Source organism: Chenopodium quinoa, unplaced genomic scaffold, assembly GCF_001683475.1.
Source record: "Chenopodium quinoa cultivar QQ74 unplaced genomic scaffold, ASM168347v1, whole genome shotgun sequence".
NCBI lineage: Eukaryota > Viridiplantae > Streptophyta > Magnoliopsida > Caryophyllales > Amaranthaceae > Chenopodium > Chenopodium quinoa.
This window is the reverse complement of record NW_018742577.1, coordinates 2182212-2252819: the sequence shown is the minus strand read 5'-3', so window position 1 is coordinate 2252819 and position 70608 is coordinate 2182212. Positions and strand designations below refer to the sequence as shown.

Below are 70608 nucleotides of genomic sequence, written 5' to 3'. Positions count from 1 at the left end.
CAATAAGAACCGAGACATCGCAGCCGAGGTCAAAAAATTATTGGAGGCAGGATTCATCGAACCTTGCCAATATCCAGAATGGCTAGCAAATGTGGTGATGGTTCAGAAGCCCAATGGTACCTGGAGGATGTGCGTTGACTTCACGGACCTAAATAAGGCTTGTCCAAAGGATTTCTATCCCTTGCCGAGGATCGATCAGCTAGTCAATTCGACAAGTGGCCATGCCTTGCTTAGTTTCATGGACGCATTCTCGGGGTATCATCAGATCTTTATGCACCCCGACGATCGAGCAAAGACAGCATTCATCACGAACGCTGGGGTGTACAATTACAAAATGATGCCCTTCGGATTGAAAAATGCGGGGGCAACCTATCAAAGGCTGGTGGATCAAGTTTTCGCCGATCAAAAGGGCCGAAACATGGAAGTCTATGTTGACGATTCGATCGTCAAAAGCAAAAAACTAGAGGACCATGTAAAGGACCTGGCTGAAACTTTCGCCACCTTGAGAAAACATCAAATGAAGCTGAATCCGAAGAAGTGTGTCTTCGGCGTGAAGTCAGGGAAATTCCTTGGGTTCATGGTCAGCAAAAGGGGGATTGATGCCAATCCCTCTAAAGTCAAAGCGGCACTCGACCTTCCTGAGCCGAAAACGAAGCGGGATGTTCAGCGGCTCACCGGAAGAATGGCAGCCCTCTCGAGGTTCATTTCCAGAGCTTCGGATAAGGGGTTACCTTTCTTCAAAGCCCTGAAACTCCCGAAAACAAAAGAGCTCGTTTGGGAGGAAGAGTAAAAAGACGCCTTTAAACAGCTTCGGGAGCATCTGGATGAACTCCCAACGCTGGCTAGCCCAGCTGAAGGAGAAACTTTATACCTATATGTGGCCGTTAGCCCTGCCACTATCAGCGCAGTATTGCTGAAGGAAGAGAGTAAAAGTCAGCAACCGATCTACTTCGTCAGTCATACACTGACGGATGCTGAGACTCGCTATCCACTACTCGAGAAAGTTGCTTTCGCAGTAGTAGTAGCTGCTCGGAAGTTGATGCCCTATTTTGATTGCCATCAGATGGTGGTCTTAACTGATCAGCCGTTGGAAAAAGTTCTCGGCAAGGTTGAAAAATCTGGTAGGCTAGCCAAGTGGGCTTTTGAGCTCACCGAATTCAGCATCAGCTACCGTCCGAGGGCTGCCATTAAGGCTCAAGCTCTAGCGGATTTCCTGGCCGAATGCTCATACCAAGAAGCGCTAGACAGTGAAAAGAAAGTTTGGACCGTGTTTACGGATGGATCTTCCACCGAAAACGGTTCAGGGGCAGGAGTAGTGATAACTTCTCCCGAAGGCAAATCCTTTGAGTATGCACTAAAGTTTTCATTTAAGGCCTCGAACAATGAAGCCGAGTATGAGGCAGCAATCGCCGGCCTAGAATTGTGCATCTCCCTGGAAGCCGATCATGTCTGCTTAAAAACAGACTCTCAGCTAGTTGCATATCAGATCAGTGGCAGCTATGAGGCCAAAGAGCCCTCCATGATAGCTTATCTTGCCAAGATCAAATCAGTCATTGCAGAGCTGAAAACTTTTGAGGTTCAACTGATCCCAAGGGGTCAGAATACTCAAGCCGATGCACTCTCCAAACTTGCTAGTTCATCTTTTACCGAGCTGAACAGATCTGTATATGTAGAAGTGCGTCGAGAGAGAAGTGTCGACGAAGCACCTGAAGTGTGCTGCGCTGACCCAGAGCCTAGTTGGATGGACCCCATCCTAGCTTTCAAGCTTCGGGGAGAAACTCCTGAAGATAAATCTTTGGCCTCCAAGATGAAGAGAACCAGCTCTAGGTTCATTGTCTTCAGGGGGGAACTTCTGAAAAAGTCCTTCTCAGCCCCATTGCTGAAATGCGTGGGACCAACAGATGCAGATTATATCCTACGGGAGATTCACCTCGGCATCTGTGGGAACCACATTGGGGGAAGAACCTTAGCCCACAAGGCATTGAGGGCTGGATATTACTGGCCCACCATGATCGCAGATGCTAAGGAGCTGGTTCGGAAATGCGAAAAATGTCAAAAATACGCTCCAGTTATCCATCAGCCAGCAAGGGATTTTCAGCCGATCCTTAATCCACTCCCGTTTGCCCAATGGGGACTGGATATACTGGGACCATTTCCAGAGGCTGTGTACCAGAAAAAATGGTTGATAGTTGGTGTCGACTACTTCAGTAAATGGATCGAGGCCGAAGCAGCCTCGAACATTACAGAGCAAACTGTCAGAAAATTTATCTGGCAGAATATCATCACTCGATTTGGCATCCCGAGAGTATTTGTCTTCGATCATGGGAGGCAATTCGATAACTTGCCGCTGAAGCGGTATACAGATCAGTTCGGCATCAAACTGGCATATTCAGCGGTATGCCACCCGCAAAGTAACGGACAAGCCGAAGCTGCAAATAAACAGATCCTAAATGCCCTCAAGAAGAGGGTGGAAGATCAAAAGTCCAAGTGGCTGGAGGAGCTCCCTGGAACCCTTTGGTCCCTTCGGACAACTGAAAAAGAGGCAACGGGCCACTCACCTTTTGAACTGGTGTATGGTGCCGAAGCAGTCCTTCCAGTGGAAATTGGCTCTGAGAGCCTTCGAGTGCACCACTTCTCGGCTGAGAATGAGCGACTGATGAGGGAATCTCTCGATTTCCTCGACGAAGTAAGAGACTCAGCCCGAGACAGAATGGCCGCCTATAGGCAGAGAATCAGCAAGTTTTATAACCGAAGGGTCCATGCAAGGCCTCTCAAAATTGGAGACCTTGTCCTTCGGAATGCTGCTGCAGTTCAGAAAGGCCGAATCCATGGGAAACTCTCAGCTGCATGGGAAGGACCTTATGAAATTTATGATGAGCTTCAGCCAGGGACATACCGACTTCGGCAGTTGGATGGAACTGAGTTGAAAAATCACTGGAACGCTGATGTACTGAAAAAATACCATGTGTAAACCCTTCGGGGCAGAACAATCTTTGTAAGTACATTTTGAATTAATGAAAGGCCTTGGAGCCGCCATTTATATAAATGCTTACAACTTTTTATCCTTTCAAAATTTTCTTTGTTCTATCTACTCTTTAAGGGTTTTTTATTCAGCCTCGTCTGAAACCTTCGCCTTCGGGTAACTGGGTTTCAGATTGCTGACAAAACTCGTCTTTTTAAAGAACACTGGTCTTTCAGCTGAAGTCAAACTTCAGTAAGACTTGTTCTCCAAAGACATGAGTCCATGGACAATTCTGGGATATTGCCTTAACTGAGCCTTGTATCCCAGAGAGCCATTATCCGAAACATTGCCTTAAGTTGGCCCTGTGTTTCGGGTATCCATTTTTCAAAGATAGACAGAAAATCAAGGATAACAGCAACAGTTGAAAATTTTTAAATCAGCCTCGTCTGAAACCTTCGCCTTCGGGTAACTGGGTTTCAGATGGCTGACAAAACTCGTCTTTTTAAAGAACACTGGTCTTTCAGCTGAAGTCAAACTTCAGTAAGACTTGTTCTCCAAAGACATGAGTTCATGGACAATTCTGGGATATTGCCTTAACTGAGCCTTGTATCCCAGAAAGCTAATATCCGAAGCATTGCCTTCAGTTGGCCCTGTGTTTCGGATATCCAACTTTCAGATGAAGTCAATCTTCAGTAAGACTTGTATCCCAGAAGCATTGCCTTCAGTTGGCCCTGTGTTTCGGATACCCATTTTGAAGAAGTGAAGAAATTGCTTATTCAGCTGAAGTCATACTTCAATTCTGGGGGGGGCAAGAAGCACTCTCAGTGCAAGTATGTTCGGCAGAATTGAAGTATGTTCGGCAGAATTGAAGAAACAGAAACAGTAAAGCATTCAAAAACAAAGCAACTGAAGAAAAGAGCATCAGATTAATAATTCATGCTCAGAAATTGAGCTACAAGTTCAATTAAACTGTATCGGCAGCCGCCCACAAGCGGAAAATAACAGCTGCCGAAATACGTACATAAGCAAAAAAATAAACTGTTGTACGACAAGGCAAGCTGAAGCAAAAAACAAGGCAAAAAATTCAGAAAGCGGCAAGTCTAAAGTTAAGCGCATGATGAACCGCAAGATTCTGAAGACGACTGCCCGAGTTCCTATGCTTCAGCCTGAGGATCAGATTGATCAGCGTTGAGCCCCATGGTGGCCTCAGCCCCAGCAGCAGAAGAAGCGGGCTTTGCACTCTGCCGAGCCTCCCTTTCCCTCTGTTCAGCTTCCAACTCCATTCTCTCAGCTTCCTCTTCGGCTTCCTCAGCCTTAAGAATTTCAGCTTCGACTGGAGTTGCATACTTCATATGAGGGTCTTCGGGATTCTGGACCCATTCAGCACATTTAGACCAGTCCAGCTTTGGTTCAGCATGAAGGCAGACTCTTCGGCATACTCTGAACCTGTTTCTGAAACCCATCTCATATTCCTCTTGGGTATAGACACGAACTTTGAGTAGAGCCTCAGCATCAGCCAGCTTCTTCTGGGTCTCCTCCAAGTCTTCCTTGGATTTCTTCAGCTCATCAGCGAGCTTGGAGGAGGAACCTTTCAGCTCATTCAGCTCCTGCTGAACTTGGGAAGCCTTTGTCTGAGCCTAGGCCACTTCAACTTTTTTGGTCATCAGTTGATCCTCAGCCTCATGGAGTTTCGCTCTCTGAGCTTCGGCAGCAGCAGCAGCCTCTGAGAGTTGGACATCTTTGGCCTGGAGCAGCTCTTCAGCAGCCATTCGGCTGGCTTCAAGAGCTTCTAGACGTTGCTGCACTTCAGCTTGTGCAGCAGCTCCTTCCTGAATACGGCTCTCAACAGCAGCCTTGAATTTGGAGACGTCCACTCCCATATGCTCCTGGAGGAATTTTTCCCCTTCCATCAGTGGAGGAAAAACTTCCTTCTCCATAGCGTCGCAGAAGGTTTTGAGGGCTTCAGCAGCTCTTTTCTCGTACTCCTCACCCTTCTGCTGCTTCTCTTCAGCTGCTGCTTGCTTCAGCTTAGCAAGCTTTAATTCCTCTTCAGCTACCTTCTTGTCGTGCACAGCAGCGTCTACCCTATCTTGTAGGGTATCTATCAGCTCTACAGTGAGAGTCTGATTGTGCACGAACTGAAAACAGGAAGACAAAAAAAAAAAAAATAATAAATAAAAAAAATATATATTTATAATAATAAAAATAGAGCTGAATTTCAGAGGAAATGAAGACAAGGAAAATTACCTGCATCATCAGCAGTTGGTTAGACCTGGCTGGGTCAGGAACTGATCTGCTGGATTCGCCCATCCCAGCAGTGGCCTTCAGCGACCAGATCCTTGCCCTATCTACTTCGGACATGCCAGCAAAATCGCCGAAGTAGGCTGCAGCTCCTTCTCGGTTCTGACCCCATATGAGGTCCCAGATGTGGTCTGGGATTGGAATTCGGGGGGCCGAGAAACCCATTTCTCCAGATTGCAGAGTCTGGAAGGAAGGGAAGGATGACGATGGAGCTTGATTAGCTTTGGATGGCTCAGCATCATCCTTCTCAGAGGAGTCAATTACTATGACCTCCTCTTCTTCAGGGGTGAGGACGAAAGCCTCAACCTCTCTTGCGATGTTTGCCGTGAAGCCCTCAGCACTGGACATCACGGCATCCTTGTTTTCGTGCTCAGCAGCACTCTCCTTAATTTCTTCTTGGACCGCTCCCTTAGATTCGGGAGTTCTCTGATCCACCTCCATCTCAGGAGGTGGCGGAGGGGTCTTTTGAGGTGATTGGGGTGGTGGCCGGGGAACCCTCGGCGATCCATTGCCTTCCTCGGGTTCCCTTATTGCAACGCCGATGGTCATCGACCTCCGCTGAAAGTCATGAGGGCCGATGATGGCCATCCTTCGGCGCCTTTTCTGAAGGGGCTGCTCGTCCATATCTGAGTCTGAAGACTCTCCTTGTATTTGGTCTTCGGGACGAACAGGAGCTTTCCCTTCTCTATGTCTGTTACTCTCTTCAGACTGTAACAGACAGGGGGGAGGAAGAATGTGAGTAAAAAAAAAAAAAAAAGAAAAAAGAAAAAAGAAAGACAAAGTTAAGTCTGAAAGCTCACCGAGGTCTTCAGCAAAGCCTCGTCTTCTTCAGCTGCTCTAGCTGCAGCTTCTGCTTCAGCAGCTCTGGAGGACCCTTCTCCTCCTTCGCAAGCTTTGAGAACCCGTGCAACCTCTTCGGCTGTAGGGGCAGCTTCAGCTTCTTCGTCCAGCAGCTGAAACCAGGGGTCTCTCTTCTTCCACCAAGGCTTCTGCCTCTGATACAGAGCAACAGCCTTAATTTGGAAGTGGGAAGAGTCTAGATGAACTTCCCTATGCCTCGGCTCAGTGATAGACGGGGCCCGTTCAGTTACAACTCGTTCTCGGTTGACACCAAGACGAGCGTAGTTAATGCCAACGTTGGTCTCGTCCCGCTCTGAAAAAGGAAAGGGGAAAGGTTAGTTCAGATAGGTTGGCACAGCATAAAAAAGCGAAGCGAGAGAAGAAAAAGAGATAGTTTAAAAGCCTCGGCCCCAGCCGAAGAAGCTTACCATCCTTAAACTTTCGGCTGAGGCCAACAGCTGCTAGCATGTTCTCTTGGAAAACGTAATGCGTATCGGGGAGCCAAGTCTCCGGGATATGCTGCATTCGGCCACTGCCCCCCCGGTTCGGCAGCTTGCCGAAGATATGTTGCTGATCAAGGTTCGGATCCGCCCCGTTATCTGCGGGGGGACCTAGACTTCCCATTTCGGGATCAGGCTCAGCGAGGTACCGGGGAGCGCTGAAGACGCAAGGGTGGCCCGGATCTGTGGGTGCCCTAACCCAAATCCATTGACCTCTCCAGTCCTTGTCTGAAGAGTCGTTTGGCCACATGGTTAGGTATTGGGGCCGGGACTCAATCCGGTACCACCCAGAACCATGGCTTCCGTGCCCACTTTGAATATTTGGCACTAGCCGATGGAGCTTTTTGAAGCAGTGCAGGTTCAGCACATACTTGAAGAACTTGCAGACCCATAAGTATGTCATCACCCTTCGGATGCTGGTGGGAGTTAACTGACATAGAGAGATGTTGTAATGGATCAGCAAGTCTCGGACGAATACGTCCAAAGGGAACCTCAGCCCGTACTGAAGCTGTCTTGTGTACACCCCCACATACCCCGGGGGTGGACGATGGATTCTATCGGATGCCGAGGGCATTCGGCACCAATACCCATCAGCTTCAAAAATGCCGTAATGCAACTCAATTTGCTCGGCAAATCGATATTGATCGGCATTCTCCACCCACCATGGGTAGGGGCGGTTCTTTATCATGGCCGAAGCAACTTCGGCATTCTCCCATTCTGAAAACCCGGGGAGGATATCCCAAAGGACAGCGGGAACTTCATCATCCCGTCCAGAAGCGCTCGGCTCCTCCGTTCTCTGAGGAGGAGCCGAGGAAAGGGGAGTCGCCCTAATCCCTTCAGCAGGGTCAGACTCTGGCCTTTGTCCATTCCAGGTCCCAATCCTGTTCCTAGGATCGGGAATCGGCCTTGCTCTTCTTGGAGCATGGGCTCTACCTCTAACTCCTCTTGCCATTGATTATTTCGAAGAAAAAAGTCGAAAGAAAAGGGGAAGGAGTTCGAATTCGAAGAAAAATAAACTGAAATCAAAGGAATTTACCTTAATCTGAAGCGAAAGTTGCCGATTTACGAGTTCGTAGTGGCAAGTCTCAGTTTCTAAGCTTAATGCTCGGGGAATTTGCGAAGTTTTGATGCGGGTTCTTGGTTTCTCTCTCAAGAATTCTGGGTTTGTGTTGGTGAATAAGTGAGGAGAGATGACGCGCCTCTGTTTATATCTCCAGGAATGGGATACGAGGAGTCTGCGTTTTAATTTCTCTTAAATACTCCACTAAGTAACCGTTAAACACATGATCTTGTGATTAAACTGCCCATTATCCGTCCAACTTCCACAATCATCCGCCTTAACCGTTGTTATCTCATTAATTACGGTTTAAATTCAAATTTTTGGATTAATTAAATCATTTACTTCCCTCCTTTTCTGAATTAAATCAAACCCGACCCGTCATCCTTCCAAATCGGGTCTGGGGGGCAAGTTGTTTGGGTCCAATTTAGTCCAATTGGGCCTAGATATTAAATGATCCAATTAAAAGCCCAAGGTCAAGGTTCAACTCTCCAATTGTGCTAAAGTCAAAGGTCAGCCCACAAAGCAAGCCAATTGGGCTAAGGCCCAACCTCTCCATGTATGATGAGGTATAAAAGCCATCATATATTGATACATTTATAGGTTGATTCATATGTTCATTCATATGTTCATTCATATATTCTGATATATTCATTAAAGCCTCAAGCAACAAACTCTCTTGCATAGTGTCCCCTTCTTACATATTGTACTGACTTTAGCATCGGAGGGGCCTTCCTCGGCAACACCCCCGAGGCTAGTTTACGTGTGTTTACTGTGCAGGAAACCTTCGGCTCAACATAACTTGGACCGAATCCAGCCTTCTCCGTTTCAGCGGACCTTCGGCAAGGTCCCATTATTTTCACCCGAAACATATGTAAACTCGAATTTCTACCATAAAACTGACGCATTTGAGACTTTATTAATGGTCAAATTTTACCACATTTGCCGAATATGAGACAATATATTGCCATGCATGTGATGAAACTCTATAGTCGTGGTTAATCATGGGAAGAAGGCTACTTTACTTTAGCATAATCATAATATAATTATTAAAAAGTGAAATATTTGTATTTATGCATGTACCACTAACCATAAACGTGTTTTTTTTTTTAAAAAAAACAAACAAGGATGGATTTAAGCACTAGCAAAGAGCAGAGAGGTAGGGATAGATGTGAGTGAAGAAACTTGCTGTGCAACGTCAAGTTGAAAACTTGTACGTTGACTAGGAAGTAAAAAACAATCGATCTTTGCCAAAGAATTCTTAGTCCTATCTTTGCAACTATTCAACAAGGACTGCAATTACGCGCCTTAATTAGGCACTTTGACCTCATCTATCTTGTTGGAGATAGTCGACATTATTATTAATACTTTGTAGTCCCTAAATATCCTAAAGATTGCACCAATTTCTTTTTTGATTCGTGTTTTCAAGTTTCATCATTTCTCTTTAGTAACACTAATATGTTCCCAAAAGACCTTCACGATCTCCCTCTACTTTATTTCCTACCCCACTTTCTAGAAAAGGACAAAACTACCCACATGTTCGATACAACTCTTAATAAAGGGTAATTTAAATTAAATAAGGCAATCTTAGTAGGGGAGGAATAGAGCTAGTGCTCCATATTATAATCTCACTAATGGTACTATATTTTTTTATGTTATTTTCGACAAATTTTGTACAAGGAATGTGAGGAAGAAATTTGTGCAACTATAAGTTAAGCTTAAGCATTATTCAATTTGCTAACAGAGTATACTCTGTAGCTAAAAGAGGATTACTTTTCAAATTGGAGCATATTTTTGTCTGATTTTTGCGTCAACATTAATTAAGTTGAACATAATTTTGTTCAATTCAGCAACCTTGTAGCTTCTTCGCTTCTCTTTTTTTAGGCCAATCTCTGCAAAATTTCATTGACTGCATTTAATAAAAAGGAAAAAAAAACGCATGGTAGGGGAAATGTATTTGTTTGAATTTTCGCATTATGTATTTATGAATATTTAGATACATTCATTATGGACAATATATGTTGCGGTGGAAAATTAATGGAAGAAGTATATGTTTGTCGGAGTCATAATCTATGTATTATTGATATAATTGCATTAGTCATATGTTAATTTGTGTAGCTTAACATAATTCTACATCAATAAAATTTTACCTAAAACAGAACATCAGATTAAGAGGGTTGATTATTGATATACTTGTCTAACAATCACTAAAAAAAACTAGTACTAGTACATATATATGATAACATCTTTTCTATGGAAGATAAGTAACTCTAAGTGCAACTTTCACTCAAACAAAAGAAATGTAGATGTCTGCATTTGACAAAGAAATACAATTTTGAGTCTTGTACGTATCCATTAGCTATCACAGCAAATTAGGAGTACGTTCAGACAAACATAGGAAGGAAACTTTGGCCTTAATTTTGCCAATTATACCTAGCAACATGGATATGGCCTATTACAGTTTTACAAATGAATATGAAATTTTCATTCACTGTAATTTGACGAGTTGGTTATTTATCACTCAACAATGCATGTATGGTAAGCTGTAGAATCCTCCGGGATTTCTGTAACATGTTGCAGAAATCTTGGAATTGGAGGATTAGCCACTTGTGTGACTCCTTCCAAAATTCGTACGACATTTACCATGGACAGCCTATCTTCCTCATTTTCTTGGATACACCAGCCTGCAACTCTGCAAGTCCTGATTAATTCTTCTGAATTGACAGTTTCTCCTAGTTTACTGTCTATCAAGCTTATAACATCTTCAACACTCATCAATTTCTGCATCACCTGGATTGGAAAGTAATCGTTTTCCCCATTGGTTCTTATGGACCAGTTTCTCCTGCCAGATATAATCTCAAAAAGCATCATTCCGTAGCTGTATACATCAGCCTTTGATGTAATTGGTGCACCTGAAATCCACTCGGGTGCAAGATAGCCTCTTGTTCCTCTCATAGTTGTCAGCACTCGACTGAAGTCTCTGCATAGAAGTTTTGCAAGGCCAAAATCAGCAATCTTGGGATTATATTCGTCATCTAGCAGTATATTCTCTGGCTTTATGTCCCAGTGTATGATGCATTCCCTGCACCCGCTGTGTAGATAGGCCAACCCTTTTGCAATCCCTAGTCCAATTTTGTATCTTGTTGTCCAATCTAAATTTCCGGGGTTATCACAAAATATATGCCCGTCAAGCGACCCATTAGGCATATGCTCATAGACTAGAAACCTCTTTGAGCCTTCAACACAAAAACCCCAAAGATGCACAAGATTGGAATGATAAATTGTTCCTAAGGTGCTTATCTCTGCTCTGAATTGTTTCTCTCCCTGGCCTTGGATCTTGAGATGCTTCACAGCTATATCACACGATGAATTTGGCAAGGTTCCTTTGTAGACAAAACCAAACCCTCCTTCACCCAATTTACATGAAAAATTCATTGTTGCACGACGGAGAGCACTGTATTTCATGAAATTTAAAGAACCCTCCTCTGCTTGCAATGCATTTACATAATTTTTTCTTCTGCTTTTCCAAACGAAAACAACTACGACTATGACTATTATACATAATCCACAAAGAGCTACTCCTACAACTGAAGAATTACTTCTCGGCTTAGCCTTTCTTACCTTGATCCCATTAGTTGTAGCAAGTCTGACATATATATCTGATCCTGGAGAATAATATAGGTCTAGGTCTAACAGGCTATACCACATGTGGCACGCGTTAATGTGATCATCATATCTTCCATATGCTTCACAGTTGCAATCGTGCATACAAAATCTACTGCAATCATCTTGGCCTCCAATAGGAAGACCATTGTCCGAAGGAAATGTTGAATTCTGAAGCAGTAGAAAACCATCTTTTGTCCCATCATAACATTGGAAAGGACTTGTACGTGGACATTTAGCTGTAGAAGAGCATGTGCAATCTTGCGAGTCAATCCCTTGGTGGTTGTTGTAGACTGCAAATTGATCACAAAATGTGTCAGCTAACCTCCAGTTAGATGGCATCCAGACTTGGGAATCATCCCACATATATTGAATTAACAACCCAGTGGCTTTGTTGAGCATAAATCGTGTTAAAATGGAGGTGTTTGTCAGTGAATAAGTAAAATATGTCTCGTTCACATTTGACACGAGGGAGACGGAGGTGTGGTCAAACAGAACCATGTCTGCTTGACCATTATACCAGCCTAATTCCAACATACAAAAGATAGATTTTTCTTTAACCCTACAGGAGCCATTATTAAGACTAATAGAGTTGAATGTATTGTTATCCATCTGAAAAGAGAATATACCGGATTCGTAGACTTGTTGTGTGTTAGTAAGCTTATTGAATCCGACCTTGGCACCAGGTAACCACGTATCGGTAGGATGATCAAAACTCTGCCAGAGGATGATGTTGGGATCTGAAATACACTTAAGTACCAGATTACCAGATCTGCTTGACCAACTCACCATGAAATATACCTCGCCATCGTTGAATGTTAAGTTACCTTGATGAGACAGATTAAGTTGGGGCAGTTTGCTCTCAAGGTAATATTCCTCGTCCGCTGTCCACACAATACTAGTCTGATCAGGAAGTTTGTTGTACCATATGCTAGCAGTCTCATAGTCATAATAATAGCCAAATGCAAAAACGCCATTTCTAGAGGTTATTGCTCTGTCGTCTATGGTGATAGATTCGCCTGGATATATGTCTTGTCCTAAAGCAAAAACGACCAAGAAGTGCAAAATGTATACTTTGAAGGTTCAATGGGCACTCAAGAGGGGGGGGGGGGGGGGGGTGAATTGAGTGTTAAGTAATCGTTGGCTAATTTTGCTTCTTTTCGAATTATGGTTAAGGGACCAGTTGTGCTGGTTCCCTTATGCAGCGGAATATAAATAAGCAATAAAGAAGACAACAAATTTAACGAGGTTCAGCCAACTCAGGCCTACGTCCTCCTATCCTAAGTTCTTTATTAATCTACTCCGAAAAACAAAGACAAAGAACACTCTGCTGTTTCCCTACTCCGGGAACCAGCAAACCCCACACTATACTCCGAGTATGCTCTCAACTTACACTCGTAAGTTCTAAACGTGTTTGAACTCACAAACACTCACCCAGCCTTTAGCCTCTTTGCCAAAGACTCAATTACAAGATCAAAACTCTCTAATGATCTAACTCTCAAAAGTTAATGTAGAGAAAATATTAAACACTAGATGCTCTTGTATATGATTCAATAATGGATTTAGTGCTTTTGCTCTCAATAATGAAAAACTCCTTTTTATGCGTGTGAGAGATCTATTCAGATTATTAGCGAATAGATTGTATTTATAGTCTTAGAAAACCGAAACCCTAGTTACCATAAATCATGCCAATAAGATAAACATGATTTAGGTAAGTATTTATCTTTAATTGATTCTATTATAAGATAAAATCAACTCAAGATAATTACTCCTAGTTTTTAGGTATTTAAAGATTATATCACATCTATTTACAGCTGCCAAGATATATTTTCAAAACTGAATTTTCAATAAAAAATCTTTTTATAAAATCTTTTTAAAATCGCAGCTCTAATAACCTGATCAGTTAACCTGGTCCCCAGACCTGGTTCCCTGACTTGAACATGTTATGAAATTTGTTCCAATCCTTGTACCAAATTTCACAACGATGCTCGATATATTTAAAGCACTTTATATATCCATTAATAAACCATACTACGGAGCATTTACATGAAGATCCTAAAAAGCTCTTTCTTGATGTGGATCTTCCTTCATGTAAACTTCAAGTCTTGAAAACCTTCTTTAGATAACCTCAATTGTAACCAATGGAACTTTCTTCAATCTCTTCGAAAGTCCTATCTGCTTCAAGACTTGGAATCAACTTATATTCTGCACAATCAATAAGGTTAATGCACAATATAAAGTAAGTGACTGCTGTACCACGTAGCAACCATGGAAACAGTACATACTGGTTCCCTACCAGTACATAACACTTTTATCATATAACTGTTCCCTGTATAAAGACAAGTTAGTTCAATAAGAAAACTCATGTAAGTAATAACTTGTCTGGGGATACAGTGTTCTATGTTAGCTGGTTCCCCCAACTGTATCGAACACTTTCAAGGACCTGTTTCCCTTAGCTGTTTGTCATCATTCAAAACTATCAATCAAAACCTAAGGGACTCAACAAATTCCCCCTTTTTGATGATGACAAACTCTTGAAGTTCTTGAACCTGTGGACATGCTCAAAAAGAAAACCGTCAAAAACTTCAAGGACTCAAAACTCTTTGGAACAAGTCAGTTAGGCTAACTGGTCCCCTAAACAGAAAATAGAAAATACGAAATAAAAAGACTCAAACTGACTCAATCTAAACTAGCTAAACCTCAAACTGACTCAATCTAAACTAGCTAAACCTTAGGCTTCAACTTCAAACTACTTCCCCCTTTTGGCATCATTAAAAAGTATCCACAAGTAAAAGCAATGTGCACAAGTTAATGTGCTTATCCATACAATGGCATCAACCACCATTCAAGCATTATGCTGCAAAAAGAGATTAGTCAAACAGTTCATACCATAGCAGAGTTAGTAGTTCATACAAGCCAACAAAGTTCAACCAAAGAAGCCCAAATCCATCCAAAAAGAAAGTTCATGGAATGGAAAGAAGTAGACAGACCAACAAAATCAGTTATTTTAGAATAAACATGAGGGTGAGGAAACAAGAACAGAAACAGCATCACTCCTCATCATCATTCTCGTTCCCTTCCTCCTCCTCGAACTTTGCAACATCTTCTGCATCATCATCTGGTTCCTCTTCATCCCACTCAACCTTGTCATCATGCTCTACTTGAACCAATCTCATTATCTTACTAAGCATATTCTCATGGTTCTCCAATCTGTTTCAGAACCACTTCCTGACCTGCTGGTTCCTCTATTTTTTTTTTTTTTTTTTTGTTTTTTTTTTTTTTTTTTTTTTTTTTTAAGAAATCATGAGAGATATGTACTGATTCAGAATGTTCTCCTTGTTGCATAACGAGTGCAAAACTAGCATCACATCAATCAAGCAAGGAGGTTCTTGCTGGTACCCTTTTTCTCTTGGTTCCTGGAACAGCGTCAATGGACTGTTCCTCCTGCACCTTCTCAGTGAACTTCTTTAATTGAGTTACTCTACTTCGTACCATGGTCTTAGCAATGGGTGTCTCCTCATAATAACCAACAATCTCTATTTCATCCTCTTCACTCTGAATTTTCTGAATTTCCTCCAACTTCGGGCTTAAGGACACTTATGCTTCCATCTGATGTTCCCCCTGAGACTGAGCTGGTTCCTTGAGTGAACAGTAACCGAATGAACAATGATGAATTTAAAGCATATGAGAGAGAGAGAGAATTTCGAGTGATGATGATTGATGATCTGCACAAAGGGTTAGTGTATATTTTTAACAATGAAGCACAAAGAGAGAAGAGGAAAGAAAAGAGTTAGTTGAGCCAATAAAAAGCAACTGTAAAGGATATTTTTTTTATTTTTTTTTTAAATTGAAATCAAAAATTTGGTAATTATCTTTTACCATAATTATCTCAACCAACTATAAATAAGGCATATGATATGTTTGCCTTTTATATGGGATTAAATAACTGAAATAAGATAAATTCCTTCCAAAAGGAAATATCTTATAGTAATCTTCCGAAAATAAAAGATATTATTGGATGACATATCAGAGCTGGTCTGCTGTTTCCCTTTGCTGGTACCTGTATAAAACCATGTCACGCTGTTTCTGGCAATTCAGCCTGATTTCACCTGTTTCTTACAACAATTATTCTCAATCCTTTTGAGATTTTGAACCATCTACACAACACTTGAAAGATATCAACATAAGTATGTACACACACTATACAAGAGAATACCATTCTAACCAATCATTGAAGGAAGTAATTGAAGCCAATACCTAAAATCTAACTAGACCTAAAAGGACTCTTAACCTACAAAAAGACTCTCTACACAAAGGCTTTGTGAAGATATCAGCAATTTGATCTTCACTTTTACAAAACAACATCTCCACCAATCCTTTTTCCACATTGTCTCTTAAAAAATGGTGTCTTATTTCAATGTGTTTTGTCTTGGAGTGTTGCACAGGATTCTTTGAAATATTGATTGCACTAGTGTTATCACAAAAAATAGGAACACTTTTATAAATAACACCAAAATCTTTCAGCTGGTTCCTTATCCACAGTAGCTGGGAACAGCATGAAGCTGCAGCTATATATTCAGACTCTGCTGTGGATAGGGCCACTGAATTTTGCTTTTTAGAACCCCATGAAATTAGACAAGAGCCAAGAAAGTGTGCCATACCTGATGTGCTCTTTCTATCAACTAAGAAACCAGCATAATCTGCATCTGTGTATCCAATAAGATCAATGGTACTGCCTTTGGGGTACCACAATCCCAGATTTGATGTTCCTACAAGATACCTAAGTATCCTTCTAACAGCCTTCAAGTGAGATTCCTTTGGATTGCTTTGAAACCTAGCACACAAACCAACAGAAAACACAATGTCAGGTCTACTAGCTGTTAGGTAAAGTAGAGAACCTATCATTCCTCTATAAAGGGAAGCTTCAACATCTTTTCCCTTAAGATCAGCATCTAATTTTGTAGATGGGGGAACAGGTGTATCATAAGCTTTGCTGTTCTCCATGCCGAATTTTTTCAGCAACTCTTTTGAGTACTTTTGTTGATGGATCATTATTCCATCATCCATTTGCTTAATCTGCAACCCTAGGAAGAATCCTAGTTCTCCCATCATGCTCATTTCAAATTCACTCTGCATAAGATTAGCAAATTCATCACATAAAACCTGATTAGTAGCACCAAATAAAATATCATCAACATAAATTTGTACTACAATCAAGTGTTTCCCCCTGGTTCTTATGAACAAGGTCTTGTCTACTGTTCCCCTCTTGTAATCATTTGCCATCAAGAAATTGGACAATCTTTCATACCAAGCCCTCGGAGCTTGTTTCAACCCATATAATGCTTTGTCCAACTTGTACACATGTTGGGGGAACAGTGCATCTTCAAAACCAGGTGGCTGCTCCACATATACTTCTTCCTTTAAATATCCATTGAGGAAGGTAGTCTTTACATCCATCTGAAACAGCTTAAAATTCATGTGAGCAGCATAAGCAATTAAAATCCTAATAGCCTCTAGCCTAGCTACTGGTGCAAACGTCTCATCATAGTCAATTCCTTCTTGTTGATTGTACCCTTGCACCACTAGCCTTGCTTTGTTTCTGACTATAGTACCAAGGTCATCTAACTTGTTTCTAAAGACCCATCTAGTGCCAATGACTGATCTTTCCTTGGGACGGGGAACCAGGTGCCAAACCTGGTTCCTCTGAAACTGATTTAACTCATCTTGCATAGCTAGTACCCAATCAGGATCAGTCAATGCCATTTTATAGTCAGTAGGCTCTACATTAGACAGGAAAGAATAGAAAGCACAAAAGTTTTGAAAAACATTTGTTCTCGTTTGAATCCCCTTATTTATATCACTAATTATTTGATCAGTGGGATGAGAAGATTGATATCTATAACTTTTAAAATTAAGACTGTTTTGTGCTTTCTCATTAAGTTGGGAACCAGCATGTTCATGGATCTCTCCTTCTTCTGAGGAGCCAGGAGGATTCACATTCATGCTGTTTCCTCTATCATTACTTACCTCAGGTTCAGGGGTGGTACCTTCTTCTGTTCCCCCTGAACTCATTACCTGTCCATTATTTGAGGAACCATCAGGACTTGGTTCCCCTTCAGAGTCCTCATTATCTTCATTTTCTTCTCTAGGCACTTCATCATTATCATCTGGTGGAGTATTTGGTAGGCCTAGATCTGCTTGCACTTCATCCGTGGGACCAGTATACTGGTTCCCCGTGAAATCCATCAATCCAATCACTTCATCAGGTTGTACCTGCGCAATCTCAGAAGACATGTTAAATTCATCAAAAATGACATGGACACTCTCCTCAACACGAAGAGTCCTTTTATTAAAGACTCTATATGCTTTGCTGTGAGAAGAGTATCCAAGGAAGATTCCCTCATCACTTCTAGGATCAAATTTATCAAGCTGGTCCTTCCCATTATTATGCACATAACATTTACATCCAAAAATGCGAAAATATGTAATGTTGGGCTTTCGACCTTTAAGCAGTTCATAGGGAGTCTTATTTAACTTTGGTCTAATGAGACCTCTATTCAATATATAGCAAGCAGTGTCAACAGCTTCTCCCCAAAAACTCTTTGGGAGACCACTCTCAATGAGCATCGTCCTCGCCATCTCCTCAAGAGTTCTATTCTTCCTTTCTACAACACCATTTTGTTGAGGTGTTCTAGGGGCTGAGAAGTTGTGATTAACTCCATGTTCCCTACAATAATCAATAAAGTTAGCATTATCAAATTCAGTACCATGGTCTGATCTTACCGAGACCAGCTTGTGGGTGAGCTGGTTCTCCACTTGTTTCACCAATGTTACCCATTCTTCAAACGTTTCATCCTTTGTGTGTAACATCATTACCCAAGTGTACCTAGAATAATCATCAACCATAACACAGACATATCTATGACCTCTTCGACTTTGTACTCTCATGGGACCACACAAATCAATGTGTACAAGTTCGAAGGGTCTGCTGGTACTCAAAACAGTTTTAGACTTAAAAGAAATTTTGACCTGTTTCCCCCTTACACATTCAGAACAAACTTTATCAGCTTCATACTTAATGTTAGGAAGGCCTACAACTAAGTCACGTGTTTTAAGTTTGTTTAGAAGTGTTAGGCTAGCATGTCCAAACCTCTTATGCCAAATCCATTGATTATTGTCAGAAACAGCTCTCAAACAGATGGACTTGTCTTGAGGGATTTTATCTAAGAAGGTGATGTAAACATCATGCTTCCTGGTTCCCTCACATACAAGTTCTCCTGTTTGTGAGTTAACTATGTGACATAGGTTGGCTTGAAACTCAACTATATTACCTTTGTCACATAATTGAGAAATACTCAAGAGATTATGTTGCAAGCCTTCAACATAATAAACATCATCTATTGCGTTAGAAAGTGTCTTACCAACCTTACCTAAACCAGTGATGGTTCCCTTGCTGTTATCCCCAAAGGTGACACTTCCTCCATCAAAGGCCACTAGTGAAAGGAATTGATCTTTATCCCCGGACATGTGTCTTGAGCAACCACTGTCCAAATACCAATAGGTGTCTCCCTTCACTCTAGCCTGCAAGAGCAAATCAAACATTAGTTTTAGGAACCCAAACATACTTGGGTCCCTTTTCAACAACATTAACATCTTGTTGATCCTTTCTTCTCCACACATATTTTACACCCTTGCTGTTCTTATTAGCACTAATTTTCTTAGCTGGACATTCATGTATCTTATGTCCATTTTTACCACAATGAAAACACACATGCATCTCTTTAGTCATGACATACTTGCCTCGTTGATATTCTTTGATCCAGGTGGTTTCTCTGGGAGACCAGTTAGTCCTGGTTCTCTGTCTAGTATAACCAAGACCAACTTTTCCTCTGTTTCCTCTTGATGAAGTCAGGTAATTTAAGGATTCTTGAGCATTCAATAATTTGTCCACATGTCTATGACTATCATTAAGTTCTTTTTCTCTGGTTTCAAGTGTTTTAGTTAACAATTCGTTTTTCTCTTTAAGAAAATCAAAGTTACTTTTTAAAGCTTCGAATTGTAGATTAAGCTTTGAAACCATAGAGTCAATAGACATGTCAACAACCACTGGTTGCTTGTCCTTTTTCAGTTGATTGATTTCCGCATGCAAATCACAAATATTACTTTCATACTTATCAATCGTATTACTGACATCTACACTGGTACCTGTAGGTGAAACAATGAACTGTGCAGCTTTAAGTGAAGCAATTTCCTTGTGAGAGTTTTCCAGGTTGTAAGCCAATGTTTCAAAGGCCTTCAACAAGGAAGTTCTAGTACACGAATTTGCTTTACTTATAGCTACTGAAAAATCAAGAGTATCACTAGTGGTTGATAAGTCTCTAGGGAACCAGGAGGTCAGATCCTCTTCACCATCAATTGGTTCAAACGATCTTTCCTTTTCTAGTTCCACTTTACACTTGTCCAATTCAACCTCTAGTTCTGCTACTTGATTTTTTAGTTCATAACAGACTCCTTCTAGATGATCACAACTAGCAATAGCAATATTACATTCACCACGTTTTTCTTTTAATTCTCTTTTGCAAGTTATGTATGTTTCACTTAGTTTATAGCATTCATCTAGTAAGGAATCAATACAAGCAAGCATATTTTCTCTATCATATTCATGCATATCTTCTCTAATTTGCTCTAAGCTTACCTTGCGTTCATGTAGTACATCCTTCTTTGCCATAAAGCATTTGTTGAATGTACTGGTTCCCCCTCTGGTTCCTGGACCAGTGCTGTTTTCCTTGATGTTTGTAAAGGCAGTTAGGCAAACATCTGAGTTGGGTGATCCTTCTTCTTCATCTGACCCTGAGTCAGAGTCTCCCCACATGGAAGCTATCATGGCATTCTTGTATGCTTGTTTATCTCCGGATTTAGACTGTTTGTCATTCCACTTAGGACAATCTCGAATAAGATGTCCTTTTTCTCCACACTTGAAACATCCTGTAGAAGAAGAATTAGAGTTAGATTTTTTATAGTTTTTAAAATGCTTACCTTTGAAATTCTTTCTTTGATCTCGAAGAGATCTCTCAAATCTTTTTGCAATCATGCTAATTTCATCTTCATCATCTTCTACTGTTCCCTTAAGCGCCATGCCTCTTGCTGGTTCCTTCTCAGACTTAGAGTCAATCAGCATCTCATGAGTCATAAGGGAACCAATCAGCTGTTCCAGAGACAAGGTAGACAGATCCTTTGCTTCGTATACTGCTGTTACCTTAGCTGTCCATGCATCTGTTAAACTACGCAATAATTTTCTCACAAGATCCTCGTCAGATAAATTTTTACCAAGAGATCTAAGATCATTTACAATAGTCATAAACCTACGAAAGCAATCATTGATTTTTTCATTTTTATTCATGGCAAACAATTCATATTTAGACATGATTAAATCAATTTTAGACCGTTTTACCTCACTGGTTCCCTCAAACGCAAGTTCAAGGGTGTCCCATATCTCCTTAGCACTACTGCAGCCAGATATACGATTTGTTTCGGTCTCACCTATTGCTTGTTGTAGTATTGACATTGCCTTAGCATTCTTCTCCAGCAACTTGTAATCAGCAGTGACCAATTCGCTATCTTTCTTGGGAACCTGGTTCCCCTCAACATCTGTCTTGAGAATGATATTAGGACCATTTTTAACTACGAGCCAGCATTCATAGTCAATACCCATGATAACATTCTGGATCCTGTTCTTCCACCAAGCATAATTATTTCCATTAAACTTGGGTGACTTGTTGTCATAACCGATTGCACTTAATTCTTGAGTACTCATTCTTAACTCCTCTAGATGTTACTCTTTCGAGAAGCTTAGGCTCTGATACCAATTGAAGGTTCAATGGGCACTCAAGAGGGGGGGGGGTGAATTGAGTGTTAAGTAATCGTTGGCTAATTTTGCTTCTTTTCGAATTATGGTTAAGGGACCAGTTGTGCTGGTTCCCTTATGCAGCGGAATATAAATAAGCAATAAAGAAGACAACAAATTTAACGAGGTTCAGCCAACTCAGGCCTACGTCCTCCTATCCTAAGTTCTTTATTAATCTACTCCGAAAAACAAAGACAAAGAACACTCTGCTGTTTCCCTACTCCGGGAACCAGCAAACCCCACACTATACTCCGAGTATGCTCTCAACTTACACTCGTAAGTTCTAAACGTGTTTGAACTCACAAACACTCACCCAGCCTTTAGCCTCTTTGCCAAAGACTCAATTACAAGATCAAAACTCTCTAATGATCTAACTCTCAAAAGTTAATGTAGAGAAAATATTAAACACTAGATGCTCTTGTATATGATTCAATAATGGATTTAGTGCTTTTGCTCTCAATAATGAAAAACTCCTTTTTATGCGTGTGAGAGATCTATTCAGATTATTAGCGAATAGATTGTATTTATAGTCTTAGAAAACCGAAACCCTAGTTACCATAAATCATGCCAATAAGATAAACATGATTTAGGTAAGTATTTATCTTTAATTGATTCTATTATAAGATAAAATCAACTCAAGATAATTACTCCTAGTTTTTAGGTATTTAAAGATTATATCACATCTATTTACAGCTGCCAAGATATATTTTCAAAACTGAATTTTCAATAAAAAATCTTTTTATAAAATCTTTTTAAAATCGCAGCTCTAATAACCTGATCAGTTAACCTGGTCCCCAGACCTGGTTCCCTGACTTGAACATGTTATGAAATTTGTTCCAATCCTTGTACCAAATTTCACAACGATGCTCGATATATTTAAAGCACTTTATATATCCATTAATAAACCATACTACGGAGCATTTACATGAAGATCCTAAAAAGCTCTTTCTTGATGTGGATCTTCCTTCATGTAAACTTCAAGTCTTGAAAACCTTCTTTAGATAACCTCAATTGTAACCAATGGAACTTTCTTCAATCTCTTCGAAAGTCCTATCTGCTTCAAGACTTGGAATCAACTTATATTCTGCACAATCAATAAGGTTAATGCACAATATAAAGTAAGTGACTGCTGTACCACGTAGCAACCATGGAAACAGTACATACTGGTTCCCTACCAGTACATAACACTTTTATCATATAACTGTTCCCTGTATAAAGACAAGTTAGTTCAATAAGAAAACTCATGTAAGTAATAACTTGTCTGGGGATACAGTGTTCTATGTTAGCTGGTTCCCCCAACTGTATCGAACACTTTCAAGGACCTGTTTCCCTTAGCTGTTTGTCATCATTCAAAACTATCAATCAAAACCTAAGGGACTCAACATACTTGCAACAAACTCTTTCTATCGATGATTGGGCCCATCTTCTGTTTCGTGTTTTTTTCTTTCCTATTTTTTGAAAAGGGAAGAGTGGATTAAACTTCAGAAAATAAACCAGGAAACTTGAGCAGCTAGCATTGTAGAGGACAAACTACAAAGACTTGGGGAGACACTTATTTTTTCTCAAGTCAACAAACAAAGATCGAGTTTATTTGCGTTGAATTTTCAAGGCAGTTGAGGCGTTTTTGTACTGGATGGACATCCAAGTGGTAATGAAAAGTTGCGGACTATTTTGAGATGACTATAAATACAAAAAGAAATCTACTCCCTTGATTATCATTATGTAACTTAGGACCGTTGATTTAAGTTGACTATAAAATATCCAAAAAATTACGTTGAACTGTTTTTATTTCCTTAATCATCTACCGGATGCCGAGGTCAGGGTAGAACGTAGGTGGTCGCCGCAAGGAATTGTGGGTCGCAGCAAGGTGGTTGCCTCCAAATCTCCAAGCAATCGAAAACATTTTTCTTTTCCATCCATATTAAAATAATTGCAACATTTTTTTATTTGAAAAAGTCCTACATTTATTTTCCCACCAACTCCACTTACACTATTTATTTATTATTTCTCTACTATTAACAATTAAATTTATCCCCACTAACTATACTTTATAGTCCCCACTCTCCACTCTGATCTATCAAATTCCTTAAACTTTATGTTCACTATACTATTGAATAAGGACGACGCGATGGAGTTTTGAGGTGGTGGAGGAAGGGGGGTGGGGTTTCACGGGTTAGGGGTTTGGCTAGGGTGGGTAGCGCGACGGGGGAAGGGGTGGGGGTTTGTCGGCCTCCGGCGCTCCTTCCAGTGCTGACTTCGACGGCAAGGGATGGTTGGGTTGGTGGCTGCTCGGGTTTGGTTTTTTTTTTTTTTTTTTTTTATTTTTTTTTTAAAATATTTTTGGTTTTTTTTATAATTTTTTTTAATTTTTGTTTAATAATTATTTTTTTAAAAACGGACCAATCTGAAGATGACACGTGACAAGTGGTGGGGTCAATTAATGGTCAACTAACGGCCGTCAGTCATTAATGACACTCGGTGAATTTTTTTAAAACTCGGTGACATTTAAATAATTTTGAAAAGGTTAATGGTATTTGATAAATTTTGAGATTGTTTAGGGACACTTGGTGAAATAGTCAATTATTATTTCTATGCGAGTAATACATACTCCGTTTCTTCAAGTGTAAAGCGGCAGAGATCAAAGTGGAATAAGAATGTCAGAATTAGAGATCAAACTCTCTCGATCAAATCGCATCTATCGTCCTGATGTCAGTTTCTTCTTCAAGTTCTCCATTTTTAATTCTTGTTACTTTCTCTCTTCTTACTTCACATTTTACAGGAACCACTTCAAGGTAAAATCATCACTAAGTTTTCATCTTCTGTCTCCCATTATGGCGTTCGCCTATCTGTCAATGGATCAGTCAATCTCCAGGTTTAACCCTTTTTTGTTTCCGAATTCATGATTTGTTTGAATAAATTCAGAAATCCCACCAATTTCATGACTTTTTTCATTACTTTTAGGGGGTTTAATTGGGTTTAATTGTGTTTATTATTGAAGGTTCGTGGAGGCTCAGCTGGGGTTATTGAATCTGTTGTTGGAGTTCTTAAACCCATTACCATTGTGTAAGTTTATATTTTCTCATAAATTTGTTAGTTTTGACCTTGAAATTTTCTAATTTTTTTGTTTACTTATTGATCAATGTGTTATTCTAGAATGTATCCTTCTGGGTATGAAAGATGATGAAGAATTATTTTGGAATTCGTAACAATTTAGACTCTCGCAAATTTGATATCAATAGTCAATAATACTCATTCCGTCCCAAACTAATTGCCACATTCGCCTTTTTCAGTCTTCAAGACACAATTTTGTTCATAAAGTTATTTGGTGAATTTTATCAATCTAACAAGGTCTCACGTGACTATGTTTTTACTTGTTATTCGAGAGAATTATTGGTGGAAATTTAAGCAATACATGGGATGCTCTTTGTTAATTTATTTGAATTTACAAAAAAAAGTATGCAAAAGTCTACTTTGTATGTGCAGCATATATTATGCTCTAATTTGATGTATCTTCTTATGGAAATAGGAAAAGGAGTGTTGAAATTAGACCTTCTGGGAAGATAAGCTCAGGCACTACGGAGGTATTGTCTTTATGATTTACTACATACTTCGTATTTAAACTGTTAGATGTTGAGCAAATTAGGTAGGTAATTACTGTAGTTTTCTTCATGTACAGTTGAAGAGATTTTGTGTATGTATATTATGGGTGGATGTAAAGTGGCATCAAGGAGTTTTATAGCAATGAAACCCTGAAACCATGCTAGCTATTATAATATGTGTAATGTTTTGTTTACTTCCTCTAAAATGCCATGGGTGCATCATCTGTGTTTTTGTCAGATGGAATTGGAAAACAATTCTAATTCATTCCCTTTTTAAAGTGTCTGTGTTTTTCCTTGGTTTTGCAAATGAATGATTGTATTGGCCGGACTTTGAGCTTCACTTCTCTACCAGGGAGATTTGGCCCTGTATAACCGATTGAAAATGACTGAAGTCTCTGTTCCAAAATGGTAACAATATAAGCAATTGGTTATGGTTTTGTAGTTTCTTTTTAGGCTAAAGTCGATTACTTGTCTGTTTGTGCCCCTGGACTCCTGAAAAATGAAGTCTGCGCAACTTCTTGTTTACTGATCATGTTTCACTTGTTCTGTGAGGGAACACGTCTCTTGTCAGGAGTCAAAGCGGATCTAAAGGCTGCTACTTGGGGAGCTGAGATTTGGGGGTGGGGAGGGGGGGGGGCTGAGGTGGATTAGGTTTTATCACTTGCTTGATTGCTACACTGTTACTTTGTCATGAATGTCTCAAAGCCTCAATACAGATGAAGCGACAAAAGCTTTGATCTTTTCTCCTCCAATTGAGTGTGTTATACCTTTTGTAGATCTGGTTTGTTGAATCATGTCATGAACTAATTCTTGGGTTATTTTCTCATAAAAATTAAATAGTCTTTTCCTTAACGTCACAATCGATATGTTACTTGTGCTAGCAAAGAGTGAGTGAAACGGAGCTGCCTATCAAGGATGGTGGCCCTGGTGGATTAATGAATAGACTTGAAAATAAGATGAGATAATGTGCTTTGTTTGTTTCATGATAAAAAGTTGCCTATAATATTTTTTACTTTCTAATATTATTTTTGCACATTGAACAAGATACTCGTTTTAAGGAAATTTTGAGGTTCTCAGTAAAATTTTGTGGTTCTCAGGAAATTTTGTGGTTCTCAGTAAAGTTTTTGTGTTTACTACTTTTCCTCCTGTACCGCTCATGTTACTTTTTGCACTTGACTGACCTGATAACTATCCTTCATATGACAGATTCCTTTTTCTTTGATTTTGAAACAACCAGGAGAGAGAAAATCGGGAAAATTTTACGAAACATTTCATGGGGAAGATATAAGCATCCAGGTCTGTCACTGCTGATTTTCTTGTATAGCATTTCTTGGTGTGCCAATTATCTTTGGTTTTGTCATTTGTTACTCTGATGTGATAAAGAGTGTTCTAACTAATTTGAATACTCTCTCAGTATCTGCTAACTGTAGAAGTAGCACGCGGTTACCTGCACAAGTCATTGTCAGCAACATTAGAGTTCATCATTGAAAGTGAAAAAGGTATCAGTACCCAACCTCTTGAGCTGCTGCTTTTGTTTGCTTGTTGGGGGGGGGGGTCTACACATTAGCTATACACTTAACCTGTATGTGTTCCTTATTCAGCGGAACATCTTGAGCTGCCTATTTCGCCTGAACTCGTGTTCTTCTATATCACACAGGATACCCAAAAGCACCCATTGCTTTCTGAACTAAAATCAGGTCTGATCACTCCCATGAATTTCTGTTTAAAGTTGATATCTTGAGTATTTCATTTGATTTTTAGAGAGGCGTTCTTGTTACATGACACTAGGATTCCAGTGTGCTATAGACTAGGAAATCTGATTATGGACTTGCAATAATAATAACAGATAAATAGAGGAAAGCTTGAAGGATTTTTGATTAATAAGAAGATAACGGCTACAATGAGGAAATAGCAGATCTACTACTCTTGAGGATTACTACAACTACTACTACACTACTACTAACTTCTCCGACAACATGAAACTACTGTTGCATTGCTAATCCTTTATATATCAAGCTTTCTCTCACAAAGTACTCTAAGATTAATATTTTGTCATGTACTGCCAGTGCAGCCTTCACACAGAAATACTCCTTGCCACACTCTTTAGTGGATCATTAAAACTCTTTGTCTTTTCCTCATTACACTTTATTGCTGCTGTTGATCTTGTCCTTGCTCTTTTGTTTGTGCCTCCTCTCGTATACCCAAATAGGTGGTTGCTGGTGTACTTTGACCCGTTCCATAGCACAGTGCAGTAGATTATGATGTAATGGTTTTATCTAGATACAGGGAAAGGAGTGAGAAAAGGGAATTGTATACCATAACAATAAAAGTGAATTTGTAGGATCTGCAATCTGTAGGTTTTTCTTTGAGAATCGATTGCAGCTCTAGTACGATGTTGATACTATTGTTGCTTTTCTGTAACAAACTCTTTGTTATTGCATGGTTAAGATCCATAAGACTGCATACATTTGAGCACTTCTCAGCCAACTGAGAATGGGAGCTTTGTTAGAAGCATTGAGAATGGGGATAATGTAATGTAATTTTGGGAGCTTTTGGTTTTTCTATGTTCAACTATTGCTTCCCTATAAAAAGCTAATATATTGCTTCACAGGTGGTTTTCGTGTAAGTGGTAGAATTCCAACTCAGTGCTCATTGTCATGTGCCCTCAGGGGAGAACTGACTGTAGAAGCATCTGCATTGCCAATCCAGTCCATTGATATCCACTTGCTACGTGTGGAATCCATTCTTGTCGGAGATAGGATTGCATCAGAAACATCTTTGATTCAAACTACTCAGGTTGGTCTTTTGAACTGGCCTTGTGACTAAAGTAGTTCTCTTGAATTGAATCTACTTGTTCTTCTCCTTCTAGTAGATAGCAGATGGAGATATCTCTCGAGGCCTGACTCTACCCATTTACGTCTTACTTCCAAGGCTTTTAACATGTCCCAGTGTCTTAGCTGGGTATGTTTCTTTCATTTGTATATGTTTGACAAGGTTTCTTTTTTTTTTTTGGCTGTCATGTCACTTGTAGCATGCTGCTACTGTTGAATATTCTGCATTTATTCTTTTGAATAGTGCTAGTGGTGATCACATACATGAAGTGCTTGACAGATGAAAAGATATGCACACCCTTTTCATAGGCTAAATATAGGTAAACTAATTATGAAATCTGCTGTTGAATATTCTTGAATTGATCATTAAAATGGATAGGTAACTGGAGCAATTTTAGGAGTGGCATCTTGTCTTAATTCTTTAAGTGAATTCTCAATAAGCATTAGAGCTTAGTTTCAGTAATTCAGTTAGTTGCTACTCCATATTATGTTTTGCTAGTTCTAATAGATTACTTGGACAGCCTTCAGGATTACCTGTTACCAAAAAATTTAGGTAAAATATTTTTAAACTAACAGTAAGCCCTCTTTTGATGAACTAATTTATTTTATAAAGTTGAGCACAATTTTAATTAACTAGCTTGGATTCATGAAGACTGGGAGCTTGATTAAGTTACTTTAGGTTCACTTCCTCAGCAAAGATCCTAGTAAAGTCTTTAAATATGTGTATGTATAAATTGTATATAATCTAGGATAAATGGACACGAGGATCAGCCACTTTTAGGATGTCTCCCATTCTTTTCATAGCTCAGCCCCCTAATTTCTGCATTATCGTATATGATAATATAGCTGACACTATCATTCTTGCTCTCAAAACTGCATATATGTTATGCTCTTTGCAGATGGGTTGACTGTTGTTTGAGGTCTGCCACCACTGGTGTTTGTTGTTTAAGAGGTTTAAAATGACACTCTAAGCTGATATTGTTAGAACTGTGATGAACAGCAGTTTGCTTAATTTTAACGAGTGCCTGGTGATCATGGGTTGACTCTTTCAAGTTGCCTCCTCAAGAAATAGGAATGGTTTTTGTGTGCTTATTGGGAAAGTCTTGCACTGGCTAGCTGGTAGCTGGCCCTTTTTAGGCTGTTAACATAAGGTGGGAAAAGCTTTACAAATAATTGTCTGCCTTTCTTTAATACGCATGACCAAACTCGAACTCCTTTTCTGTTTCTAATCGGACCATGGAGCTGAGTTCGGATGTGCAGAAACTATTGTTCTAGGCTTTTTTTGGTTGTGCAAACTCGCTCAATTTTCGATTCCCACATGGTTTTCTCCCTCTGCACATCTTGAATTTTGAGCTGTATGCATGGCTATGACTTCACTTTAAAATACCTATCTTATTAGCACCTTGTTATCAATTTGAGTGGTGATACTTAATTAAGCTAAGAGCCTTTTGATGCACATGAGTTTCTCTGCTATGCTGTAATGTGTAAATAATAAACAGAGCTCTTTGTTGTTGATCTCTAGTTTCTTCTTGTTCATTCCTCAATATTTTCACTTTTGCCTCCTTTATGTATCCCCATTATCAAAATCATGTCGTAGACCAAGGAAGAACTATGTACTCACCTTCATGTTAGCATGTTGTTAGACTCCTCATTTAGCTGTCGAAATAGAGAATAATTCTTGTATCTGACGACTTTGCAGTCCATTCTCAATTGAGTTCAAGGTCTCCATTGTCATCAACTTTCAGTCAGAGCTTAGCAAACTGCACCCCAAATCTGATCCCAGAACGCCAAGACTATGGGTAACTTTGTACATTACAGCTATCCCCATGATATACAACCCTTTACCTGCATATCACTACGACACTACTACTGTTTTTCCTAATGTACTCAAATGTGCAGCTTGCAATGGAAACATTGCCACTTGAACTAGTTCGGACCAGGTGAAATTCATGAGGTCATGATTGATTGGCAACTCACCTTTTCTCACTCTGCACTTCTAGGAATGCCGTGAAAGATGGTCGGTAAATCAGGAAAATTATTGTGTTAATTAATCAGTAGTATCCATGTTCAGAATTATGCTGTATCTACTTCATTTGGCAGTCACTGGCCAGATAGATCATAGATGGAAATTGAAAGAAATTCTATTTGTAGGATTTTTCTGTATTGAATTTGAGAGCTCAAAAATGTTGGCGTTGTGTATATTGACCAGGAACATGCTGTTGGATTCTTTGTATTATTTGATACACTACCCAAGGAACATGATGAATTGATGAGTAGTGAAGTGCTCATATGCTTATTTCGATTATTGATTGATTATTATACATTTATATCAATGCACAACGATTTTTCATAAAGTTTATGGCGCCATAATTTCATGAAAAATAGTAACTCCTAAGCGATTTAGTTTCTGAAGATATTCCTAAAGCACTCAGACTATTTTCTTCTTGTAATCTAGATTGAAGCTTTTTTCGGGTGACATTCTTTAAAAAAAATGAAATGAACAAAGCTTAATTAGTACACCGTACTTCCTCCGTTCTAGTAATATTGTAACAACTAGACTTTTGTACTATTCGTAATGTAGGGTCTTGTTATATTTGTCTCGTAAAATATACAACGTCAAATTTTTTTTTAATAATTTTTACTCTTATATAATTATAAATATTTAACATATAAAATGTGCTTTGGGATGCGTATTTTCATCCATTTTGCAATATTTGTGAAATAGAGAAAGTATAATAGAACAGAGGAAGTATAACACAATATATTACCAACGCGACCGCCATATTATTAGAGTTCCTAATGGACTCTTAACATTAGTGGCCTAGACAACTTTTATAATGAATTGTACTCCTTAATTTGATTGTTAGTGAAGGTTGATGAAAATTTACAATGAGTTTTTTTTTTTTTTTTTGACAAATAATTGTTTTTGGTTAATATACGATTTCAGTTTTTAAATAGTTCAATGTAATAGTTCAATATAGAATTTCAATTTGCAACCACCATTAACATTAACCAAAAACATGTTTCCTAAAATACGTCAACTAAGTTTAAATGAAAAACTAAAATCGTATTACATTAAACTATTAAAATAGCATGTTTCCTAGCTAAAATAAAAATACTCGTAGATATTTTGGATTATTTTTAAAACGAACTACAAGACCTAATAACAAGACTACGTATCCTACAAGTAACACAATTCCTATCTTATCTAGACATAGACTTTACTTTCCTAAGATAAGTAAATAATCAAGATAATTTTTTTATGAAAAAATAGCTATATATATCAGAATTACCATGCGTTTTCTTCCAATTTTCAATTCTTCCTCATACACTACCTCAAAATATTCTAACGTTGAATATTGCCGTGCCTCTCAAAACCTTCACGAGTACCCTAATTCTCTTGAATCTTAATCTCTCATGGCTTCTTCGACCGAACGTTACAACATCATCTACCTCGCTAAGCTAGCCAGCCAAGCCGAACGCTATGATGGTACATATGTTCTAACTCGTCACTTTCAATTCTTTCACATAGGAGTTTCAGCAATACTCCGTATTACACTACTTACGTTTTTTGACTAGTTTTTATGATTTTAAAGTGTATGTTAAGAAAAATAATATTATTTATTTATTATGGTTAATCTTGTTAATATACATCAATTAAAACTTTATATGAATTATATCACTCTACGTACTAAACAATACTTATTGTTCTAGGATATTTAATTATTTATGATACAGTGATATACAACTACTGTTAAATATTAAATATTATTATTATTATTATTATTATTATTATTATTATTAAATATTATTTGCAGATATGATCGATGCAATAAAGAAGTTGGTAAAATTTAACTTCGAATTAACAGCCGAAGAGCGTAATCTCCTTTCAACAGCATACAAGAAGGTTATCGAGCCAAAGAGAGAATCATGGAAACTTCTCTCAACAACTGAGCAGAAGGAGGATACAATATACAAAAACGAGTTGTACATGAAGTGTATTCAAGATTATCGTAATATAGTCCAGTCGGATCTTGTTAACATTTGCTACGACGTTATAACTCTAATTGATGACCACCTCCTTCCTTTCGTGTCTGGCACTGAATCCTCCGTCTTTTACTTAAAGATGTGAGTATATTTTTGAAGTAATTTGCATATTATTATTAGTGATACTTAATTAAGTCTTTTAGCAACGTAATTGATTTATTGGTTATTATTATTTTTTATTCTTTAAGTAAAGAGTTGGTTGGTTTAATTAACAACGAGCTACGTGACGCAGGAAAGCGGATTATTACCGATATATGGCCGAAATCAAAACTGGTGATGCAAAATCATTAGTCGCTGAAGAGTCGTTGAGAACATATAAGGTATATATTAGCATCGTAAAATATATAGTTTAATTATTATTATTATTTTATAGTTTCTCAAAAAATAATTATTTTATGTTGTTAAACTTTTCAAAAATTATATTTGCATCGTAGATATTAGAAGACTAATTATGTCCATTTAATAATGTGAAAAGCTAAAACCGATCATATTTTTTATCATTAAAATAATATGATAGTCATATTTCAAACGACTATTATAGAATTATCCTTGGTTAATATTTTTTTTTTTTTTTTTATATCATTCGATTTTCTTTTTCGTTTTACAAGTGAATAATTTCAATTAAATTTTGTTGTAGGAAGCAATGACCATAGCAGTGGCTCAATTTTCACCTATTCATTCAACACGCTTAGGCTTGGCATTAAATTTTGCAGTATTTTACTATGAGGTTTCAAATTCTTATCAAAGGTACTTACATAATAAATTCATAATCTTACAATTTCTCTATGAGCATGTTTGTTATAAAATCTTATAATTGCATTGTTACTTATACATATTTTTTTTTTTATTTTAGGGCATATCGCTTGGCGAAGGAAGCTTTTGTAAACGCTATGTTAGAGTTGGATAATTTAGGCAGAAGGGCTCTCTCGAAAGATAGCAAGGTTATCCTGAATCTTTTGAGGGATAACCTTTTACTATGGGAGGGCGAGAATGATAAAAGAAACCTTTGAAGCATTCATGAACATTTGAATTTTTTTTTGTTCTTTTTTTTTTGAGAACTGAAACATTTATTTTGTATTAAAATAGCTTGAGAATATTATTTGAAATATTTCTAATTTTATTTTATGTATTTACATAAAGAAAAGTGTCATTATCAATTGATATATTAAAAGTTAAGAATGGATTGTTTTTCCTTCAAAAGAGAATGGATTGTTTTAATGACTAGGTATTTATTAAAAAGATTAATCTAGAAAAATCTAGGAAGTAATTATATGTTTTTTTCAAAATAAATAAATAAATTAAATTTTAGGATTTCTAATGTATGGGCGTGTTTGGCAAAAATGTAGCGGTTAGTTGTTAGACTAGTTGTTAGCTGTATGTGTAGCTATTAGCTGTCAACTAGCTGTTAGTTGTGAAAAAAAAAAAAAATTAAGCATGAGTGTTTGGAAATTAGTTGTTGACTAGCTACTACTCCGTAGCCGTGAAATTCTAAAGTATAGAAGAAAAATTTCAACAATTACCTAGCTTTTCACAAAAGCTAATTATATTAACTTTTTACAAAAGCTACTCCAACCACTAAACTCTACTCCCATCACTACATTGCCAAACACCAATATTTTTTTACTAATTAATGGTTTGAATAAGTCAAACCACTAAAAGTCACTCAAAAGCTAATGTCGAACATGCCCATAAATTTATGTACAAAAATATAAATATCTTAAAATGGTCTATTACTAAAGTTGGAAGAATGACTACTATTTGGTAGTGATTTCATACTTAGTCATTTACTCATTTGTTGATTAATAAAGTATTGTTTTGTTATACTTGAATTCAATATTAAGCCCTTCTAAGACTCAAACTGTCATTTTACTTAACGTTTTCAATATCTCTCTCTCTATGTGTGTGAAACGATCAATTTCGGAGTGCTACTCCATAGTCCATAGTTCCATACCATACTCGGGATATTTGACTTTTGACTAGTTTGAGTTCAGAAATAAGGGTTCGTTTGGGTGCAGAACTGCTTACACAACACATTCTTTTCGTCATTTCAAAATTCACACCCAAGTCAAAATTCATTCAACGCCTAAACATGGAAAAATTGAAGAGAATAGTGAGTGAAATTGCTTATTCCCATGATTTTTCCAAACTCCCTCTACTTCATCGCTCCTTTATCCCTCTCCTTTCCATGCTTTCTTCTCTCTATAATCTCTCTGTTACTACCCGCCATCATCTTTATTTTCTGGGTATCTTCCGCAAGAAACGGTAAAATTTTCTATCTTTTGGGTAAATTTTCAATTTATTTTCTGTAATTTCAACTTTAATATCAATAATATCAAATGGGTATATTGAGTATTTGATTAATTGATTATGTCTGTTGTTTAATTTTGATTTTGAATGTAAATTTGAAGGTTGCCAGTGCCAGTAATCAGTGTTGGGAATTTGACATGGGGTGGAAATGGGAAGACTCCAATGGTTGAGTTTCTCTGTCATTGGTTTTCTAATTCTGGGATTTCTCCTCTCATTCTTTCCAGGGTAATATCTTACTTTAATCTATTTTTTTTTTCTTTGAATCCTATTTTCCTATTGAATTGAATATTGCATTACTGTTATGAGCTATGTTACTTGGACTCTGGGTGCTCGTTTGAGGCATGGGTACGTGTTCAAGTGTCTAATTCAGTTATTTAGCGAAGTTTTCCTTGATTTTAGTCCAAACTGGTATGTCAAGTGTTTAGACCCATGCGAGAGAGTGTCATTGTGTCAAGGATTCGACATAGGTACTTAGGTGAATTGAAGAGCCTAAGTGACATTAGGCTGTGGGACTGGTGGAAAATCATAGGACCTTATAAATTATTATTCTTGGACCTTATAGATTGATTGGAAAATTAATTTAAGAGAGAACTTTACCATGTATTATCTGTATGTATTTGATTAGTTGCAAAATTTTGATGATAACTAATTTGGGGATTGTATATTAGAATGTATAATTGAGAATAAATCAAAAACCGTAGAAAGATATTCTGTTCTTCTCAGCTGACATGCTTCAGCTTCGAGAAGAAAGTGAAACAGTTTTGTTTTGAAATACAATGATGAGTAGGATTAGATTAAGATGCTACATCATCACCCTATATATTAATCACCATAATGGCTGTAATAAAACTCTGAACAAACTTGCTGAATTGTAGCTTTCTCTAGCAAAATCTGGCTGCATTATGAATGTTGTGCACACAATACAAAGTTCACTTTGGACCCTATCTTGAATATAAATATTGTGCACAGTATATAAAGTTGGCTTGCCATATTTTGATATACCTACTTGTATGAGAATGGTATACGAGTACATTGATCTTCCTGAAGGCGCTTAGCCATATGAGCTAACTATTTGAGTCAGTTATGCATGCTTGGTAGTAATATATTGAAACGAGATTCTGTTTTAACTTTACCAGGAATCCTTACCCTTGCATAAATTTTTGGAAACAGGGCTATGCTGGAGGGGATGAAGTTAAAATGCTTGAAAGGCATCTTTTGGGGACATCTGCAAAGGTTGGCGTTGGTGCAAATAGAGCTTTGTCTGCTACTTTGTTTCTTGAAAAATATGGCTACACAGATTCTCGTGTTAATGGTTTCTTTGACAATTTACTCTTGGTGAACAAAGTTGGTACTGATGTCCCTTCAGACAAAATTGGTGTTACTATTCTTGATGATGGAATGCAGGTTCTTGTTGTTCTAATTATGCTAATTTTTTTCTGCATATGCCTGTGTACCTTCACTTTTGCTTTACACAATCTTCCAATATTTTTTGAATAATGGTTTTTATGCAATGGAACTTCATATTTCTTCTTTTATTTACCTTGTAATTTAATTTGACTATGCATGGCAGACAGCATGTGTGCTTAGTACGTGACTTGGATATTGTAATGGTAAATGGAATGATGCCATGGGGGAATAATGAATTGATTCCCCTTGGACCTTTGCGGGAACCATTGTCTTCCCTGGCTAGAGCAGATATTGTTGTGATCCATCATGCTGATCTGGTATGTCAGATCAACCTTCCAATTCTATACATTCATCAGTGTTTTCACTCCATCTAATTGTCATTTAATATGCCAATTGTCTGCACATTGAAGAAGTATGCCATAATATGCAGGTTTCAGAGCAAAAGCTTATTCATCTGAAACTTGGGATTCAAGAGATTAAAAAATCTCTACCTGTTTTCTTCAGTAGTATGGTTCCCTCGCACTTCTTCACTGTTTACAATGTTGGCACTAGATTACCATTGTCGGCAGTTAAAAACCGGGTATTACTGTGCCTCTCTGCTATTGGTTCTCCAAATGGTTTCGTCAAGTGTGTTGAGAAGGTATCACCTTTTCCATTTCAAGTGTCCACCCATGCTTTAAGTTTATGAATTAGCCTTTTGATTTTCTTGTTCCATTTTACACTGCCCTTGTTTTCCTGCTCCCTATGTTTTCTCTTGTTTTCTTCTGCTTATACTTTGTCACTTTTCTTTGTTTAGTTTCTTTTACTTATCCCTTTACTTTTCCAGTTTCACTTTTCTCGGATAGTAGACGATCCATGTTAGCCAACCCCAAATCATTATGGGATCAAAGCTTTGATTTTGTTGTTTCCTTATAAATGTCGTTCTTTCCACTCCATACCTTCCCCATATCTTTCCCCCATATCTTGATTATAACTGTATTATGACTTTTATTGCTGCAGCTTGGACCATCACATGTTGATCAGCTTCACTACAGTGATCATTACTTGTTTCATTCCAAGGTGCAGTTTCTTTTATATTTATCAGTTATCTGCTGGGGCAATAGTATTAAATTTTTAGGTTTGCATGTAGGCTTGCACAACCCTTTTTCATCATGACATTGTTTTATTTCCTCTTTTTATGTGCATTTTGTCTGCCTCGAGGTCTAATTAATTGTATTAGTATCCTCCAATATGTACAGGATATCTATGTGATGACAAGGAGACTTCGGGAGCTCTATCACAAATTTGGTTCCAGACCTATTGTTGTCACAACTGAAAAGGTGAGTGTGCTGTTGGCAGTGCCTGTAGCTTTATGAGACAAACATGAAGACATTCATTTCTTGGATTTGGATTGATTTATGCTGTTTCTGTAAAAAATTTGGTCGGTTTTACTACTTACTCCAGTGAAAAATAGGTGTTGTTTTAGGCTATTTTTCTTTAGTGAACATAACTGCTGTTTGAATTTATATATTTTACCTTTTAAAATCTCAAATTGAGATCATCAAAAGATCTGTATAGATGTACTTCGTATATAATATTCCGTAATAAGGGCATATTTGATATCAATTGCAGGAACTATCTCCATTTTATATTTTTTCAATCCACATTTTTTATGAGAATAGACACCTAAAATGACCAAGTTTATATAGCTTGTACAAGTACATCTTACAATACTATTTGGCATGAATGCTCTATACCCAACTAACCCAAGTATATTTCCCTTTGCTGTATGCATTAAGCCATTAGAATCTGAAATAGTCTTATGTTGCATATCTGACTCGATTGAGCTGTTTGTATGGACATTACTATGACACATATCTGAGACTTATCTTTCTTAATTGTTTGCATAAACAATAGAGCTATGAATCCATGCAATTCTGACCTGATTGAGCTGCTTTTCTGGCTTTTCTGTTTAAGCAGGACTATGACCGGGATTCTGAAATTCTCTCACAGTTACATCCGTTCGATGTTCTTGTACTCTGTTCTCAGCTACAATTGTTCTCTTATAATGGAAGCTCGGAGAACAAATTCAAGGAGCTAATAAAGCAACTCTTGGATTCAAGATCAGGGAAACATAAAAGAAGTGGATAACAAAGAACTTTGTTATTCAATGACGGCCTGAGCTATATTTAGAAGTATAGAGGCATTAGATGGAACTGGTATAATCCGTTTAACTTCATGCCCTCCCCTCTCTACTCTTAATATACGGAGTTCACATTATCTTTCTTTCTTTTAAGTACAATACTGAAGCCTTAATCCCTTAAGGATGGGGTCAGCATTTTGAGCACATTTTTGAATATATCAAGGAATGTTCGGAAGTTTTTATAATGATAAAATTTTCTCAATACTTTGAGTATTAATTTGTCAATATTCTTGTGGGACTACACACAAATGCGATAATTTTTCAATTACCTCTGATTGTAAATCTTGCTTTTCTTCAATTACATTGATTGTTAAAATGACATTCATTGTTAATCAAGCTGAAATACACCATTCTAAAAAATTACAATCAAAACTGCATGGTATTCTACAAAACACTTTTTTTTTTGTTTTTGTTTTTGTTTTTGCTATAGATCAGATGTTGTATATCTAGCCTTTCTCCATGTTTTTGTTGCAAGTAAATGCATCAATATGATGCCAAAATCATCATGCATTTATTACTGAGCATCGGGGATACAACTTCTTCAACCTAAGCAGAGCCAAAATACGGCAAATCATTGGTGGGTTGACACAGGTTGGTTTTTGTGTTCCTGTTGCATGACTTACAGATGATTGAATGTTCGGATTTTCCTTATCGTCATTGCAGCTACGTATCTCAGGTATCTCAGGTTGAGCTATTTCTTTTTTTGCAGAATCTTTAATCTCCGGTTGATTGCTCGTTGGCTTCACAGAACCTTTTCTCTCCATCGGCTTGCAAACTTCACCATCACACTCAATATCCTTTTCCGGGTGGATCGCGGTTTCCTGTTTTGACGTAAAGCCAAAGAGACTCAGAAATGCAGGCATATTTCTTTCCTCTTTGTTTATTTTCACATTCTCCCCGTGATGATTGCAGGTTAGTAATTCACTTGTCCAATAATTAATTTGAAAGATATTAAATATGTTACCAATGATTATTCAAGGGGACAATTCTTTTGTTTTCAATTGTTTTGAGATGAGAATAATAATCTCCCCTATGATTAATTTGAATGATATTGAAGATTTTACCAATGTTTATTCAAGGGGACAATCTTTTGTTATCAATAGTTTTGAGATGAGAACAATAATCTCCCCTAATCCCGGAGGATTAATTATCCTCGTAAGACATAGTCACCAATTTGCATTATAATTTTAGATTAAATTTCCTGTTGCCCTGAATATATTTATGTGGTTGTTTTCACCTTTGAGTTTTTATATAGCTTAAAGTTGGATTATTTCTCCACGTTACTAGGAATACATATGTACATAGCTGTGAGCTGTACATCTGATCTTCCTTTTATTTTGGGCAAGGAGAAGGCCATCATAAAAGGGGAAGGCCATCATAGAAGGGAAAGTGGCATTTTTGGGAAATCCTTCCTAAAACGAGTTTGGTAATGATATTAGGCCCTTGGCTTCACGTGGTCACGCTTGTAGTGAAAAGCTAGCCAACTACTCTGTCTTCCTATCTTGAGTTATAAATCCTCCAAAAATCAGTGTAATTTGTTTGCTATAGTTGAAATTACCAGCTTATTAGTTCACCAACTTCCAACCATAAGCCCACCTACCATTAAGGCAACAAGCTCAAATTATTCTATATATTTGCCTGTTAATTATTTTTTGTTTTGGTGACACGAGGGGCAAGCCCCAAAAGCAAGAAGCCTGTTAATTAATTATACTCTTAATTTTCTTAAATGAAATGTTCGTGTGTTAATCATAAATACTCTCTTTATTTAAATTTCCCCCATTTTTGTCTATATTTCTATACATTAGTCTATTTAGTCAATGCCTGTAACCTTAAGCAAAGAACATGAAATCTAAACATAGTACAAGAATTGAAGGTCAATTAAGAACGCAAGGCTGGGTACTAAGCTCAATTTATAACTAAAATAAGTTCTAATAAGTTTAGATTAGAAAAAATTAGATTAATAAATTGCACCCGTATTAAGGATCCATATTGGGAGTCAATATTATATTCAATTAAGAATTAGTTGTGACCTAAACCTTATTGACATTTATCCATCATCATGTTAATATTTTCCTTGAATTAACTAATTTTAGATTTGTGAAAGCTAACAATATTATCTCTGGATCATTTAGAAGATGATGATGTGCAATGACAAAATACCTTGACAATGAATTTTTCTGGTGCATAGAATTTTTTTTATTGAAGAAGAATAGTTAAGAACATTTACATGAGACATTTTAATTAAAATTACACATAAATTCATTACCATTATTCCGTTAATCTATGATCAACTGTCTACACTCTACACAACTGACCCGTGTATTCAACTCTAGAGTGACCAACTATTCATGTGATGAAGGGCCTTTCTTGTTAGCTTGAGTGAAGAGAAACAAACAGCTGATTGCTCGATCAACCTTTCCTTGTTGAAAGAAAACCAAGTGAAAAGAGAGGGCTAAGCTTATCCTTCTTCTCGAAACTCCGTCTCTCACTCAATGTACAAACATCGCCATTACATACATACTTTTTCGAGCTCGCTGGCTCAGTGAAACAACTGAAGAAATTGAAGAACGAAGCCATGAGTTTGTAACTTGGCTTTTCCTGTGTTTATCTTGTTTGTTGTATGTTTTGCATGTGAATGAAATTCATATGATTTTATAGCATACATAATTTGACCGTGTTTTTGCGGTTTGTTAGCGTTAAACTAGTCAAGTTGTTTCACGTGGAATTTATTAAAAACAAAAAAGAAGTTGCAGTCAATGTAAAATGGCCCTACTTTAGCTGGCTGTTTTATTTTTTTTGTGTTTATACAAATAGCCACGACAAGTTGTTCATAGTATTCAATTTAAGTAGTTCATATTTTGGTACACAAATTCTTATATGTAGCTGGTCAAACCGTGTGGCCAACTATAACAGGGGTTACTTCGTTAGTGTTATAGGGGTTACTTGGTCAATGTTACAGAGGTTACTTCGTCAGTATTATAAAGATTAATCGGTTAGTGTTATAGAGGTTACTTGGTCAGTGTTACAGAGGTTACTTCGTCAGTATTATAAGGATTAATCCGTTAGTGTTATAGGGGTTAATTTGTTATTTTACAACCGGCTACATAGTGTTGCCAGCCGTACACAAGACGGATTGTGATTTGGTATGTATGTGGTGATGACAGTGTGATAGGGATTTGGATATTCTTGGGTAGGGTCTTTGATATAAATTTGTTTTCACATTAAACATATCAAAGTAAAATCAAAATTATACTATAATTTGTCAATTTTGTTAAATTGAATGGTGCAATATTGTTGATTTTTATTTAGTAATTCCATCATAGCTTTCCAAATCAATTAATCATCAAGACCGTTAACGTATTACACACATTTTGCACAAAAATATCCATGCCATCATAATTATAAATGAATATAAAAAGGTTTGCGAAGACTTGATTATGTGTTTTCTCATTTGCGAAAAAGATTAAATATGAAGTATTAGAAGGTTTGTAAAGTTTAGTCAATTTCGTTACATATGAATTGTGGGAAGTTCTTTATATTTATATAATAATCCCATCATGGCTTACCCAATCATTAAGACCGATAACATATTGCACATACTTTGCACAAAAACACTCATACCATAATTAATTATTATAAGAAGGTTTACAAAAACTTGATTTTGAGCTCTTGTTTTCTAATTCATGAACAAAATATTATATATTGGATGGTTTGTAAAGATAACAAATAGTTATGCTTACGTCTTACAAGCCATCAAATTGACCAGACATAACTCAAGTGCTAATTGTCCTCATCAATTGATGTGCTTTTCCAACTAAAAACGAGGCTCATGCATAGTCCACGACCCAAAAAAACGTATGTGTCCCGAGCCGTGTCTACCTCGTGCCTTTGCCTTGTCGTGTTTAAAGGTGTTACATCTGAAAAAAAACCAAATTTAAATTTTGATTTGTATGAACACAATAACTTAGTATGACTCAAATTTAAAATAGACCCGACTATCCAACCTGACCTAATTAAACCTCACTCACATACCCGAATTAACACCCTTACTCGCGCTCTATCTCGTCGATGTCAGTAATGTAGGTTGGTCTAGCCCAGTCCTATCTTCCAGGTTTGTGTGATTTTACCAATTTGAAAATTCTACTAGTAAAAGAATAGATGGGCCTAGATTCATGATCCATGAACTTCAATCAATCAATTCCTTTCCAAAAGAATATTCTTGAATAATCCTCTGTTCTTCTTTTTACACAACCTTCCATGGCAGAATCTAAGCAACCCAGTAAACAATTCAAAATAATTTACTCCAATTTTAACTTACATCAACTGTTCTAAAAGATAGAGAAAGGAACATGGCAATGTCATTAACTTCCTTTTTGTGATCTATTCCCCCAATATCTTCCTCCCATAATTTAAAACTCAAAGGTAATGTTTTTATTTTTTCAAACTTCTTTCCAATTTCAATAATTTCCCATTTAATTTGCAAAATTTCATCAAATTATTATAATATGGTACATTTCCAATCATATTAGGAGCTCAATTGGTGAATATATTTCAGCCCATAGATTTTCCAATTGTACAATCAAAGGCTATCATTTCTTACCCAGTCCAAGCAGCTTCTTTTTCTGCAACTCATGGTAATTTCTATTAATGTAATTTTTCACATTATCTCCCATTTTACTATTAATGCTTCTTATAATTAATTTCAATTTTTAATTCTTTTGTGGGTATTTCTTTATATTTTTAAGGGTGGCAGAAAGTGTAAATTGTAATTTAATTGAGGTGGAAGAGGATTATGAAGAATTGGCAAGAAAATTGGAAAATGCCTCCCCTCTTAAAATTATGGATAAAGCCCTTGAGAAATTTGGTAATGATATTGCCATTGCTTTCAGGTATTTTGCTTGATGTCAATGACCGCATTTATTTACCAATGAGTGTAATTTTATTGTTGATTTAGCAACTATATATGACTATATGCTACTAAGACTTTGGTTAGTTGGGTACTTTTGTCGGATATGGGTACATGTCGAGTTGTGCTGGTATAATATCTAGTGAAACATTTTGGTCCAAAAATGAAATGCTGATTTGTATAGGATATGAAAATACTTGAATGTTGAATGGTAATGATGTGTACTAATAACATAGTTATTCAGTTGATTCAATAATTAAGTTTGGCTTAGTAGTCTATTAATGGTTTTCTAATATAGTGATTTTTGGTAAGTTGGTAGGAACTAAATCTCAAAATAATTAACATCTTACTTGGCGAGTAATTTCTCATTAAGAGAGGTAGTAATTTCTTGAGCCAATTTTTTTGTGTTTAGGATCTGAAACTATGTGAATAACTGAATACAGCTGATGATCAAATGAAAATGAGGAACTAGAGCTGGCAACTAGGATTGTGTGACATTTGCAGTGTGTTCACAGTCCTGTATTAAGAAAGTTTGCTTACTTCATTAAAGATCTTGCTTGTTGCTACACTGATTATTTGCGAGAATAATAAGTGCAAAGTAATTAATTAACCATAAGAAATGTGGTTTTGATGCTAATGGGGATAAAATTTGCTGACTATTATGCAGTGGAGCTGAGGATGTAGCCTTGATTGAGTATGCTCGGCTAACTGGCCGACCCTTTCGGGTGTTCTGCCTAGACACTGGAAGGTTAAACCCTGAAACGTACCGATTCTTTGACACTGTTGAAAAGCGCTATGGCATTCACATTGAGTACATGTTCCCTGATGCTATTGATGTACAACAACTAGTTAGAAGCAAGGGCTTATATTCATTTTATGAAGATGGGCACCAAGAATGTTGTAGAGTAAGGAAAGTAAAACCACTAGGAAGAGCGCTTAAAGAACTTAAGGCTTGGATTACTGGTCAAAGGAAGGATCAATCTCCTGGGACGCGGGCATTTATCCCTGTCGTGCAAATTGACCCTTCATTTGAGGGAATGGGCCCTTCCTCTAGATTAGTCAAATGGAACCCTTTGGCTAACATGGAAGGTCGAGATGTCTGGAACTTTCTTCGGTTAATGGAGGTTCCTGTCAATTTTCTGCACTCACAGGGTTATGTCTCGATTGGATGTGAACCGTGCACAAGACCTGTCTTGCCTTGGCAGCATGAAAGAGAAGGAAGGTGGTGGTGGGAGGATGCTAAGGCTAAAGAGTGTGGTCTTCACAACGGAAACCTTAATGACAAAAAGGTCAGGGCAATAGACTTAAACGATAATATAAATGGTGTTTCTGCAGATATTTTTGATAGTCCAAAAGTAGTTTCTCTGAGTAGAGACGGGATAGAAAATCTGGTCCAATTGGAGAACCGAAAAGAGCCCTGGATTGTGGTGCTATATGCTCCTTGGTGCAGATAAAAGGTAAGCACTGATTTTGGGTTTTTATTTTTGTGTGTTATATTCCGGTTCACGTTTTACAGCAATATATACTGAGTCACTTGCCTTAATAGCATACAGCCACCCTATAATCACTCCTGAAAATTCGGGAATGATTTGATACACTCAGGCTAAGTACGGAAGGTAAAAATTACAAGAATATTACAGAATGTTCTAACATATTCTAACACTCCCCCTCAAGTTGGGTCGTAGGATCTCCAACACCCAACTTGCATAATGCTCCTTCAAATGCCTGTGTAGTAACAGCCTTGGTTAGGATGTCTGCTAGTTGATCCTCTGATCGAACAAACGGTAGACTTATTACTTTTGATTCTAGGTGATCTTTAATGAAATGTCTATCGATCTCCACATGTTTTGTGCGATCATGCTGGACTGGATTTTCTGATATACGTATGGCTGCCATGTTATCACAATACAACTTACAACTCTTCTTAGGTCTGTATCCTAGTTTAATCAAGAGTTTTCTGAGCCATAGAACCTCAGTAATCCCTTTCGCAATTCCCCTGACTTTTGCCTCAGCACTAGACATAGCAACCACCTTTTGTCGTTTGCTTTTCCAGGAAACCAAATTTCCACCCACAAGAGTGAAATATCCAGATGTGGACTTTCTGCTATCACGATCTGCTCCCCAGTCTGCATCTGTAAAGGCATGAAGATCTAGATGGTCATGGTTTCCATAGATAACTCCTTTTCCAGATGTTCTCTTTAAATATCTTAAGATCCGGTACACTGCTTCGAGATGTTGCTTCTGAGGTTTATGCATGAATCTACTAACAACTCCAACTGCATAAGCTATATCAGGCCGAGTATGAGACAAATATATTAGCTTTCCAACGAGTCTCTGATACTGCGTCTGATTTACTGATTTAGCTCCTTCAATAATCTGGAGCCCATGGTTCATAACCATAGGAGTGTCGGCTGGTTTACAGTCTATCATACCTGTCTCTGTCAAGAAATCCAGGATATACTTCCTTTGAGATATAAAGATACCCCTTTTGGACCTCAGTACCTCTATTCCCAAGAAATACTTAAGATTTCCAAGATCCTTCATTTCGAATTCCTTGAAAAGTTTCTTCTTCAATTGCTCTATTTCTTCTGTATCATCTCCTGTTATAACCATATCGTCAACATATATGATAAGATAGGTAATTGCAGTACCTCTCCTTTTGAGAAACAAAGTATGATCTGCATTGCTCTGTTTGTATCCGAACTTCTTCATTGCCACAGTGAACCTTCCAAACAACGCCCTTGGTGACTGTTTCAGTCCATACAGGGCTTTCTTCAGTCTGCATCCTTCACCTTCACCAAAGCCATGTGAGAATCCTGGTGGAGCTTCCATATAGACTTCTTCAGAAAGATCTCCATGAAGGAATGCGTTTTTTACATCGAACTGATACAGAGGCCAATCTTTGTTCGCTGCAACTGAAAACAGCACTCTGATCGTGTTGAAGTTTGCTACTGGAGAAAAAGTTTCATCATAATCTATCCCATAAGTTTGCGTGTATCCTTTGGCCACTAGTCTTGCTTTATATCTTTCAATACTGCCATCTGCTTTATGTTTAATAGTGAACACCCATCTACATCCCACTGGTCTTTTTCCACTAGGTACCACACACTTTTCCCATGTTTTGTTTCGGACAAGTGCGTTGATTTCTTCCTCCATTGCCTTCTTCCAGTGTTTGCTTTTTAGTGCTTCTTCAGTTGTAGTAGGGATGGACTCAGAGTAAATAGCTGCATTAAAGGCTTTTGTTGCTCGGGACAAATTCCCTTCACTAGGTCTGCTGACTGGATACTTTGATCTTTGTGCTTCAAAGTCTGGATCATACCGTTTTGGAGGAACACCTCTAGTGCTTCGGGGAGGTAGCACATATTTTTTAGAGTTTTCTTCAATCTGTTGCTCCTGGCTTTCCTCTTCCCTAGTACTTTCAGAAGACATACCAGATTTTCCTTCAAAGGGAATATTAGCGGGCTCACATGAATCAGGAGTACATACCTCATTTTCATCCCTTATAGGATTCTCAGTGAGGGTGTTTGAATCATCAGGCAAGGCACCTTGTAGGATGGATTGTAGAATGTTGTCAGTTATCTCGGTGGCTTTGCCTACTTGTTCTTTTGGATCAGGATCAACCAACTCCGGATAGGTTAGCCAACTTAGATCCTCGACTAAACCCTCTCCCTGAGATCTAAGGTGGTGATAGTAATACTCGGTTTCAACAAAGTCACAATCCATGGTAGTATAGAGTCGGTTTGTGACAGGGTCAAAACATCGATATCCCTTTTGGTTGATCCCATATCCCACGAAGACACATCTAACAGCCCGGGGAGCTAATTTATTCCTACTACGTTTAGGAAGATGAACATACACAGTGCACCCAAAGACCCGGGGGGGTAATGAGTGAGCTGCGGGAACAGTAGTATGTGTTTTGAGAGTGTTTAAGGGTGTATCATAATTAAGGCTTTTGGTTGGGAGACGGTTAGTAAGGTAATTGGCTGTGGCAATTGCTTCGGGCCAAAAAAAGGCTGGAACATGGGATTCAATCATCATGGCTCTGGTCATTTCAAGTAGTGTTCTGTTTTTTCTTTCGGCAACTCCATTTTGTTGTGGAGTATCAGGACAAGTAGTTTGGTGGATAAGGCCATTGTTTTTGGTAAAGGATTCAAGGTCAAGGTTTTTATATTCCCCCCCATTATCGGATCTAAGAATTCGGATTTGTGTTTGGAATTGTGTTTTAGCCATATTATAAAAAGAAATAAAGGTATCATATACATCAGATTTATTTTTCAGAAAATATACCCAACTCATTCTAGTGCAATCGTCAATAAAAGTCACATAATATAAGAAACCATGCTTATTAAATTCAGGAGCAGGTCCCCAAACATCAGAATGAATAAGGATAAAAGGAGTTTCAGTGCGATTGTTACTACTAGGGTATGAATGTTTATGGCTTTTGGCCAAAATACAAGCCTCACAATCAAAATCTATTTTTGAATTTGCAAGAGAAGGGAAAAGTTTTTTTAAGTACCCTAGGGATGGATGACCTAGTCGGCGATGCCATGTCCAAAGCTGATGTTCAACCGATCCACGAACAAGCGCTGCGCTGCCCTGGTGAGACATCTGATCAACATAAAACAACCCATTTTCTTCAGTACCACGCCCAATGATCTTCCCTGTTTGAGAATCCTGTACAATACATCCACTAGAGTCCATTAGAACAAAACAATTTAATTCTTTAGTTATCTGGCTAATGGAAAGCAATTTATGAGACAATTGAGGAATTAAAAGGCAGTTGGGTAATTTAATATTATTGGAGATATTAATTGAACCCGAGCCTTTTACACTAATTAGTTCTCCATTAGCAGTCTGGATGTGATTTTTTGTGGGCTGATTTAACTTTTCAAGGTCCATAATGTCATGGGTCATAGTGTCAGCTGCCCCACAATCAAAAACCCATTTTCCCTTTTTGTCAACGTGACTAAGTAAACTAAGTGGCTGATTTATGGGTTTAGTTTTATTGTTCATGGACTCAAAACTACTAAGTGGATCAGTGGGCTCAAGGATTTTATTTTCCTGAATAAAATTAGTGGGCTTAGAAAGAGTGTTTAACCTCTTTCTACTGGATTCATATACCCCATTTTCGTGGGTAGGCACGCAAAAGGTAAGGGTTTTACCTTCATCACTTTCTCTTTCTAAATGCAAACCTGATTTTGTTGTTGAAGCAGCAGCCATGGCTTCTCCTCCTTCACCATCGCCGGCGCTGTACGCCACTATGCTTGTGCTCGGCTTTTTTGCTGTACCCATGCCTTGATTTTCTGGCCCCTTCTTCTTTCTTTCGGTCCACCATTCCGGGTACCCAATGATTTTGAAGCACCCGTCCTTTGTGTGACGAGTCCCAACACAATGAGTACATTTCAGACTCGCCCAATCGTCTTCTCGCCGGAAAGCTGGTTTTTCAGTTCTTCCCTTTGCCGCGAAGCCGCTACCAATCCCCGGTGAGTCACTTGATGAGGGGTTTGTAGTGGTCTTCATTATGCCACGGCGTGAGAGTTCTCTTCTGATACTAGCGTAGGCCTCTTCGGTCGTTGGAAGTGGATCTCGGTGAAGGAGGTCCCGCCGGTCCTTGTCTAGGGTCTCATCAAGCCCTGCAAGAAACTGATAAAGCCTATTTTGTTGATTTAAACGATTAAAAATCGTTTTATCCTCTGGGAAAGTCATCGGATTGGGAAGCCTTCTATCGATTTCCTTCCAAATCGCTGTGAGTTTGCTGTAATAGACCTCAATCGGGTCTGTCCCTTGTTGAATTTTATTTGCTTTGACCGTGAGGTCAAAAATCTGTAATCCATCTTTATTGCTGCCATACATTGTTTCGATTCTCTTCCATAATTCTCTTGCTGTTGGGTAATCAAGAAACTGATTTTGTAATTCCGGTTCAATATTCTCGATCACCCATGAAATCACAATCGAGTCCCGTTGAGCCCACTTGGTGTACTCGGGATCTTCAGGAGGCGGTGGTGGGGTTGTGATATGGTTTAGCCTCCCCCGTCCTCCAATGCCGAGTTGCATCAACTTAGACCATTTTGTATAATTTTTGTGATTCAGTTTCTCTGAAATTTGGATGGGTTGATTTGAGGTATCAATGGTTGACTTGTTGGTGTTTAACTGTGATAACAGTTGCAATAAGTCTTCCATTGTTACTGGTTTTGAAACAATGGATTCGTTGTCGGTTTCCATGGTAAATGATGTCGCCTAAGCGTTTTCGGTCGCCGGAAAACAACCTGGCTCTGATACCAAGATAAAAGGTAAGCACTGATTTTGGGTTTTAATTTTTGTGTGTTATATTCCGGTTCACGTTTTACAGCAATATATACTGAGTCACTTGCCTTAATAGCATACAGCCACCCTATAATCACTCCTGAAAATTCGGGAATGATTTAATACACTCAGGCTAAGTATGGAAGGTAAAAATTACAAGAATATTACAGAATGTTCTAACATATTCTAACAGGTGCCGGGTTTGCCAGGTAAATCTGTACTTTCTCTGTAACATTTGAGAGCAAATTTTGCTAACATAGACCTCTAATACAGAGTATTTTTATAGCTGTATCATATTAGAAAGAATCGTAGAATAATTATGATTGCTAAAAAGAAATCTAGCCTAGCAAAAATGTTCTCATTAAAAATGTTGTACTCCCCATTCTTGATTCTTGTATATAAATGTGCTGATTGAGACTACGTTGGGTTTCTGCATAGGCAATGGAAGGCTCGTTTGTTGAATTGGCTGAAAGATAGGTTGGGGGTGGACTCAAGGTGGGTAAATTCAGAGCAGACGGCGATCAGAAGCTGTTTGCTGAGACTGAGTTTCAGCTTGAGACCTTTCCAACTCTACTTTTCTTCCCTAAACATTCAACTAAGCCTGTCAAATATCCGTCTGAGAAACGTGATGTTGACTCACTGATGGCGTTTGTAAATGCTTTGCGCTAGCCTGTATGTGAGGGTGTGAAATCATAGTTAGAACTGAGGCTGAAGTGACATTAAGGCCAAGAATCATTCATTTGACAACCCATTTTCTGTTAGTAGGGGTGTTAAATCAAAGTTAGAACTGAGGCTGAAGTGACCAAAGGCCGAAAATCATTTCGTTCGACAATGCCCACTATTTTGTGTAGCAGCATAAGCCACATTTGGTGTGAGTGTCCTTGATGTGATAGGGAAATTGGTGGTGTTTGTAGAAATATGCAAACTTCTTAGCAACTTGTGGGGCATATCTTAGGCTGCATCTTGTGGGGCATATCATAGGCTGCATCTTGTGTAAACAAGTTCATATTAACATATAGATAGACAAAAAATAGTACTCCGTATATGTTTTTGGAGGCTAGATTTATATGGGCTTCTTTGATTAATTAATGTTAATATTGTAGCATTTGATGTCAAATATAAATAACAATTGTACTAGATATTAATAATACTCCATATTATTTATTTGTTTTTGTAAACATGGACAAAGGCTAGAGATTACCTCATTGTGAAAAGTAAAAGTCTTCTAAATTGAACTTTACTAGATTCACTTTTTTCTAGTACAAATTTTGATAGTCCCTGAACAAAGCTTATTCAAACTAAATTATTCATGGATATTTATCGAAACTTGTACTTTGCAAGTTGTGCTAAGGTGCAGAAACCATGGTGAAGTCCAAAACATTCTCCATAAATCTCATTGTACTACATGAATATGAGTAAATTTTTACATACAAAAATAAGAGAAGCGAGGAAAAAGACTCCCACCATTAGGATATTAAGTTTAAATTAACATCATAAAAAAGAATTTTCAATAATATAGTACAAGTAGAAAATGAAAATTGAAATTCAATATTAATGGGTGATGCCATTAATGCAATGTGAATGGCCAAGAATGAGCAAGTGAATAATATGAATTTGAAAATGATTGGAACTTAGGAAGATGTATATGGTGATCTGTAGATACACAAGTGGAGTGCAAATATGTGTGCAATTTTGCAATGATAAGTCCCATTTGACAGGCAAATAATATTACGAGTATTACGAGTACCTTCGTTTCAGATTAACACATGTACCTGTCATAATATTGCGATTAATTTGTTTAAAAAAAAAATATTGCGAATAATGTAAAACAAAGGAGTTAAAAAGTGTTGTGATTAGTCAGTGTAGAGTTACATGGCATGAGGGCCATCGGCCACAAGAGGCAGCAGTATTGGCTTTAATCCTGCCTGCAATTTTGTACGAGTATTAAATTCATATCACGATACTTGGTGAGAGCTCAGAGCAGCAAAGGATCTGACAATTACTAACGCTGTCATTTTCCTTTTCACTTTTCACTTGCTACAGATTTCATTTAAGCAAATACGCGGTTTTGGCCAAGCCATTTACAGACCTTACATCTTAGATTCTTTACTTAAATTGGTCGACATACATCGCTTATCTAAAAGAGTTTGTAAGAAGATAAAGGGCCTGTTTTGTTCAGCTTAATTTCAGTTCAATTCAGTTTAACTCTAATTAGTTCAGTTCAGTTCAGTTTCTAATTTCCTCTCTCATAAACAATTCAGTATAGCTTTATTAAGTTCAGTTCAGTTCAGTTCAACCCCAATCAGTCCAGTTCATTTCATTTCAGTTGTTTTTAGTAAATCGAAACAGGTCCAAAGTGTGTCAATTATTATAAAACGGGGAGTAATACTTCATAGTAGGCGTGTACGTGTAGTAGCATAGAAATAGGAATGTGGTAGACATATAAAAGTGGGTTAGAAATGGGACGGTGATGACATAAAAATGTCAAAGTAGAAATGTGGCATCTAATATGGGCATTGAGATTTAGATTAGACATCAAAAATGGTGGGGATACCGTTTGTCCATTTACAAATGTTTCACTAGTCGGTATATAAGTTGTTTGTCTATGTTACTCATAAACAACTGTCTTCTCACAGCCATTTTACAGGATTTTTGGCTTTGCTAGTTTGGACCATATGATATATGAACAAATTAAGTCATATTTCTCGCTTTTCGTTTACTAATTGGAGAGCATGTTTCCAAATTATTTTTTCCTAAACATATACATGTTGGATTATATTATAATATCGTGGCTATTAATTTTGAACGTAAAAAAATTAATAAATAATTTCATTAATACTTAAACTATTATTATGAAAAAGGTACATGTAATACTTAAACATATACTCGTAGCATCAAAATTAATTAAAGTTATATCTATTATCCTTGAGAAATTAAGCTTATATTAGAACATCTATGATTTGAATATATAGATAATTAAAAATTAATATTTATCCTTATTTCAAAAAATTGAATTGAGTAGAGAAGAGAAGAAATTTTAGTAACATATACATATGCATATACATATACGAAACGAGCAAAGAATTCAAAGCAACAAAATGGTAACATTTTAACTTACAACTAAATTATTGTTGGTTATGTAACAAGTAAGGTATCACTATCTCAGTAAACTTTACACAAATTTAGAAGATACTCACAATCATGGAGCACAGAAATGCATGCTCCACAAATAGCTAGTTGGAATATAAAAATAAACATAAAATAAAATGGAATAATCCCATGACACAAAGAAATTCACCAAAAGCCAAAAGAACAATCTACTAGTATTAAATATGTCATGCATTCACACCTAGCACTAAGATGAGGTGATGGAACAAAACATAGGATATAAATATTTCAATATATATTCTGAACCCCATCTCGCCTCAACTTTTTCATTTTAAATATTCCACAATTAATATTTTTCAGAACTTTTTTATATTTTTTTTTTTTTGAGGAATTTGAGAAATATGGCATCCTCACTATACGTAGTAAAACATAATTTTATACTAACAATAATGTTTTGTTTTATGATGATTATAAACTTCAAATATACAAGAGGTGATCAACTAGCGCCAGCATTGTTTGTGTTTGGAGATTCATTGGTTGATGTTGGCAATAATAATCATCTTCCTTTCTCCATTGCTAAAGCCAATTTTCCTCATAATGGCATTGATTTTCCTACTCACAAGGCCACCGGAAGATTCAGCAATGGCAAAAATGCCGCGGATTTACTTGGTATGTAATCTTATCTTACTTACTATTTCAATACTGCTATAGGTCTATGGTTTAGACCATTATAACTTTATAATCTTTGTGCAATCTCGATCGATTATAGCAATATATTATTAACATCTTATTAATTTTTGCACCGCTTATTGTTTAGGTAGTTTACGTAGTGATTAAACTAAATGGACAAAACAGTACCCTTATCGTTATTTTATATAGGTACGCCTTGTTTTGTGTATAGTAATTTAAGGATACTTAATTAATTATAGTATACGGGTGAGATAGGAGGCTAGATTAGTTGGCTAGTTCTCCAACTTCCAAGCGTGAGGCTAAGGATCGAATCTCACCAAGCACATTATAGAAAGGATTTCTCTTACATCCCCTTTCTAGGATGGGCCTTCTCCTTAGCATAAAAATAAATAAATAAATAAATAAAATAAAATATAGTATACGGGTATATATAGATTACGTAAATTTGATGTTAGAGGCTCTAATTGATGATTATTACTACCTTATAGGTAAAATTAGGTGCATGTTTACACCATATCTTAAGTCTCTCTATGAATTGGTACCTCTAATAACTTTTAAAATTATGTAAATTATGAACTTTTAAAATTATGTAAATTATGAACGGGCATTGAGAAATTAAACTAAAATTTTGTAAATTATGAATGGGAACCTCTAATTTTTTGTTTGCTGTATTGAACTAAAGTCCAAATAGATGACATGACATGTTCTACACACTTCAAACATTTGGCATCTCATGAAATGTGATAGCGGCGTTCATGCATTGCACATAGTTAACTTGCATTTGTTTGGTCGTTGCAAATAACGTACCCTATAAGAAGATGTTGGTTCATATTATGCTTTATAAGAATAACGTACCCTATAAGAAGATGTTACTCATATATATAAATAAAGGTTATTCTTATAAATCAATATGGCCTCACTATGTGGTTAGCCACATATAAGACTTACTCTTTCCATTTTTATGTATCTTTACGTATAAAATTTCTTAGGATAAATAGCCGTAACTTGTTAAATTGAAATTCAAAAGAAGCTAGAGTACTATCTAATCGAATAATAATCGTGCACATTTTATTTTTCCAATTTGATTTCTCAATGCACAATTACTTGTTACTATAGTAATTCTGTTTTGTCTGGTTTGATATACCTTTCAAATTAAATGAATCAAACCATCAAGGAGCCCATGACATAAATTATTACATAAATTAATGACCTATAGAGATCAAATGGAAGTACTATAGGCTTTACCATAATAGAGTATCTCCATTTAATAGTAATTAATGGTGTTTAATTAAGCCTAACAGTCATATCTTCTTTTTTCAGATTATAATAGGATGATAACTCTAGTTAGATAGTTAGCTAACAAGTTTATTGTAAAAGGGGATAAATGTATACCCATTTTATAGGGTATGGGGGTTGGCAAATGAAATAATTGTTCCTTAATTTTATGATTTTGTTTTAATTGGTAAAATATTTACTTTCTATTTTGATGATTTACCTTTACCAGCTGAGAAATTGGGGTTAGTGTCTCCACCACCATACCTTACCTTGACACACACCAAAAGTAGCAACTTTTCAAGTGGAGTTAGCTTTGCATCTGGAGGTGCTGGAATCTTTGATGGCACTGACCAACTTTACGTATGACTTCATTCTCTCTCCTCAACTTTGAAAATAGTAATTTTAATTATACTGCCGGTTGTACAGTACAATCAAAGGTTATTTTTCTTTACATGTATGCTTATTTAGGGAGGTCACATAAACAACTGAACAAACATAGTATTGATTGTACGTGCGTATGTTACATCTGATTGTACTGTGAATGTATTGCCAAACGATCGTTTAATCAACAATGTACATGCATTTACCTTAACTTGACCTACCTCAGTATAATAACACGATAACAAGATTCATATATACATTGAATCATTCGAAAATAAGTTAACTTTTTCGTTGGTTAATTTATTTTAAACTCACTCCACTAATATTTATATATAAAAGTTCAAATTAGTTCATACAAAATAAGTCGAATAAAACAGCGTAAGACTCAACTCTGATAAGAGTGAGATATAAAATTTGAACCGGTTAGATGATTATGTACTTACACTAATATATCAAAATAAATAAAATATTACTTCGTATATAATGTCAATTACCACAGACACTTACGTATGTAGAAACGAAAGCGAATCATATTCTTGGGTGATTGAATTAGAAAAACAATTTTTTGCTTAGTTGTTTGGGAAATGGAACCTCAAACTAGAAGAAAAGTGGGCCATTTCAGGCTTTTTGTAAAGAAAAAGAATCCTACTAATGGGCTAAAACAAAAAAGTAAGTTGGTCTACCAACAAACCGTCTAAATAGATTAAACCCTAAAAACAAAACATAAAAAATGCGGTGAGCGTGGATCGAACACGCGACCTTCAGATCTTCAGTCTGACGCTCTCCCAACTGAGCTATCCCCGCTTATGGTCTGTTTTTGGTTTTAAATATATTTATTTAATTTTTATTTTTTTGTTTCATTTTTTTAAATTTTCAGCGTCAATCTATACCTCTTACAAAGCAAGTAGATTACTTTGGTATAGTACAAGGGAAAATAACGCAACAATTGGGACAAATTGAAGCACAAAAAATATTGTCGAAATCAGTGTTTGCGATCGTGATTGGAAGTAATGATATCTTCGGCTATTTCGGTTCATCCGCTTCTAGCCAGAACAAAGTCACCCCTCAACAATACGTGGCTTCTATGGTACTCGCTTTCAAAGGTCAATTGAAGGTATATGTCTAGCTATATTCTTCCATCTATATTATTATTTACGATCTCACGAATTAGTAGACATTACTAGTTCAAATTATATTATCTTTGCGACACCCAATATTTTCAAAGATCAAACTATAACGAATTGAAATATATATTGTGATCACAATTTATACGATTTTGGTAGAAAAATTATTAACACTCTCTTGATGTATTTTAATTAATCGCAGCGACTATACGATTTTGGAGGTCGAAAATTTGTGATATTCGGGGTAGCAGCAGTAGGGTGTTGCCCATCACAAAGAGACGGGAACAAAACTGAAGCTTGCAATGAAGCAGCCAATTTTGGGGCTTCCAATTATGACAAAGGACTCATATCAGCTCTTCAGGATTACCAGACACAACTTAAAGGCTTCCAATATACTTACTTTGACACCTACGCCGTCTTCCTTAACCTCATCCAACAACCGGCTATTTATGGTACGTACTTTTGTATGCCACAATAAATTCTAATTGTGGAGTAATATGTTGAAGGCTTTCTTTGCTTCAAGTATAATTTTTGATAATTTAGGGAATCCTAAAACTCAATAATTTACTTAAGTAATAAAAAGATATTGTAGTCTATGGATTTGCATGAGGATGGGACATTGGATCGTAAGGGATGGAGGGTGGAGAGTTCTGTCGATGACTACACGAAATAATCACTTTTGGTTCATATAGCTGACCTCACTTATGGGATTAAGGTTTTGATTGATTGATTGATAATAAAAAGTAAATTGTTATTGAATGTGGTCTAACATATACCTCCATATAAAATTACTAGACAACATATATATCACATAAATGGAAAATTCCCTGTTTCTTATAATGAGAAACGAAATTTGTTTCTCATGAGGTATTTTCGTGAATAAATGAACAGTTTTTTTTAATTATTGTGGGCTCCACAATTAAATAAAGTTGAATAAAATTGTTGGTTTATTTACAAAAATGCCATATTTTGTTTCTCACTGTGAGAAATTTGGGCTCACTCCACATATATTGTTATTTAGTGGTTATCTTATGGCACGTTAAATGGTGTATCGTTCACATGCTTAATACGGAGTTCTTATTAATTACCTCCATACTTATATTTAATTTCATATTTCTTTGTAATAATTTATATGTAATGATGCTACAACAAATGTTATGCTAGCGGTATGAGTATGAGTTATGATGTGGTGCGATGTCAATGTTAGAGGGGTAGCGACTTATAATAGGGACATAATATATGTGCGGGCCTAGGGTTTTGAAAGGCATTTACATGATAGATTTTGTTTAACTGTTACAGGATTCAAGGAAGCAAAAGCAGCATGTTGTGGAGGACTAGGAAATTTACATGCTAAACTAGCTTGTCTACCCATCTCAACTTATTGTTCCAACAGAAGTGACCATGTTTTCTGGGACCTTTACCATCCAACTGAAGCAGCCGATCGAATCATCGTAGATACGGCTTTCAATGGTCCCCGAAAATTTGCCTTTCCCATTAATGTGAAGCAGCTAGTTGCAGCTTAAGTAGTGTCATGGTTAAGCTCTAATCGTGTAGTACATTCCAATTCAATAGTATACAGTACGTCATCATGTTAAATTATTTTCACTGAGTAGAAGAGGGTATTAAATCATTAATTGCACAACATCATATCTTACCCTTGATTACTTGATACAAAAAAGTTGTATTTAGAGTGCTTAAGGATTAATCAAAATGAAGATATATACATTATTGCACCTTTTGTCCTAGGGTTTTGAAAATATTGTCATGCATGAAGAAGATTATACTCACTCTGTCTCTTTTCTATGGTTACACTTTGACATTCAAGATCTCCAATGTACATCTTTTACTCGCTTGTAGGGTTATTTGTTTAATGCAAACTCACAACTTCTTTAATATTTGCACATGACATATGAATTGGTGATTCGAGACAAACCAAGTGATGAGGAATTGTTTGCTTTGGCAATGGCCTGGGTCCATCTAATTTAAATTAGTATGCACTTAATTAGAATCAATTATATGTAAATGGAAACAATTTTCAAGCACATAGCTATGGCAAACACAAATCTACTATGAATTATGGATTGTGTGCGTGTGTCTATAACGAAGAAGGTGGAGTGTTTTTTTTTTTTTTTTTTTTTTTTTTTTTTTTTTTTTTTTGAGGATATCATTGAACTCGAGTTTATCATTGATGCCCTCAGAACATACTCCTTCTATCCCTATTTTTCACCCTATTGCACATAAATGGGTCAAATTTTAAAAATTTTGGCTGTAAATTCTTAGTAATAAACTAATAAATAAGAGATAATTGTCATGTGACTCTTGTTAAATTCGGCTCATTGTATATTTTATTAATATCAAATTTTTGTAACTTTTACGCGTATTAATTAAATGGAGTTATATATATTTTAAGACGCGTCTTGGAGACCGTAAAAATCAAATGGAGCAAAAGTTAGGGACAAAGAGTGTATAGGACTATATTTTTTCATATAATAACCCGAGTCGGAGCATCATCTCGGCCCCAAAAGCTAGTTTTCTTAATATAAAGTAGAGCACACCTTTGAAAACCTATGGGTATATGTCGGTTAACTATTTGCGCGTAGGTCCTATTTACTAACATTGCATAAAGGATGATATTTTTGTAAATAATGGGAATATAAGGGTAGAAAATATGATGGCAAAAAGTACCATTACATGCATAATAGTATACAAAAAATACTATTCGGACAATTTATACTTTAATGGTACATTATACATACAAAATAGTATACAAAAATGTACCACTGTACGTTTAAGAGAGAAAAAAATGTACTATCAAAACCCGAATCGCCGTTCTATTTGCAAGCCAAACAAATAGGGCCTATACGCCTAGGGGGGCTCGGTATATGTCATCTACAATAGATCGAATGTTCACAAACAATTGACCTCACCAGCGCGAGGATGGGTTTAACGTTTAATTAGAATTGAAGTCAGAAACGTGCATGCATGCATGTGTTTGCATGTATACCTATCAAAGCGTTTCTATGCCAACTTTTTCAACGAACCCAAATCAACTAAAGCTGAGTTGAACGTTTATATTGACAAATATATTGAAACGTTTTAAGGCATGATTAAAGCACTCCCTCTATATTTTTTTATAAGTTAGAGTTGGGATTTTTCACTATTTATATATCATCACTGACTTAAATTTTTTTTACCAATATATAATTTATAAATATGATCATATAGTATATAGTTGGATTTGTCATAATGTCTACTTTTATATATTAATTTTTTTCATACTTTTTACTAATCTCTAATTAAAGATATGATGGTCAAAGTTGTGTCTCGACAAATGTGTAAATCCAACCATAACTTATATAAAAAACAGATGGAGTATTATTTTTGGGTTTGGTTCAAGCATGTGGGGCTATAAATATATATTAGGAAGCTTCAATTCAAAGACACAAATATTGTTGAATTTCAACCAAGGAATCAATAATCAACAAGATTTATTCTTCCTTCAAAAATTGGATCATGCAATATCTCGTAGAATAATCCAACTCTTTTTATTTTTTTCACTCCATATTACTCTTTTTCTTAGTGAAACCATAATGTGTACTCGCACTCGTACTACTCTTACTCTTCCTACTCCTACTCTTACTGTTGTTATCAATAATCATAAGATTAATATTGGGCATCAATATAATGCTCAACTCAATTTCAAAAAGACGAAGAGCTTTTTGGGTTTTATTGGGATATAATTTGTGATGTGATAAATTCTAGTTTTAAGTCTCGTGCAATGTACGGTTTTTATTAATATTACAATAAATTATAATGTTAATTCAACAATAGTTTACAGTAAACTAAATTAATTTTGTAAGTGAAACACGATAAATTAATTATACTTATACCAAAGAATGAAGGTAACTCCGTAACTATTATATTAAGTCGATCCACTATGTGAAAAATTAAAAGAAACTTAAGAACTATAGGGCACTATTTAATAAAGAGTAACACATGTGTGATATAGTGATATAAACACATATATATGCTTAACTTAGTTGACTACTAAAATACATAAATATATATAGATAGCAATAATGATAAATGAATCACAAATTCTTCAAAAAGGCGGGTGTACGTTAATTTATTGTAAAACGGGTTAAAGTTGTGTTAAAAGTACATAATGTTACCCTTTGTATTGCTAAAGTTATTATTTTTCTATTAATAAATTTTATCTTACAAAAAACTTATACTGTATTAAATTAATCATTTAATCTTTATATTATGTAATCACGTATCTATAAAAAATTACACATTAAAATAAAATTCAAAACAATTACAAATTAAAAGTTACCCTAAATATAGTTAAAGTTATGCTCAAATCGACCATTTTACAATAAAATTAATGTACACCCGTTGTACACAAATATATATATATATATATATATATATATATATATATATATATATATATATATATAATTCAATAAGCTTAAAATTAATGTGTGGCGTACCTAATGTAGCCATAATACTCAGATCATAAGTACCAACAACATTTAGAGACTTTCATTAAAAAAATTATGATTATAATATATTTAGCTGCCTTATTTCGAGGTCACTTTCTTGGTCATGATAGGAAAAAGTGACAAAAAAACCCACCTTAATGCCTAGCAATCTATCTTTTTTTTTTTTTTTTTTTTTGTTAAGCTTTCGCACATTTTTTCCAAAACAATGAATTATTATGTTACCATTACCAAAACTTAAATTTTCCAAGTCCGTTCATAAATTGATCACCAAATTTTTCTAGCTCTTTTTTGACATTGTCACCAAACTTTTCAAGGTCCTTCGCTGCGTCTTGAGCCATACTTTGTAATCCATCCCCAATCGCTACCGCTGTATCTTTCACGGCATTATACACCTTTACACTCCCTGCTTCGATTTCATTTGCAGCATTGCTTACAAACTCTACCACATCTTCACCAATATCTTCCAATTTATTTTTTATTTCATCCCTATTCTCGTAAGCTGCCTTGCCAACTTTCACTATCACGTCAACTGCCACGGCTGTCGCTATGGCCGCCGGTAATCCTATACACACCGATGGTGTGTTATCAGCGTTTTTAAATGAGTTCAGCTGCATCGACCCTGTAGAATACTGCAAAATACAGGAGACCAATTATACCAAGTTAATATCATATATAAAGCTAAGTCAAACTAATGCATTGACATGTGTATTAAGTTTGATCGGGTGTGTATCAATTATTTTGGAACAAACGAAGGGTGTGTTTAATTAATTAATTACTTATATTTTCTTATCAAAAATTATTAGACTTGAAATTAGTGAAAATAAGGTGAACAGAACATGCACTTATTCATCAAGCATGTACTCACCATTTTATTAGTGAATTGATTCAAGACATCAGTCCAAAGTAGATGGTCTGATTTCAGCATTCGAAGGAGTTTGCAGAAGAGATCTTTGAGCTCTTGTTCCTCCGCAACGTTGATTGGGGCGGTGTTGACTAGAAGAAGTCCCAACACTTGATCATGCGCCTCAATAGCTTCCATGAACTCTTCTTTGGCAATATGATTATCGGGTTGATCGGGGGAAGACCAGGCAGCTAACCAGTACCAAATGGTTAGTAATGTGATTATATCTTTGGGTTGATCAACTTTAAACAAAGTAGTATCAGGATTGCTTAAGTCAATACAATGCACGCGTTCTTTGAGATCCTTGAGTTCATCTTGCATAGCGACTACTTCTCGCATAAATGAACAAAACTCTTCGACCCATTTCTCTTTCGACATTCCAGAGAAGATAGCATTGAAGGGTTTTGCCATTTCAGGGATGTTGATCAAAGTAGGGTTTTCGAGCTTGTTGATGGCCAAACGCAGATGTTTCATGTGCTTGTAAATGTCTACCATTGCTTGTGTATTCTCCACCTTCACGCTCCCTCTCTTCGCATCTTTGTTTGCAGAAACCGCGAATATGCAATGCCATAGTGACAAGATTGAGGCTGAGTTTTGATCAACTGATGAATTCGTTATCAACGACAAATCTTGTTGCTTCAAATCTCCCTGAAAAATGCCAGATTATTAGATAACATAGGCATATTTTTGTCTAAGGTCTTGTTCTCTCGTAGTCTTAATAATTAACTGAATTATATTGAACTATTCTAAATAATAATAATAATAATAATAATAATAATAATAATAATAATAATAATAATAATAATAATAAGGGAGTCCCAGTTTCTCACCTGACATTTTTGTAAATAAATCAACAATTTTATTCAATTTTATTCAATTGTGGAGCCCACAATAATGAAAAAGTTGTTGATTTATTCACAAAAATACCCCATGTGAAATAAATTTCGTCTCACACTATGAGAAATATGGCATTTTCCAATAATAACAAACAAGAACAATAACATCTATCAGCAACACCTTTTTGTTTGTCCTATTCAAAATCTTTCATATATAAATGTAAATTAAAGCATATTCATATGCAATTTTATTAGATTCAACTCAACAATAATTTTTCTTAATATATAAATAAAAATGAACTCAACATAAGAAACAGATGGATTATATTACTATCTCCGTTACTTTTTAGTTGCAATAAAGGGTATTATTTGTGAGATATAAAATATTCATTTGTTGTAATTAAAAATTAACAGAGGTAGTAATAAAAGTTGTATATAGTGCTAAATTAACTAATTGTATTAAAAAATTGGAGAATACATTAAAAAAAATGGCCTTAATATTGATTAAAAAATTTAGCATATTACTTAGGTGTTCTAATTTTGTAGTATTAATAATTACATGTGTAAATATTTCAATTTAGAAAGTCAGTAGTTTCTTTAAACCAAAACATTCCTTCAGTTCTATTTAATAAAAACTTTATACTCCATACATAACATATATAAAAAATAAACATAAAAATATAAATATATATATAAATATAAATAAAAAAACGTACATTTGTTTTGACCACTAATATCTTAAAAGGTTGTTACACGCAAGATAGTATAGGAGAAGCAAAACAGAATACAATATAGGAGTTATAAAAAGTGTTGAACAAAAGAGATAAACCAAATGATTTATATGATGAAGTGAAAAAAAAAGAGTCTTACCAAATGAGGTAAGTCGTAGTTGATTATAATACAAGTATTACTTACTTGATCAGAGAACAACTCGTTACTCTAGCTTTGCAAGTTTAATTCTTGTTGATGATCTGGGTTCCTTCATCAAATTATCAACCTATTTATAGAATTTGTAACTCTCCTTTGGCTAAGGATCATTAATTTGTTTATTCTCAAAAATAATACAACACACTAAAATGATTAATGTGGGGCGGTGATTAATCTGAAATTATAATATTACAACATTAAACAGCTCGATTCAATTAAATGATGTTCATCACTCGTTCCATGATCGAGATATTATTTATGAATAGTATAATCTGGAATAGAATTGAAGCTCGTTAATATAGAAAGATTAATGCTCCACCTCTTTGCACTTCTATCATAATATCTTCCCACGATCTAAATATTAAAATACTCGTACAAATTAATATGCTTATATTATGCATGTTATTTGGGTGAACGAATTTAAAAACATACAATACTTTTTGCTGGCTATTTCGACTTGTGAGGTAGTCCGGGTATATATTTGGTACTATCTTCGTATTTTATTAATTGCTTCACTTTTTTTTTTCCGGCTATATTTTATTATTTACTCTTTTTTCTTTTTTGGAAATTTTTAACAATATTTTACTATTTCCCTCCCAATAGTCCATCATATTATATTTAATATTTTTCATATCCTCTCTCGCTTCTCCCCATTTATACCCACTTTTACTTTTTAAGATTTTTTTTATTTTATACTCCGCTCATGAAGAAATTAAACAAGTAATAAAATATGGAGGAAGTATTTTTCTGTAAAAACATAATAGGGTATATGGATCATTTCTTGTAAAAAAACAAAAAAAAAAAATGATCATTTTATATCAAGCATTAAATTTCAACGGTATATTTTGTGTATTACCATAAACATATATAGTGCTTGCTATTGGAGTTACAATGGTACTATCAGATATGATATATTAGACATATGTATTACACATTGGTATAATAGATGATGATGCACTATTTATATATTTATCTATTTATACTAATATATCAAAAAGGCATTTATAAATACGTTCATGTGCCACGTAGATCCTTTTAAATTATGCCACGTCATTTCACAGACACTTCATGACGCCACATACCCACATTACTTCATATAAAAATATAAGATTAAAGGGATTCAAACACCCAACCATTTATAACAAAGTTGGCTTTTTACCCATCTTACCCCATTATCAAGTATGTTATAAATATGAAAAAGATATGTGCATAAGTGTAAATCACATGATAATTTAATAATTAAAAAAAAACACATTCAACAATGTCGATTTCAGATTTTAAATTCCTTAAAAAAATACTCCAATTGCAATATTACAAAAGGAGTAATCCGAGGCAACGCGCGGTCTACTCACTAGTTTGTATTTATTAATTAGAAGATTGTATAATATCATTATTACACCTTTTAACAGTACCATTTAATTACCTGGTGATACATTACACATATGCTAACATATGATGTACCATTATGTTTGCAAGATTACAATTTTTTATATACAACTAGAAAAATATCACGACATGTTTGTTTTCATCTGAAGTGATTATATTATCTGATACACCATCTATTTACTTTGTTTAAAAAAAAAAAAAAAAAAAAAAAAAAAAAAAAAAAAAAAACTATTTACTTACTTATTAATGGCATCTTATAGAAAGACAAAAAGTTAACATTATTTACGAAAATGCTACAGTACAGTTTGTATTTGCAAACTTATAAGATATAATACAAAAAACTGTAGGTAGTAATTCTTAAAATAACAACAATTGTAGGTGGTAATTATCATAAAAATTATAAGAGTAAGCCATTAAAAAATGAGATTCGGAAATCGCGGAAACTAGATTATTTGATCATGGTGCGCCATTCAGAGTATTGAAAACAAGCTAATATTCATATATATATGGATCGTGGGACGAAATAAATACATGATAGTGCAAAGAGGTGGAGCACTTATTTATGAATAATTTCTGAATCATGAGTCATGGCTGTTATGGAACCTCATTTAACTAATCTAAGCGATTAATGTGGTAATATTATAATCTCAGATTGATCGATCGCCGCTCCACATCTATTATTAATTATTCTATATTATACATTTTTCATTACTCAAAAAAAAAAAAAAAAAAAAAAAAGTTCCTTAATTCTATAAATAGGTCGATAGTCTGGTGAAGAACTCATCAACAATAATTAAACTTGCAAATCTTGAGTAACGAGTTGTTTTTGTGTAAGTACGTAGTGTTATAATCAACTACGACTTTACTCATTTGGTAAGGCTTGTACTTTTTTTTTTCCACCTTTTCTTTCCATCATATCATGCATCTAAATTATCTCTTTTAGTACTCCCTTTTTTTCGCTACTCTTTCTAACTTTAATTTATTATTTTACAATAAACCACTTATTATCATATTGATGATATGTTGTAATCAAATGTAATTTTTATAAATCCTATTTTTTTTATGAATATTTAAGCCCTACCCTATAAGACTTGTTTTCCAGTTGTTCAGCATAGTTATTCTAATTCAGCTTCATAATTCCCTTTATTAACCGTTTTGTTTTATTTTGTTTGTCTCATTTACATTTTTACACAGTTTCCAATCCATATTATTATTATTATTATTATTATTATTATTATTATTATTATTATTATAACAAAAACCTACAAAGTCAAATTATTATTATTATTATTATTGTTTTATTTCTTTGATGAATTTTTGTTGTTGTTATTAATTATTTACTTATATAGTTTAGTTTTCATTTCAATTCATAGTAGTTTAATCTTGTAAAAGAACAAGCTACAACATACCTATATATTTGATTTTTTTTTTCTTGCAACAATGATTCTCATTTCACATTTGTCAATGCATTATTTCAATCATTAAGATTTTTAATTACCAATACGTAAAACTTATTTCATAAAAAAATGATATTATGTACGAAAGTTTATTTAAAATGATAATTTTACTTTACAATGAGGGATCAAAATCTTTTAAAAAAGTCTCATTAGGTAGTTTCTTACAACATTTTTTTAATAGGTAGTTTCTCATAGATTCTGAGTTTTATTAGGTATTTTGTGACAAAAAAAATCATTATCTAATAATTTGAAATATTTCAGGTAGACTACACTTGACCCCAAAAAAATCCGCTGTTGACTATGGAAACTACTGTGGACCAAAACTCAGCCACAATCTTGTCACTATGGCATTGCATATTCGCGGTTTCAGCAAACAAGGATGCGAAGAAAGGAGAGCCGCTGAAGCAGGAAAATGCGCAGGCATTGATAGACATCTACCCTCACATGAAAAATCTGCGTTTGGCGAATCACGGGATCGACAACCCGGCTTTGATTAGCATCCCTGAAATAGCAAACCCTTCAATGCTATCCTCTCTGGAATGTCGAAAGAGAAATGGGTCGAAGAGTTTTGCTCGTTTATGCGAGAAGTAGTTACTATGCGAGATGAACTCAAGGGTCTTAAGGAGCGCCTTCATAGCATCGACTTAAGCAATCCTAGTACTTTGTTAAATGATAACAAACCCAAAGATATAATCACATTACTTACTCTTTGGTATTGGTTAGCAGCTTGGTCTTCCCTCGACCAACCGAAAGATTGTTGTGCTAAAGATGAGTTCATTCAGGCCATGGAGGTTCAGAGCAAAGCGTTGGGATTTCTTATGGTTAAAATTACCCCAATTGACCCCATTGAGCAACAAGAGCTCCAAATTCTCCTCTCAAAGTTACTTCAAATGTTGAAATTGGACTATCAACTTTGGATGGATTCCTTGAATCACTGGATTGGTACATTGGTGAGTTCCTAATCAAATAAGTTCACAGATACTTTATAAAACATACACATGCATGCATTTAAAGTCATGCACCATATAATACCCTGAAAGTGTATTATATGATATAATTATAAATGTGTTTTCTTATTTTAATTTTTTTTTATATTTACATAATTACTTTATTAATTATTTTTAAATTTTGGTAATAATAAAAACTGAATTTTGTAAATTAATTAGGAAAATTTATAAAAAAAATTCAGAAACTATTTCAAAATTAATAAATAAATTTTGAAAAATAGATAAATGATTTATAATTATTTTGGAAATTAAAAACAAAAAATCAAGATTAACCAATAAAAAATTAGTATAATGGTAGTCATTTTGAAGATGACTACAATAGGAGCATACTACCTCTATGTCTAGATATATAAGTAGATCAGTTTAATAGAACACTTGTACCTTTGCATTCAAATAACTTTGACCGACAAATAATATCACAACCTGGATCTGTTCACTTTTAATTGCAACAATTGTCTCAAAAGATAAAAACATACTAAGTATATAGTATTACATTGTACATACTAGTAAAATAGATATGGTTTGTCTAGGCCGGATCACTATGTATAAATATGACTTCGAAATGAACATGATATATATGTATAATTGTTTTGTGATTCGCAGACATTGCAGCCATCTAAAGCAGCAGAAGCATATGAACCTATTGTGACTTCACCGACACATTGGAAATCATTTAATAGCACATACAACAACACACCGTATATAAGTTTTGTTTCAAAAGTTGGAAAAGAAGTAGTTGAAGGGATCGTAACGACTGTGATCCAGGAAGGTGGTAAGTTAATTTACGAAAAAAGGGAAGAAATTTTGGAGAAACTAAAAGAAATGGGTAATGATGTTGCAGATATTGCCGACAAAGAGTTTAATAATTTTGTTAAAGAAATAAATGGTCTAGTGGATGTAACAAAGAAGGGAATGGAAGAACTAGGTGCTGGTATAGAGGAAGCAGTGAAAAAATCCGTGGAGGAATTGGAATGTTTCGGAGGAAAGGTATGGGATGAATTGCAAAAGGTTGGGGACGCACTCAAAGATGCTACTGATAAGGTTGGAGACGCACTCAAAGAGGGAGCGAAAGAAGTGGAAGATTTTGCTGATCGAGTGTGGAAAGGACTGGGAAGCTTTCTAGGATTCTGAGGTACAGTGAGCATCCCAAATACCCTTTAATTTTGTGTACCTTACATCCCGGTGTATGTAAAAATGGAGGGAGATGAAAGTTTGGGCAAGATGGTACCAACGGTAATTATTATGGACGAATGTTAAAAAAAAAAGATGGAATACGGGCATTAAGATAGGTTTTTTGTCACTTTTTCCTGTCAAGGCCAAGAAAGTGACCTAATATAAGGTAGCATTTATTCTTGATTTATTGTAATTTACTTAAGGGCATACTCACATGCATGTTATTATTGTATTACTTGAGTTAATAATATATATCATATTTGGTTAAGAAAAACGTTTTTATTTCTAGTTCAACTACTACCTCCGTTTCAGAATACGCGCAACATAGTACAGTTTTACAGTTTTCAAGTCAAAAGATATTAAGCATGATTATTGAAAAATAAGGGCATATAAATACTTAATTATTAATCCAACCCCAACAAATAAAATCAACCAAAATTAAATTCCATAACCCACCACCTGACCACCACCGACACCACCTAGAAGGACCGAAACCACCCACCACCACCCTGCAGCACCAAACTACCCACCACCACCACCCAGCAGAGAACCCAACACCACCCATGAACCCAGCACTACCCACTACCCAGCACCGAATCGAACCCACCAACCCACCCAAGCAACCCACCGCACCCACAAACCAACAAGCAACCCACCTAATCCACGAGCCGCAACAATCCACCAAACCCACCAACCGCGAACCCACCAACCACAAACCCAAGAACCCACCAACCACGAACCTTCAAACCCTTCTCTATTATCAATTAAAGCTTTAATTGGTCATATTTAACCATCAAAACTCTAGATCTAGAGTTTTTATGGTTAAATTTGACCATAAAACTTCAAATTTGAACGTCAACGACAATGACGAAACAACAAGGAAAAGAAAGAGAGAGAAAACGGAGGTCAGTGGTAGTTGGTGGTGGTCGAATTAACGGGATATGAACAAAGAGAGTGAAATTTTTGGGTAGTTGAAGATAGAGTGGAGGTCGGTGGTGGTGGTGGTGGTGGTGGTTGCCAATGAAGGTGATGGTGAATTTAGATGGAAGGGGAATGTTTTTGGTGGAAATGGTTAAGATAATTAATGTTAGAGTTTAAGTTAAAAGATAAAATCAGTAGTTTAATTAGGGTGTTTAAAAAAAAAGGGTGATTTAGTAAAATCACACAAAAAACTTACTTAAAATGGAAAGAAATCGCTTTGAATTGTTGCGAGTAATGTGAAACATCTGTTTTTGATAATAGTTGTGAGTAATATAAAATGGAGATAGTATTAAATTGTTGAAAGTGAATTTCCTCTTTATAAGACAATAATGTACGTATATCAAAACTCTACACTTATTATCATCACTTTCATTGCTCTACATTCTTCAGAATTCTCATGAAATGCTATGCCAAAAGAATGAAATAAAAATTGGGATTAAACTAAAAATGATGGAAGTAGTACAATATTATATAATTTAATTTACCTTTGTTGGTGCTCTCTCTACCAATTTTTTTTATGTTTAACGAGCTAAACTAAAATCATTGTGTTATGGAGTAAACTAGAATAAAAAATGTCTCATGATTAAATCTTCTTAAATTAAAATATTTTCTACTCTTTAATTAGTTATTATACCTCCACCACATCTATACTAATACCAGAAAGTATCATAGGTTTTTTTTTTTTATCCTAACTCTAAATTGTTATGATTATTTTCATCCCAAATTTTAAAAAGCTTTTAAATATTTATCAAGCAATTCCTTAATTAACACATCATAACTTCAATATTTCCTCCTCATCAGACAAAAATTTAGAAAAAGTAACAACCTGGATTATTGCCCGAAATAATACACACTAGTTAAGTATTATAATTTAAGTGACTTTCTTATATAAGGAAAAATTATTGCATAGATTATAACCCTAAAAAAAACTTCTTCTAAGAACTAAAATCTAACACACATACTACATCCATTTCTCTTTTACAAAAAAGGGAATGATATGTTTCAACAAAAAAAAAAAAAAAAAAAAAAAAAAAAAAAGGGAATGATAATGAATAATGATGTTGCCTCACCAAATCTTCATCACGTATTGGCATCCCTCTGTTGTCTAGGGGGCTTGCTGCATTGTTAATAATTATGGAATTAATTACATAAAATACTGATTAAATTTAGGAATTAAATTTAACATACCTTGACGCTGTTGGAGACCTGTCACATATGTTGAGCCTTTTGGTTTTGATGGACAAATTGACAAACTCGACTAATGAATGTTTTGAGTCTTTGGTGAATAAAGGATTCAAGCAAAGTTCGTTCCGGAGTAGGAACTTGGATGCGGAGTAGCATTCTTTAAAAAGCCTCGTGCAAATCTCACGTTCTAGTTTTAATTGTGAGCACTCAATAATATAAAGTCGGAAAGGAACTCAATGACTTATGTTAAAGACTACTGGAATAAAAGTTAGTTTTAAAAGATAATTTCTTAAAGAAAAGATAATTTGTAAAAGTTTTAATAAAGATAATTATCGAAGATAATTATCTAGTTGTTTTAATAAATAATAAATTTATCTTTTCAAATAAAATCTTTTTAAACAAACTTTTGATAATCTTTTAAATAAAATATTTGATAAAGTTAGCAAGTGGTTTTTCTGTGAGAAAATCTTTTATACGGCTAATGGTTATCAAGTTGTTAGGATAGTGGTTTAATTAGATAAGGCTAGGAAACCTCTTCATGATCACAATCTGTCAAGATAACTCCACAAGTTGTTAGTGGGTTGTTGACATGTGGACGTGATTATGGTGGAGGTTAATGACTAAGCCTTCTCTATAAATACTCGTGCAAACTATCTCAGAAAAACATAACTCTTAAGCATAAAAATTCCAGTAGCCATCTAATAACATAAAGAGAGTTATTTTCCTTCATATATTCTTGAGTGCAATAGGTATTTGTAATCACAGATTGTATACAAGTACTTTGGGGTTGGGATTGTGAGTTTGTAAGGTGAGGTTAAGGAAGCTTCGTTGCTGAAGTCTTCTGTGAGAGTTGGGAACAA

General features: G+C 35.9%; 8 protein-coding genes and 1 non-coding gene across 13 annotated transcripts; 6 read left to right on the top strand and 3 right to left on the bottom strand.

The window, feature by feature from the left end:
• Positions 1-10177: 10177 nt before the first annotated feature.
• LOC110720711 (G-type lectin S-receptor-like serine/threonine-protein kinase At2g19130) lies at positions 10178-22825 on the bottom strand. The gene is made up of 2 exons (XM_021899760.1): positions 22611-22825; positions 10178-12393 (listed from the first exon to the last, which is right to left on the bottom strand). The coding sequence occupies exons 1-2, from the start codon at positions 22648-22650 to the stop codon at positions 10178-10180; spliced, it is 2256 nt and encodes a 751-aa protein (XP_021755452.1). The 5' UTR covers positions 22651-22825.
• Positions 22826-23550: 725 nt separating this feature from the next.
• Positions 23551-29960, top strand: LOC110720940 (Down syndrome critical region protein 3 homolog). Of its 3 annotated transcripts, none has more exons than XR_002511377.1 (11): positions 23551-23935; positions 24007-24099; positions 24226-24290; positions 24754-24808; positions 26033-26122; positions 26241-26325; positions 26428-26523; positions 27438-27622; positions 27699-27787; positions 28557-28808; positions 29357-29442. XR_002511377.1 is itself a non-coding variant. In XM_021900038.1 (11 exons), the coding sequence occupies exons 1-11, from the start codon at positions 23882-23884 to the stop codon at positions 29599-29601; spliced, it is 957 nt and encodes a 318-aa protein (XP_021755730.1). In that variant the 5' UTR covers positions 23551-23881; the 3' UTR covers positions 29602-29960. The 3 variants fall into 3 exon arrangements, 2 of the variants coding, with proteins under 2 accessions (XP_021755730.1, XP_021755731.1); XM_021900038.1 differs by lacking the exon at positions 28557-28808 and adding an exon at positions 29557-29960 and having other exon boundaries at positions 29357-29456; XM_021900039.1 differs by lacking the exons at positions 26428-26523; positions 28557-28808 and adding an exon at positions 29557-29960 and having other exon boundaries at positions 29357-29456.
• Positions 29961-31477: 1517 nt separating this feature from the next.
• On the top strand, positions 31478-33302 carry LOC110720710 (14-3-3-like protein B). The gene is made up of 3 exons (XM_021899759.1): positions 31478-31785; positions 31937-32024; positions 32342-33302. Exons 1-3 carry the CDS (start codon positions 31478-31480, stop codon positions 32516-32518), a joined length of 573 nt encoding a protein of 190 aa, XP_021755451.1. The 3' UTR covers positions 32519-33302.
• A 379-nt stretch (positions 33303-33681) lies between these two features.
• LOC110720939 (probable tetraacyldisaccharide 4'-kinase, mitochondrial) lies at positions 33682-39370 on the top strand. 3 transcript variants are annotated; one of them, XR_002511376.1, is made up of 10 exons: positions 33682-33966; positions 34113-34236; positions 35182-35415; positions 35586-35735; positions 35849-36058; positions 36418-36477; positions 36657-36737; positions 37378-37616; positions 38076-38191; positions 38310-39370. XR_002511376.1 is itself a non-coding variant. In XM_021900037.1 (8 exons), exons 1-8 carry the CDS (start codon positions 33794-33796, stop codon positions 37546-37548), a joined length of 1203 nt encoding a protein of 400 aa, XP_021755729.1. In that variant the 5' UTR covers positions 33682-33793; the 3' UTR covers positions 37549-39370. The 3 variants fall into 3 exon arrangements, 1 of the variants encoding a protein (XP_021755729.1); XR_002511375.1 differs by having other exon boundaries at positions 37378-38191; XM_021900037.1 differs by having other exon boundaries at positions 37378-39370.
• Positions 39371-42085: 2715 nt separating this feature from the next.
• On the top strand, positions 42086-49993 carry LOC110720709 (5'-adenylylsulfate reductase 3, chloroplastic-like; the record flags this gene model as incomplete). The annotated part of the gene is made up of 4 exons (XM_021899758.1): positions 42086-42234; positions 42346-42489; positions 43174-43963; positions 49248-49993. Coding segments are annotated over 3 exons (1080 nt in total), but the record flags the coding sequence as incomplete, so codon positions are not given.
• Positions 49994-52160: 2167 nt separating this feature from the next.
• LOC110720938 (GDSL esterase/lipase At5g55050-like) lies at positions 52161-57211 on the top strand. The gene is made up of 5 exons (XM_021900035.1): positions 52161-52586; positions 54112-54242; positions 55141-55377; positions 55590-55839; positions 56687-57211. The coding sequence occupies exons 1-5, from the start codon at positions 52319-52321 to the stop codon at positions 56908-56910; spliced, it is 1110 nt and encodes a 369-aa protein (XP_021755727.1). The 5' UTR covers positions 52161-52318; the 3' UTR covers positions 56911-57211.
• Positions 54995-55067, bottom strand: TRNAF-GAA. Its single transcript has one exon. It is a non-coding gene; the product is annotated as a tRNA-Phe (tRNA).
• Positions 57212-59888: 2677 nt separating the features above from the next.
• Positions 59889-61480, bottom strand: LOC110720756. The gene is made up of 2 exons (XM_021899799.1): positions 60761-61480; positions 59889-60524 (listed from the first exon to the last, which is right to left on the bottom strand). Exons 1-2 carry the CDS (start codon positions 61289-61291, stop codon positions 60120-60122), a joined length of 936 nt encoding a protein of 311 aa, XP_021755491.1. The 5' UTR covers positions 61292-61480; the 3' UTR covers positions 59889-60119.
• Positions 61481-64332: 2852 nt separating this feature from the next.
• LOC110720755 lies at positions 64333-67674 on the top strand. The gene is made up of 3 exons (XM_021899798.1): positions 64333-64818; positions 65664-66352; positions 67013-67674. Exons 2-3 carry the CDS (start codon positions 65942-65944, stop codon positions 67538-67540), a joined length of 939 nt encoding a protein of 312 aa, XP_021755490.1. The 5' UTR covers positions 64333-64818; positions 65664-65941; the 3' UTR covers positions 67541-67674.
• Positions 67675-70608: the final 2934 nt, after the last annotated feature.

Bases quoted from the DNA above. Each gene is read 5' to 3' on its own strand.
- LOC110720939 (XM_021900037.1), top strand. From the start codon at position 33,794: ATGGAAAAATTGAAGAGAATAGTGAGTGAAATTGCTTATTCCCATGAT. The intron at 35,736-35,848 runs GTATGTCAGATC...CATAATATGCAG, and splicing joins TGATCCATCATGCTGATCTG to GTTTCAGAGCAAAAGCTTAT. The intron at 36,059-36,417 runs GTATCACCTTTT...TTATTGCTGCAG, and splicing joins TCGTCAAGTGTGTTGAGAAG to CTTGGACCATCACATGTTGA.
- LOC110720756 (XM_021899799.1), bottom strand. From the start codon at position 61,291: ATGGTAGACATTTACAAGCACATGAAACATCTGCGTTTGGCCATCAAC. The intron at 60,525-60,760 runs GTGAGTACATGC...TGTATTTTGCAG, and splicing joins ATCAATTCACTAATAAAATG to TATTCTACAGGGTCGATGCA.
- LOC110720711 (XM_021899760.1), bottom strand. From the start codon at position 22,650: ATGGGCCCAATCATCGATAGAAAGAGTTTGTTGCAAGTAT. The intron at 12,394-22,610 runs GTTGAGTCCCTT...CCTTCAAAGTAT, and splicing joins AAAGAGTTTGTTGCAAGTAT to ACATTTTGCACTTCTTGGTC.
- LOC110720938 (XM_021900035.1), top strand. From the start codon at position 52,319: ATGGCATCCTCACTATACGTAGTAAAACATAATTTTATACTAACAATA. The intron at 52,587-54,111 runs GTATGTAATCTT...TACCTTTACCAG, and splicing joins AAATGCCGCGGATTTACTTG to CTGAGAAATTGGGGTTAGTG. The intron at 54,243-55,140 runs GTATGACTTCAT...TTAAATTTTCAG, and splicing joins ATGGCACTGACCAACTTTAC to CGTCAATCTATACCTCTTAC.
- LOC110720710 (XM_021899759.1), top strand. From the start codon at position 31,478: ATGATCGATGCAATAAAGAAGTTGGTAAAATTTAACTTCGAATTAACA. The intron at 31,786-31,936 runs GTGAGTATATTT...TACGTGACGCAG, and splicing joins TCCGTCTTTTACTTAAAGAT to GAAAGCGGATTATTACCGAT. The intron at 32,025-32,341 runs GTATATATTAGC...ATTTTGTTGTAG, and splicing joins AGTCGTTGAGAACATATAAG to GAAGCAATGACCATAGCAGT.
- LOC110720755 (XM_021899798.1), top strand. From the start codon at position 65,942: ATGTCGAAAGAGAAATGGGTCGAAGAGTTTTGCTCGTTTATGCGAGAA. The intron at 66,353-67,012 runs GTGAGTTCCTAA...TGTGATTCGCAG, and splicing joins ATCACTGGATTGGTACATTG to ACATTGCAGCCATCTAAAGC.
- LOC110720940 (XM_021900038.1), top strand. From the start codon at position 23,882: ATGTCAGAATTAGAGATCAAACTCTCTCGATCAAATCGCATCTATCGT. The intron at 24,291-24,753 runs GTAAGTTTATAT...TTATGGAAATAG, and splicing joins CTTAAACCCATTACCATTGT to GAAAAGGAGTGTTGAAATTA. The intron at 26,524-27,437 runs GTCTGATCACTC...ATTGCTTCACAG, and splicing joins GCTTTCTGAACTAAAATCAG to GTGGTTTTCGTGTAAGTGGT.